We start from the raw sequence: 72,089 nt of genomic DNA, 5'->3' as shown, positions 1-72,089 counted from the left end.
TAAACGAATATTTTAGCAACAATTCAATTGTTAATTAACAATTTACAGTCGCAATAAAAACCAAAATAATTATGAGACATTGATCAAACTTAGAAAGATTATAAAGATGTGAAGCATATTTAATATTTTGTCGACAAAATATAAATTTTTTATTTTTTTGCATAATCTTTAAATGTTTAAAAAATAGTTATAAACAAATTAACATTTCTCAGAAATTGTTTATTATATTCTAATTTTAAAAAATATTTAAAATGCGTATTTCAAAGGTCTTGAAAATGAATGCTTCAAAAAAATTTTCCAACCATTTGCAAAAAGTTATGAAACAGCAAAATAAATATACGATTGCTCCGTTGTTTATAATTTGTTTTAATTGTTTCAAAGCTTAAAAGTGAGTCTGTGGTACATTCTAATTACTCACAAAGAATATCAAATATTAGTTCAATGGTTCTATTTTAATCAAAGATTAAAAATACTTTTTTTTGTAATTTTTAGCGCGAAAGTAGGCTTGATACAGAGCCGGAGATGTTCACTCGAAGCGACTGACACGCTTTAAACTCGCGCGAGTTGTGTATGTGGACAGGTATAATACGGTACTGTATTAGTCTACTTTCGCGCGTGTAAATTACAAAAAAAAAATATTTATAATCTTTAATTAAAATATAACCATTAAACTAATAATCGATTTTTTTGTAAGTAATTAACTTGTACTTTAAACTCACTTTTACGCTTTGAAAGAATTAAAAAAAAATTATAAACAACGCAGTAATCGTATGTTTACTTTGCTGTTTCGTAACTTTTTTGCAAATGGTTTTAAAAAAGTTTTAAAACATTAATTTTCAAGATATTTGAAATACGCATTTTAACTATTTTTTAAAATTAGAATATAATAAAAACTTTCTGATAAACGTTAATTTGTTTATAACTATTTTTTTAGCATTTAAAGATTATGCAAAAAATAAAAAAAATATATTTTGTCGACAAAATGTTAAATAGGCATCTCATCTTTATAAGATTTCAAAGTTTGATCAGTGTATCATAATTATTTTGGTTATTATTGCGACCGTAAATTATTAATAAACAATTTAATTGTTGCTAAAATATTCGTTCAATTTTCACCAGCTTCTGGAACTATAATACAAACCAAGAAGGATTTTAAGTCACCAAATTATTTAATTATTAGTAGATAATTACTTATCTAAAACTTTATTTGAAAATTAAAGATTTTGTTGGGAAAACCCGGATTTTCCGAGGAAAATTTTCGTCGGAGCAGATCGGAAAAAACATATCTCTATGCAGAATTTAATTGCGGTGAATTTTTATTTGAGTGTTTTTGTTGTAAAGTTAAAACCTTCGGAGTTATAGAGCAATAATTGAAAAAAACACGATTTTCGGGAGCCATTTTGTTTTTAAAAAAAAGTAGCACACTATCTGCGGACTTTGCATACCTATATTATTATAATATATATATATATATATATATATATATATATATATATATATATATATATATATATATATATATATATATATATATATATATATAATCATAAGCTTCGATTCCAGCAATAAAATTGCTGGTAAATACCTTTTCCCAAAAATGGCCTATTCTCCGATAATCAGCCCGGACTATAATTACGTGTCAAATATAACGAAAAGATCCCCAAGTGCGTAGATTTGTAAGTATCCAGACAATACCTATTATTCTCTCTACTACCTACTGGAGTCATTCCGAAGAACCTCTTAGAAAACATAGAACCTCTTCTCTTAGAAAACATAAAATAGTTGCAGATAGTAGAAACATGCTGAAAGGTCCAGATATACACGAAAGTTTTTGTGAGATACTCCAGCATACCAAGTCACCTAGGACTTAATAGCAAGGAAAAAGCCCCATCAGAGCTCAATGTTTTTGATACCTTAAGTATCTGGTATGAGTGAATTTTGCCCTTAGAGTTCTCACAAAGTCAAAAATATCAACCTCTCAGTGCAGTAAAGAGGACAACATTACCGCGGTGTCTAGGAGGAAGATGACTTATGGGCATAGACGAGCAACTGGACAAGCATGTTGCTAATTTAAGAACCTATTGTCAGACCCAGGCTGAGACATCTACTTTAAATCGCGCAATTTGTGCAATAGATGAAACGGCGTGTCTTAAACTGATGGAACAAGCAATGAGCATAAACCAACTTTCTAAGCAGGAAAAAAATGCGAACCTGGATAAGTAAACGTCTGCATGGGCGAGATCTCAACGAGATCAGCTCAGAATATATCGGCAATATAGCGTCGAAATATTGGTTGACATCAGGAAGGATATTTGGCGAAACAAAAAGTTTCCTACTGGCCATTCAAGATCAGGTTATTCCAACTAAATAGGGATAAATGCCGATAGGGATATCAAGCAAAAAGAAACTATTCAACATTTTACCTCAGGCTTCCAGGAGTTAGTCAATACTAATTATAAATAACGCCATGACTCAGTATGAAAGATTATTCACCAGGAATTTGTCAATAAACTGGAACTTCTCCAAGCCGATCATCTCCCTTGTTATCAATACGTCTCTGATAGAAGGCTTGAAAACGACAACTACAAGCTATTTTGGGACCACACTGTGCTCAGAGCCTTAAAGGGAACGTGAGCGGTTTGATTAAATCTAGATAATAATAATAATATTTTTGGGCCCCTTAATAAAGTCTATCCCCCCTATTATGAATTTCTAAATCCACGCCTGCGTATGTGTATACTTCAGTTTTAACGTTATTTTTCTCTTGTAAGTATATTAGACTTTTTGGGTTTTTCTTTTCTTATCCTTTCTGCAAGAATATATTCAAATAGTTTATCACGGCCATGTATCAGGTGCTCTTCGTCCTTCGTTCCTATTATATTTTTATCGTAACTGAGTGCGAGATCCTCCTGCTCCTCATTTCTTGAGCCCTTGTCAGGGAATGATGCGACTTTAAATATTGATAGGCGTCATGTAGTCATTTTTCCACCAGTCTTTATTTGCTCTGCCCATCGTTTTGGAGATCTTCTCCTTCTATTAGCAATACTTCCATCGTCTTCGTTCTTCAGGCTTTGTCCCCGAAGTAATTTAGATATGCTCGATTTACTTTTTTTAATAGCCTGTCTTTTATATGAAATTCTTCCAGAATTGACGGGTTGGTTTCATGTTATATCCAGGACACGCGTAGGATTCTTCTGTAGACCCACATTTCGAAGGTTTCGAACTTACTTCCAAGTCTAGATAGAGAGCATATAATATTTATGATAGCAATAGAAAAAATAAGGGCATTGACCAACCTGAGCTTATTATTATTCTTTGTAATTGTTCGGTCTTTCCATATTTTAATTAATTTAGCTATTTCTGAGGAACAATCGACATTATTGGTTATCAAGGAAATCCAAGAATACAAATCTGTCTAATACTTTGAAATTCATCACTTGATTTATTTATGTGCGGTCGATTAATATTTACCCTGTCTACGATAATTATTTTTGGTTCTCTGAGTTCAAAAGATGGAAAACATATTAAGTTTTGAGATTAAGAAGGATGAAACTAGTAGAGGTGGGAAATTAGAGATTGGAACCTATAAATTTACATTATATTGATAGTTATCCCACCTTTAGACGTATCGGACGAGTTTGACAACTACGACAGTGACAGTGACTTTAGTTGGCATACTCCTCTGACACGTCTAAAGGCGGGAGACAATTATTATAATCTAAATTTATAGGTTTCTTTCGCTAAATTTCTTATATATATATTTTATATATATATATATATATATATATATATATATATATATATATATATATAATTTTTTCAATAAACTTATATCTACTTTATGTGGGATCGGCTTCCCTAATTGCATTTCTCCACACAACTCTATCTTGGGTCATATCAATATTAATCCCCTTTACCAACATGTTCTACCTAATAATCTCCCCCAGGTTTTCTTTGGTCTTCCTCTCCTTCCGGGAATCTACACTTCAGCAATTCTTCGTATTGGGTAATTAACGTCTCGAGGTTGAACATGACCAAACCATCTTAACCTATACTGTCATTTTGGCATCAATTGATGCCACACCTAGACTTCCCCTAATATACTCCTTTTTAATTTTATCCTTTTTTGTCACTCCACTCATCCATCTAATCATTCTCATTTCCACCACATGCAGTCATTGTTCCTCTTTCTCTTTCACTGTCCAACATTCAATTTCGTACATAATAGCCGGTCTTACGGCTGTTTTATAGAAATTGCCCTTCAGCTTCATTGGAATTTTTCTATCACACAACACACCACTCGCTTCCTTCCACTTCATCCATCCATATCCCTAATTCTACTGCATGCATCTCCATCTATTTGTCCATTACTCTGTAATACCGATCCTAGGTACTTAAAACTATTGCTTTTCACAATCATTTCACCATCCAAAGATACCATTTTATTTGTAGTAACTCGATCTTTAATTGAACATTCCAAATACTCTGTTTTGTCCTACTAAGTTTTAAACCTTTTTCCTCCAGAGCTTGTCTCCACTGTTCCAGTTTTTTGTTCTAAGTTTCTTTCACTATTTCCTACTAACACTACATCATCAGCATACATTAAGCACCGTGGAATGTTACCCTGTAGTTTCGCTATTATCTGGTCCAAAACTAATGAGAATAAAGTCGGACTAAGCACCGAGCCTTGGTGCAATCCTACTTTCACATGAAATTTATCAGTCTCTCCCACACCTGTCCTAACACTAGTAATTACTCCCTCATACATATCTCTCACAATCTTTACATATTCACCAGGGACTCCTTTCTTATTGAGTGTCCACCACTGAATCTCTCGAGGAATTCTATCATATGATTTCTCAAGATCAATGAATACCAGATGAGCGCTTGTTTCTTTATTCCTGTATTTTTCCATCAATTGCCTTATAATGAAAATTGCATCTGTTGTTGATCTGCCCTGCATAAAGCCAAATTGATTATTGGATATTTCGGTTTCTTCACGTACCCGTCTATCAATTACTCTCTCCTATATTTTCATGGTGTGACTAAATAGTTTTATAGCCCTGTAGTTTTTACATTGTGGAATATCTCCCTTGTTTTTGTAAACAGGTACTAATATACTGCTTCTCCATTCGTCTGGCATTTGTCCAACTTCCAAATTCTTTTAAATAGACCTTCTAGCCAACTTGTTCCTGTCTCTCCCAATGCTCTCCATGCTTCCCCAGGTATATCATCTGGTCCGACTGCTTTTCCTTTTTTATTTTGTGAAGCGCTTGAACCATTTCCTCGTTTGTAATTTTGGTGACCATTGCTGTTAGTGTTAACTCCACAGGTTGTCTGTCAAATTCTTCATTTAATAAACTGTCAAAGTACTTTTTCTACGGCCGTGCTTAAACAGGCACTTTCCCGCACGCATTTTGTTTCCGAAAGTTGCCCTTTCCTGCACGGCGTGCGTGGAAGTAAATTTTCCCGCACAGCGTGCGGGAAATTAGAATACCTTGTAATATGGCGTTATAATATATTATACTACATGCAATAAACTAATATTTAGATATTATTTACTAATTTATTTCAAATTTATCTTATTTTGTTTATGTTTTAATGAAATTAACGCGATAATTCGTTGAAATAGAATTATTTTGACATAATATTCAAAAGTCAAATCAATAGACAATAACAATGGTTTTGAATCGCCGTCATGGAAACCAATATCGTCGTCATGGTAACCAATTATATTGAAAGTTTGGTATTAATCCTCTGTGTTTTTTTTTGTGACAAACTTGTCAAAAAATTAATTTGTGTATTTTCACTTCTAAATAAAAATTGATATTACACTATTTTTTGAGGTTTTTTTCTAAACGTACGGCCCTAGAAAAAATATTGTTCCTAACTCATGCGGCAAGTGTCTTCCCCGCACTCGACTGCTTGCCCGAACTCCGCTATCGCGTCGTTCGGGTCAACGGCAGTCTCGTATGTGAAAGTATCACTTTCCGCACTAGTTAGGAAAATAACTATATCCATCTCTTTTTGACATCGTTTTCGTGAATTAGTATTTTATTATTTTCATCTCAGATACATCTAATCAGATTAAAATCTTTTGCTTTCTTCTGTTTGGCTATTTTATATATCTTTGTTTCGCCTTCCCTGGTATCAAGTTGATCGTATAGGTTTGAATACCCTTCTGTTTTGAAGATCTGTGTCCGATCTATTTCCTTGCCACTTTTATATAATTTTCCCTTTTTTTTTATTTTTCCTTGTACTTCGTTTGGCCACCACCAAATCTTTTTATGCTCAAACTTCTTTCCTGACGTTTTCCCAAGTATTTTAATAGCAGTCTCTCTAATAATACTGGCGATTTTCTCCAAATTGTATTAGCGCTGCTTTTCATGTTCCAACATATTTTTTCTACTATACTTTTCCTGAATAAACCTTCTTTCTCATCTTTTAGCATCCACCACTTGATTTTTTGTGGCCCTCTCCGAGATTTTGGTTTAGTTTCGCTTTTTACTTCGATGTCCAGAACAAACAGCTTATGTTGTCGGCTTACTGTCTCACTAATACCTTGCATTCACGTATGTCTTCTTTCCTTATCATGAAAAAATCTATTTGGGAGTGATGCTGTCCACTTTTGTATGTAATAAGTTGAGTTTCTCTCTTTTTAAAGAATGTATTAACAATCGCCTTATCTAATTCGCCGTTGCTAATTCAAGCATACCATCTCCAGCTTTACTTCTAGTTCCAACGCCTAATCCCCCATATATTGCTTCATAAGCTGTCTTTGTCTTGGCTTTAACTTTAGCTATAACTTTAGCATAGAAAGCTCTTCTTTCATTTTCACCCAGACCTCTTTGAGGAGCATACACACACAACATTCAATACATCTTTATCAATTACAAATTTCACTAACATCGTTCTATCATTCGTTCTTACAACTTCTACAACGTTATCTTTCATTTCACTATCAGCAATTATACCAACTCCATTTCTAGTGTTACTACTACCCCATACCACAATGTGTATCCTTCACCTAGTTATTTCGCCCTTTATCCTTTCCACCTAGTTTCTTGAATGCAATCTTGATTGCAGAATGCAAAACTCCCTTCGTTTGAGCGCATCCACTAACTCCAGACTCTTACCTGTAAGACTACTAAGATTCCACGACCCTATCCTGATTTTTGTAACCTGTAATGGTGTTCCCCCTGAGATAGTCCTCACCCGGAAATGCCTGCTACATTATTTGAAGATCCCATCTGCCAAAAGCTCATCCTTTATCTTCAAAATTCCTCTACTTGTAGCAGGAATTACAACATTTTCTAGAGGCCTAAGCTAAAATAAAATGTCGCCACAAAGAAATATTGTTCATCACCGCTAGTAGTGTACCTTTATCTTTTTATGAGTCGGATATGGTTTAATAGCAATACGATGTACCAAACATTTGATAGCGCACCAAACATTTTTAACATCAAACAGTTTTGTTATATTTGTAACCATACGTACAAGGCTAGGCTAAGCTCCACAATGCTTACAAATTTTGATTACCCTGCACAAACGAAAAGAAGAGATGAGGCGATAAATGATGAGTACTGTATTAACTACAGTATATTAACTTCTGGTCAATATCGATCACTTCTTGCACCTCTTCATCTGCCCTCACTTATTTGACCAACTCTGTATTATTGTGTGGAAGAGAAGAAGGGATTAACAGATAAGCGATTAGTTTTGAGCTCGACGTACAGGGTGGGCTCTTCTAGTCATTAAACACTTATTGCATTTCTTCATCTACACCCACTCAAGCCATTATCGATCACTCCTTGCGTGGAAAAGAAAGAGAGATAAAGAGATCAGCCACCACCCCTTACAGCCCTCTGGTTATTGTCGATCACTTCTCGCAATTCTTGGTACTTCTTGTACACCTCAAGTTCAAAGAAGCCTTCCCTGGGCTACGTCATCGGAGACTCTGATAGCATGGTTACCAAAGTAGTTTTGAACCACGCTTGTTCTACTACTTGTACATCCTCTCTCTTTTCGATTTCCCAATCCGTGAGGACCTATTGAAGTCCCTACGTCGGTTAATTCGGGTAATTCTAATACATTTTTTTGGGTAATTCTAGATAAAATCAGTACCACAGCAGAAAGTGTGAATTAAAAAAATGTTTATGATGCAACATGTTGAAATAATTTCGCACAGATGTGCCCTTGCTTTAAGCCAAAGTGGTCTTAAGAGGAGATAGTATTCCACCTAACCATAGCAATACTCTTTCACCATGGTATAAAGTCGCGGATATTGAATACCTACTTAATAATTTTTATACCTTGCGTTGTATATTTCTGGACCTCGGAGGTAAACTACTGTCATTTTAAGCAACTTTTCAGTAGAGCAGTTTGAACATTTGCCCTAATTACTGTAATAAATGGTAATTTAGAGTGATATGGAGCAGTTTACCTCTGATGGGTTTAATCTATACTTATAAAATATTTATTGAATTTAAAGGTATTTAAGCCCAAAAAAATTAGCTAGGTACTTCTCGTGAAACAAATTTTTATTTTAGTTAAATGTTATTGCAGTAAAACCTGTGTTAACGGCCACCTGTCAAAATCGGCAACCTGTACTAACGGCCATTTATACAGGGTGTCCCGAAAAGATTGGTCATAAATTATACCACACATTCTGGGCTCAAAAATAGTTCGGTTGAACCTAACTTACCTTAGTACAAATATGCTCATAAAAAAAAGTTACAGCCCTTTGAAGTTACAAAATGAAAATCGATTTTTTTCAATATATCGAAAACTATTAGACATTTTTTATTGAAAATGGACATGTATCATTCTTATGGTAGGAGCATCTTAAAAACAAAATTAAAATGAAATTTGTTCACCCCATAAATTTTATGGGGGTTTTGTTCCCTTAAACCCCCCAAACTTTTGTGTACCTTCCAATTAATTCATTATTGTGATTCCATTAGTTAAACACAACGTTTTTAAAACTTTTTGCGTCTTAGTATTTTTTCGATAAGCCAGTTTTTATCGAGATGCGGCTTCTTTTTTAACATATTTACATACAATTTTTATGGGGGTTTTGCTCCTTTAAACCCCCCAAATGCTTGTGTACGTTCCAGTTAAACTATTATTGTGGTACCATTAGTTAAACACAGGGTTTTTAAAACTTTTTTGCCTCTTAGTTTTTTTTTTGATAAGGCACCTTTTATCGAGATGTGGCTTCTTCTTCAAAATATACCTAAAAATGTAAGTTATAAATAAATTTTCAGATTATTTACAGGTGTCTATAATCATACTTAACCATATACAAATATGTGGTGGATTCGACAAATATTCAAAATATCTCGATAAACACTGGCATATCAAAAAAGTACAAAGAGGCAAAAAAGTTTTAAAAACATTGTGTTTAACTAATGGTGCCACAATAATAATTTAATTGGAACGTACACAAAAGTTTGGGGGCGTTTAAGGGAACAAAACCCCCATAAAATTTTTATGGGGTGCACAAATTTTACTTTAATTTTTTTAAGATGTTGCTGCCATAAAAATTCCACATGTCCATTTTCAATAAAAAAACTCTAAGAGTTTTCAATATATATGAAAAAAATCGATTTTCATTTTGTAACTTCAAAAGGCTGTAACTTTTTTTGTGTGCACTATTGTATATAGGGTGAGGCAGATAAAGGGCCTATTAGAAATATCTCGAGAACTAAAGTAAATAAAATTATAAAAATTGGAATATAGGGGTTTTGAGGTGTGAACTATTTAATGAAAATATTTTGGCCTCTTTGCTACTTCCGGCTATACCGGAAGTTGATTGTAACTTCGTTTTTTTAAATGGGACACCCTATATATTTTTACCTTTTTGGATTCTCTTCGATTTCTTATTTCTTAAAATATAAGGTTTTGTAGTATTATACAGGGTAGATTAAAAGATAATTAGGTTTTTTTATTAATTTTGTAGCAAAATTCACACCCTGTAGAATTGTAGTAGTTTTACATCAAAATCCCTTTATATGTTCAAATGATTTTTAATATGGTCTACTATTGTTACCAATTATTAGTATAGCTAAATTTTGTATTTTAGTATACAGGGTGGGTCGAAACTCGGAATGTGTATTTTCTGAGTTTTCGTAAATAGAACACACTATATTTTAGTATTGTAATGAAATGGTATTTTATGGTACTTTTTAATTTCTTAAGCATTCCCTATACCCAACTGCTTTAATTTGTGCTTAATTGTTAATCGCACCAACAATCTTAACTAGGTAGATATTTTGATAGCTCAACCATTATTGGCAATTTTAAGTATCAGTCTCGATTAGTATGTATTTATTTCCGAAAAATTATTTATGATTGAATATTTTTACGGCCAACCTAATAAAATTTCAGGTATTTTGTGTTGCAATTAATGTTTGGCTTAAATCACCAATAACTCACAAATTGAAGCAGTTAGGTATAGGGATTGCTTAAGAAATTAAAAAGTATCCTAAAATAACATTTCATTACAATACTAAAATACAGGGTGTTCCATTTAAGAAAACTCAGAAAATACTCATTCTGAGTTTCGACCAACCCTGTATACAAAAAAGGAAAAATTTAACTATACCAATAATTCTTAACAGTAGACTATATATAAAAATCATTTGAACATAAACAGAGTTTATTTTGTCAAACTACTACAATTCTACAGGGTGTGAATTTTGCTACGAAATTAAAAAAACGTAATTATCTTTTAACCTACCCTGTATAATATTACAAAACTTATATTTTAAGAAAGAAGAAATCAAGGAGAATCCAAAAATGTAAAAATATACAAGGTGTCCCATTTAAAAAAACGAAGTTACAACCAACTTCCAGTATAACCGGAAGTAGAAAAGAGACCAAAATATTTTCATTAAATAGTTCACACCTCAAAACCCCTGTATTCCGATTTTCATAATTTTCTTACCTTGAGTTCTCGAGATATTTCTAATAGGCCCTTTATCTGCCTCACCCTGTATAGGTAAGTGAGGTTCAATCAACTTATTTTTGACCCCAGAATCTGTGGTATAATTTATGACCAATATTTTCGGGGCACCCTGTATAATACTGACGTGGCCAAATAATCCCCATTCTCTCAATCTCCATTTTTAAAACCCATTTCATAGCAATTTACCAGTTAATATCGGCCAAAATATTTTTGTATCGGTATTTGTTGATAATACCCAATATTGCGAAATACCCAATACTATTTTATTACTTATCGTATTTATCTAAAATGAGATTAAAAATAACCTGCATATTAATTTATTAGGGTCGGTGTCGGCGAACACGAAGTTCTTAAAGCTCTATAATAATAAATATGTCGTAAAATAGGAAACATTTGCGCTAAGAAACATAATAAAAATATAAAAGCTGAGAAAGTGAAAAGTCTGGTTTAAATTCACAAAAGTTTGCGGAAAAATATAGTTTAGGAAAAATCTGAACAGATTCTGTTTTTTCCGTAGTATACAGTCTCTGGCCAAATTATTAGACGCACTATAAAAGATTTAAAAAAATGATTATTATGAGGTAATAACATTATAATACTAAATAGGTTTTTTGTATGTACCAGACACAAGGTATTTATGTTGATTAATTGTCCACTTGATTGTCTATATTTTATCACAAATAGAACATTATTATTAATGAACCAATATGTATTTATTGACTTTTTAAAGAAAACAGAAATAACAATGTTGGCAATTTGTTGCTGGCATATTGTGGCTCAACAAAATAATAATATTTAATAATACTTGTTATTTCTGTTTCTTTTATAATTTTTTTAAATGTAGTATAATTTTAAGTGATGAAAATATATTCGAAATAAAATTCTAGAATAGAAATAATTCGAAATAGAAACACCAATTTTTAAGAGAAGGTACACAATATTTGTGTATTGTTTATTACAATGTATTAATTAACAAGGTTTTTTATAAAAACAACAACTATGTAACTATAAAAAAAGAATAGATAAAAACAAAGAGATTTATTTCTGTTAAGAAGAACCTATCACCGTTTGCCGCTAAGTGCTCAGTTCACTGTCTACATAGTGTTGTTTGCCATCAACAAGCAGTTAGTAACTGTGAGGTAAAAAGCGCCATTTAAACTTGGGTGTTTTGCCGCTAGGTGCTCAGTGCACTGTCAACGTACAGTCAGGGCCGCCAAGAGGGATGAGCGGGCCCCGGTAAGAAGTGAAGAGCGGACCCCTGCAAAAAGTGAAATCTTGCGTTGTTTTTCTTTATTCGATGTAAATTCTGGATTTATTCCATAATTGCTGACAACTAATTTAGATTCTTTAACAATGGAAGACCATGAATTTCTGATTTTTTGAAAGTTTTCTAGAAGCTCTGATATGTTTTTAATCTCCCTATCCATAGTTATTTGACTGCTTTGTAGTATTTGACTCCTGTGATTTATTGCTGTTAAAATCTAAACTAAACCGATGACATAGTATACAATTCAAATTTGTTAATGTATTTTTTTATTTGGTTTAAGTTTGTATTTAATTCCCTTATTATGTATTTCATTTTATAACTTCTTCTATAGCTTTATCAATTCCAGGTAATTTCTGTACTAGTGGTTTAATGCTTTCAACTCTAGTAGACCAACGAGTAGAAGTCATTGAAGGTAAAGAAACACCTATATTTTTCTTTAATATCTCCCAACGTTGTGAGCTGATGCTAAATTATATTGTAAAGATTTTAGACAATTTTGAAGAAAGTTGTACGGTTGTACTCTTGTAAGGTAAAGGTCATATTAAATATAGCCGAGTATTAATTAAACGCATTATGCACATAAAGTGAAGAGCAAAAAAACGAGGAAAATTACGTCTTGGGTCTGGTCGACGCCGGGCCCCTTACATCGCCGGGCCCCGGTAAAATGTACCGGCTGTACCGCCCTATCGGCGGGCCTGCATACAGTGCCGAATTTAAGGTACTTGAGGCCCTAGGCCAAATTACCCCGAGCGACCCCCGATAACTTCACCATTATGTAATTAAAGCATAAAGCACATAATATTAATACATAACGTTTATTTTAATTTTACTTGTTAAAATTGGTAGAAAAATGGTACCTACTACAAAAAGTACATTGGTAAATCACATTGAACATTTTGACAGGCGATATTTTGCGCCTATGCCCATAATTGTTAAAATTAAATAGCATTTGTTTCATCCGGGGGAAAAGTAGATACCGGTGACAGCAAAAGACTAAAAAAAGTCGAGTTGAAAAGAAAAGAACAAGGAAAATAATATGAACTGTGTAACAGTAATAGGCTACGGTACTGAAAAATAAAAATATTAAGAATACCACAAATAAACTTTTAGATAGTTAAATTGTCACATTATTCTCTTACACTGAAAAACGTCAATGTCATGTTGTTGTTGTTTACTTGGGTTTACTATGACTGCGGACACTAAATCCATTCGCCATATGTCATGTACTTAATTTGGATAAAGTTGGATTAGTGATTAACATTGGCACTCACTCCACTCCATACTCATAATAAATCTCATATCTAAACTCTAAACACTCACTTTTATAGCTTTTTTGCTGCAAAATCTTTAATCAAATCGTTAAGGGGATGGATACGTAGTTTCGGCTCTAATGCTATTTAAATGGGATTCATTTTTTTCAAATCCTGAAAAAACTAATAAGTATTTGTGAAAAATTTAAACGCAGAATGAAAGATTACCTTCTTACCGAGGGCCGAAAGTCCCTGAAAACTTCTGTAATGTTTATTTTAATGTCACAGGGGTGAAAAACTAAGAGAAAATGTAGTGTGATTTTTAATTTCAAATATCTTTTTGAAAAGAAACTTTTTATTTATTCTAAGGGACTTTCGGCCCTCGATAATAATTTAGTCTTTCATTCTGCGTTTAATTTTTTTAAAAATATTTATTAGTTTTTTTCAGGATTTGAAAAAAATGGACACCATGTCCGTTGTCCGTGGTGATATTTTTCAAATATAACATTCGCTATCTTTGTCATACAACGCACTGAGTCAAATAGAATATGATGACAAGACAGTGACAATTTTAAATATTTGACATGGCATCGGGAATATTTTGAGTTGTTGATTAAATAATATTGATAGTGCATTTGATAAATAATTGATTCAAGACGTGAACTTAATAAAAAGTGAATTGTTTGTTATTTATGGACGATCCAAGCAAAGAATTGACCAGGATATATTCTGTGATCCAAGTATTTTGTTGTTAAAGATGTTCAAAATTGTAAGCGTTCCATAGTAACAATATTTTATTAAAAAATTACTTTAACACTTTTTTTCTTTTCTCGATTGAGTATTAGTTTTTGTTGTACAGTATATAAATTATTACAATCACTGAATACATAATTAGTGACAAAATAATCATATTTATTAATTGAATTAATAATTTGCAATTATACAAGTAACAGTTATCCAAGAACGTTCAAAAGCCATCTCTTTAAAGTTAATGATGACATTGTAGTAATATTTGCATATCTATACCAGTGAGAATTTCACTACACGTAATTTGCTGTGTAAAGACAGAATAGCCGTAAAATATTTGCGTATTATGTACCGATGGCCTTAAAGTCTAAGGCTTGAAAAAGCTCTTAGCAATTGAAACAAAACTAACCAAACTAGACAATCTAGAATCTTCGTCAATTTTTGATTATTTTCAACACGCTGAATGATCTTTCTTCAGATGCATTAGATGTCATCATGCATAGTAGAATGCGCAAAGCCGTGTCCATATTCGGACACGGCTTTTTTTACACATTTTTGTTACCAAAAAAGTTTTTTTTACAAAACGCTGCGGCCCCCTTTTGCTTCCGGCCCTAGGCCGCGGCCTAGTCGGCCTAATGGTAAATCCGGCACTGTCAACATAGTGTTGTTTGCCATCAGCACGCTGTGTTAGTAACTGTGAGGTAAAAACACCCAAGTTTACACGGCGCTTTTTACCTCTCAAATTATTTGAACATAGTGTTCTATTTTTTTGGTAATGTCGTTTTCGTGGTCATTAGTATCAAGTGTAGTATACCTCTAGAAAGCTCTTGGAGAGCTGAGTGAGTTAAAGGAATAAAAACAAAACAACACTGTGTCGACATAGCGTAGTTTACCTCCGAGTTCCAGATTTGTTTCCTCTGTACATTAATTTAGTTGAGAAAATGGCAATACATTCTACTTATATTTATTTGCAATGATTGATAAACATATTATTTAAAAATAACTTTATTTAAATTTTATAAAACAGAAACATTACGTAAGTTCCTAATTCATCTACTAAACTGTCTCTTTTCAGATCCTCCCCTGCTTTTAGGTTTAGGTTGCCTGTACACAGTGTTCTTCTTGAAGTTTTTCGAATCCATCGAGTTATAGTTTTTATAAAATCCAAATCCACCACCACCTTTCCGTTTCTTCTCTGGTCTCTCGGGTTTCTTGGCAGAAACTTTTAAATCCACGGCTGGAGGTACTTTAAATCCAAACGATAGTGCTACTTTCGCCAGATCCAGGGTGCTAACGTCGAATATAGTTTTTAAGTGGTGCGAATCATAAGCTCTGACGTACGCTTTAAATGCTTCCTTCGCTGACATGTTCAAAAAATAATTTTTGCCTATTAGATTTTCGAGCTAAAACAAAACAAAACTAATTATAACTGGCTAATTGGCTTAGTTCCAGCGCCATAAAACGAAACTCACACACACAACTAATTATAAGAGAACAATAATCATTATTATAAAAAAAAAAGTGTAAAATACAGGTTTGATCAATCATTTTCAGGACCCTTATCTAGTGCAGACTTAGTCCACATGTTTAGGCTGCCAGATATCACTGGTGCATCGTACTGAATGTCCTCCCTTGATTATATTAACAAGAAGCACGTAAACGCAGTTCTATAGCTCGCTGTACGATTTTCATTATTTTAATAGGTAGCTATTTTATTAGGTAGTGTGAAAAGAAGAGAGGTACAGTCGAAAATGTTGTAGAGCATATGAAGAGTACATGGGAAAAACAAGAAATGTCACTTTTTCATGAATTTTAGCTTTTCTCGCAATGTGGTAGCAAAAACTGAGTACTATCGACTAGACTATCGACTAGACTATCGATTCAGAACAATAACCAGAAAGATCAGTCTATATAATTTTTTTAAGAATTTGTATCCAGGCGAAGGACCAGGATTGTCCGCACGCCACTGGACAAAAATAAGGAATGTTAGCAGTTTTTTGGTGCATTATTAAATTAATAACTTAATATAGATTAATATTATATTAAGATTATAGACCAATAAATGCTAGAATTCTGCTAAGAATCTCCTAAATAGTTTTTAGATATAAGAATTATACCTTTATTGTTGTTTATCTCAATATGTATAAAATGTGACATTCCTTGTTTTTCCCCTGTACTCTTCATATGGTATTGGCACAAGAAACGAAAGATGAGAAAGGCTGATCCAATTCTGTCAAGGGACGGATATGGTTGCAACGAATACATTTTTCAAATTATATCCAAGAAATTTTTATACATGGAAATCTCCGGGTGATACGCCAAAGAGAATAAGTAACTGATTCTATCAATGATAGAACTGTAGATAGAAAATGGATTCTATCAATGTAAACAACAGGTTTCGCAATTCTATCATCTCATCCAAAAAATATCCAGGTCCAGATGTCTTCTCGGATCATAATATAGTTGCAAATATCAACCATATCGCTCAAAATAATTCATAAGAAAATGAGGCGCAAGAACCATGCGCATAACAGTGCGCTGGAATATGTGTTACGCCCCCCCCCCCTTATTAACTTATTTATTCTTAGAGCATAAGCAAAACGCTCGGACAGGTCGATTTTTAGAATAATAATTATAGCATCAATGTTTCGAACTTTACGCGATCCCTCTTCAGGTGACAGACATAACTTTGATTTTTTTAAATGGGAAAGTACATCATGTGACACCTCATTTAACCCTACGTTAGGCGCGCGGTTACTGCTGACGAGCTTAGAAGCGCAGTCTACGATTGTAGACCAATAGTTTTTTGTCGTGTAATACCGGATTTTGACAAAATTAACAAATTAATGGTTAATAACATGTTTATTTATAAAAAACACAAATATTTTTTGTCTTTGAACTTCTAGAATGGCCAATAGGGATAAATAATAAACAATATAACTAAAAATTAAAAAAAGAACAAAACTATTGAATGGTATAAGTGGCAGAATTTTAGTCCGCCAAACATTTAGTGCAAATATCCCTGAGATGATCTTTGCATGCAAATTTGTCACATCTTTGGCATGCCGCTCTTGTTGACATATTGCAAATTCGTGCACAAATACATCTTCCCACGTTGGAATATTAGGGGCAGGGAGTACGACTTCTTGAACTCCGAGCAGTGCGCGAGCTCGTCGTCTAAGTTCTCTTAGCAGGGAAGGTACATATAGTAGTTAATCCATATTCAATTTGCGGTTTGATTAGTTTCCATGCTAAGTTTTCAATGAAGTCCCTTCTTGAAACTTTTTCATTTATGTTATTAGCTTTATGTATACAGCAGGCTACAAATTAGCTTTATATATACAACTAAAAACTGGAACGCGCTTGGTCGCTCGGTCTACGGTTGTAGACCAGTGCTCTTTGAATAATGGTAAAAAAATAATGCAGACAGATCGGCGGCGTTTAGCAAACTAAAGAGTAAGTTGGAAATATTAGTGACAGCTACTAAGCGGGATGGGGGCGTATGTGCAGTTTTCTGCAATTAGCGACCACTTAAATGAGAGTGGTCTACGATTGTAGACCGCGCGACTAACGGAGGGTTAAAAGCTTTTGAGATAGTGATTACAAAAATGTATAATACTTTATCCTATTTGAGAGCGTAGGCGCAAAATTTCAGTCGAATTCTGTTTAAACGCATTCATTTTTTTCGAATCCTGAGAAAATTAAGTATTTTTAAAAAATTTAAACGCAGAATAAAAGATTACATTATTGCAGAGGGCTGATAGTCCCTTAGAATAAACAAAAAGTTTCTTTTGAATGATATATTTGAAATTAAAAATCAGCCTAAATTTTATCTTTTTTTCGCCCCTATGACTTATTAAAATAAACATTGTTCTCAGGGACTTTCGATACTCGATAATACTGTAATATTTAAAAATACCACGTTTTTTGTAAAAGGTATATATTAAAATACCCTAAATAAGGGTCACAATACAAAATGTTTTCGGATTAAGGAATCCATCATCAGTGTTTAAAAGCCCTAAAATTAAGTATAACCTAATTAAATGAGATAAAAGTTAAAATTGACAGAGGTTTTCAAGAACAAGAGGCCATACTTACAAAATTTGCATGCCTGAGCCACCAAAATGTATAAGGTAAAAACCCTTTAAATGTAAATCATAAAGTTATTTTACATATTTATATAAAATTCGCCGGATTTTATAGATAAACCTGGATGTTACCCAAGGCAACACAGGACTCTCCCCACGTGGTTGGAACTTTTTTTGGAGAAAACCTCACATATTGGATTTCAATGGCCAACTGACAAGTGAATTCAAGAGCAACCCAAAATGACATCAAGAACTGTCAATGTAACCTAGTTGTAATATTACTTCAGCCACAACGTTAAAGATTAATTTGAATGTTTTAAGATAAAAAAACAGTATCAAATTTACAAATATTAAAAATAAAAGATGTTCGCAAAATATGAAAAATTTTTCCCTTAAAATAATGCATTAATTAAGTATTCAAAATAGGGAAATAAAATGTTTACGTTACAGGAAGTTATGCAGTCAACAATACCAATAGGTGTTGTATTAGTGGTGTAAAATTATCAATACGATTAGACAAATAATGGTAAAGGCCTTATACTAGGAACACAAAATAGTATGTAATGTGTACATATGTGTACGATTTTAAGAGTATTGATTAAATGATAATTGTTTAATGACTGATAACTTTCTTGGTAGTCGACCCAACATAAATTGTATAATGATAGAAAAAGTGATATAATTATAAAAATACTGTTTTGTTTATATCTGATTGAAAATGAGACTAAAGTAGCTTGATGAAACTGAGTCCTCCAGATTTAGGGTATTTTAATATATACCTTTTACAAAAAACTTGGTATTTTTCTGATTTATGGTATACAGCCAGCTACAGGAAGTTTATTTTCCTCGTGGATACTGTAATATTTCTTTCTGCGTTTAATTTTTTCAAAAATACTTATTAGTTTTCTCAGAATTGGAAAAATGAATACGTTTAAACAGAATTCGACCGAAATATTGGGCCTACGCTCTCAAATAGGATTAATAGTATATTATTCAACGAGCATGTAATGATGGCTATTACTCACGATGATGAAGTTTGCGACAAGAGCCGTAGGCGAGTGTCGTAATTCATCAGAGTGAGTAATAGCCATTAAATGCGAGTAGAATACTATACTTTTTCTACGACCTTTTTTTATTTTAATTAGTAAAAAATTTAATTATTAACTACTCGAGATTTAAATTATAAAAATTTACAAAAATACCTAGATGCTATTTACCCCTAAACCATGGCTGAATAATTGGTTGCCTACTATTACTAAATTCTTATTTATTGTAAAAATACAACTAGAAATAGTCAATATAAATTCTATTCGTTTCCGAAAAATTATAAGCTTAAATTTGTACCTACTGTCAGTGAATCTAATAAATATGAAATGGCTGTTGTCGGTGGACGTATTTCAATAGTTATAATGTATATTTACATTTAACTATATACAGTGCTAGTCAAAAGTCCGTACCCCCCCTCTTATCTTTTGAACGGTTATACCTATAATATTAAAATTTGTAGGGAAGAAATAAACGGATGTAGGCTTCTTAACTAGTCATGACAGGTGACGTGATAGTGACAGATGACGTTACAGAGCCAGTGTGACCGATAATTTTAAATAGGACCTTATGGCAAGTGATACCTCGTTTGAAAGGTATTCAAAATACCTATTCAGTCATACTATTTTTTTGGGTTTAAGTTGATTTTGATTTTGGTGAATAAATTAAATAAATATAATATTGTAGTTTCGCATTTAAATAATTAAAATTCAAATGTCCGCCTATGGTTTTTTTGTTAAAAAAGTTTACGTTTTTCAATTCTTTAGTAGTTTTTACGTCAACGTCAACCTTTTTGACAAGTAATCATAGGCGGAATTTTGAATTTTTATTAATTAAATGCGAAACTACAATTTTATATTTATTTCATTTATTCATCAAAATTAGCTTAAGCTCGAACAAAATTAGTATTACTGAATAGGTATTTTCAATACCTTTTAAACGAGGTATCACTTGCCATAAGGTCCCATTTAAATTTATCTGTCACAGTGGCGCTGTAAAGCCATCTGTCACTATTGTGTCACCTGTCATGACTAGTTGAGAAGCTTACGTCCGTTTATTTCCTCCCTCCAAATTTCACTATTATAGGTATAACCGTTCAAAAGATACGAGGGGGGTACGGACTTTTGACTAGCACTGTATAATATAATAATATAACTATACATAATATGTTATAACATATTTACCACAATATAACTTGAAAAACAAACACAATATTAGTTATAAATTCCAATTAACATAAACAAAATGCGCTAATTTCACTGTCACTAAATTAAATGATAAACGTCAAAATTTTTAGTAAACAAGATATAAACATAAAAAATATACTGACATTGTTACAGTTAAATTCCTTTAAAAATTTTTCGAAGTTAATTATTGGTATAAATTACAATAATTATTATTGTATTAAATTAACAAGTTTTAAGTAATTTTATGTGCAGTTTATATACGATTAATATTAAAAGTGGCATGCGCCACTTGAATCTAACTTCAGCCCGTGAGTAATGACCCGTAAGTAACTTCAGCCCGTGAGTAATGAATTATTACTCACAGGTACAGTAATGGGTGCTATTATCATAGCGAATAATGAGCATGTTATTAAACGGTCGTAGAAAAAGTATTATACATTTTTGTAATCAGTATTTCAAAAGCTTTTAAATGAGGTGTCACATGATGTATTTTCCCATTTAAAAAAATCAAAGTTATACTTGTCGCCTGAAGAGGGATCGCGTAAAGTTCGAAACATTGATGCTATAATATACATACTATTTTAAAAATCCGACCTGTCCGAGCGCTGTTTTGCTTATGTGCTAAAAGTAAATAAGTTAATAAGGGGGGGGTAACACTTATTCGAGTGCACTGTATAAAATTCCTGAAAGCAAGAAACATCCAGGAAAAAGTAAAACTTCTTAATAAGAATTTTGCGAAAATAATTGAAAACCCAACTAACGACATAGAAGAGTAGAAAGAAATGAATACATTGATTACCCATACTTTCGCAAATCATAAAAAATGAGGCACGAATGAATTACTTATGAAATATTGCAGATGATGGAAGAGCGAAGTAAATTAAAGATTAGAAATGTTACGACAGGACGACTGGACGACTTCCATATGCACAAAAGATTAAAGACGTACAGTACCACCAGAAAACATCACAATAGTTGTAGACATCAAAGGCCAATTTTCACCTGAATTGAAGACAAATCAAGAAGATGGAAAGAATACAGCAGACCGATTGAAATAGACAATCCCTACAGCTCAGGATGCGTCTACATTGGATCCGTATGTCTCCGATCCGATCCGACATCGGATTGAAACAAACTCAAGGTATTAAAGAGTAGTGCCTACACTGCAGTGGGAAGCCCGACCGATATCGGCCGATACTCAGTTCGACGTCGGCCGATATCGGATCGGACTTCCCACTCCAGTGTAGGCACTACGCTTTAATACCTTGAGTTTGTTTTCAATCCGACGTCGGATCGGATCGAAGAAATACGGATACAATGTAGGTGCAACCTCAGAAATAAAAAACGAAGAGGTTAAAATGGCCATTCAGCGTATTAAAAATGAGAAATCATCAGGGCCTGATGGAGTGCATGGTGAAATTTCAAAGTTATTCAAGAGACATCAAATCACAGCTTTAACTAAGCTATTCAACATCATATGTATATGCGACTTGACAGTAGTGATGTAAGAAGAGAATATTATCGAGAATATTCTCGGCCAGAATATTCTCGTTCTCGAGAATATTCTCTTGAGAGTTGCTGCGTCCTTAATCGTGCTAAGGCGATACATAAAAAAAATGAAAAACGAAAAATGTGGATACGGCTTTTCTAAGTAAACGCGAAACAATGGGTAATTTAACTATGGAAATAATGCTAGACAATGATTTGTTTAAGAATTTTACAAGGATGTCAAAAAGTGATTTCGAACTATTAATAAATATGATAGGGCCAAGAATAGAGAAGAAAGATCAAACATGAGAAGCGTTATACGAATCTAAACAAGATTAGCAATTGTTATTTATATATATATTAAAAGTTTTAGTTTAATGTATTTATTCAGCGTGCACTACTCTTCCATTTGTCTCATAGTTCCAGAAGTATGCCAAGTTCCACAACTCTGGACGTAAAGGTACTGCATTAATAAACCTTATTGTGATTTCATTTGACTACGTATTCATCTTTTCTTTGTATGTTTTGGCAAAACCAAATTAAATTTCAACAGAGTACAGGAAATAAAAAGGAAATACAGAACAACATGCAAAATTTTCTTCAGCAGTTCGACTTTATCAGCAACACATCAGGCACTGCAATAGTGTTCAAATACCAGTAAGATTTCGGCCACATGGCTCAGCCAAACGGTGATATTTTCATTAGATGGCTGTAAACTTGCCAGAAACATACCAAATATATATTTTCGGCAACACATTCCTTCAAAAACTAGCCCGTCTAATGCCCCTTTAGACGTAGACCAATCCATGACCGAGCTGGCGACTCATAAAAAATAAAATCCCAAAACTTCTCATCAGTACACTGAAATACAGACCAGGATGAGCTAATGATAGAAATGGATTCTGAAAATTTTAGGGCTCACGTTTTTCTGATTAAATCACCACATCCATTACTTGCATTATGTGTTGTTAAGAAGAAACTTTCATTTTTTCATCAAATAAATTTTGTGTTCTCTGTTGTTTTTGTATTTTGTTTATATATAAATAACACTGTTGTTTAGTCTCATAATTTTGTATATAATTTAATGATTTTTAATACCCTATTTCATCTTCAACAATATCCCTAAGTGCGTCAGTGCGTCATAGGGTTCATTCTCAGAAAATTCTCCATATCGAGAATATTCTCTGATTTTTCATTCTCGAGAATTTTTCAACACTACTTGACAGTAACCAGTCTTTTACTAAAAGACTTGTTCAGTAACCAGTCTTTTACTAAAAGACTTGTTACTATAAATATTCATCCCACTTCCCAAAAAGCCAACGCTAGGAAATTTGAAGAACACATATTAATTAATTTAATATTTTTATTGGGAATAAACCGCAATTTTACTGTAAAATAAGTTTATTTTGACGTTTCATAAGCTTCAAATAGGTTCAAAACATATTAGTTTGATGATATATGTACTTATAGTACTCCTTGCTTTCATTCACTTGCGCTTACAGACGTTCAATATGGGTTCAGTCAGAGCAGAGCTCGGAGTGAAGGAAGCACTTTTCAGTTTGCAGATTCTAATACAGAGAGCCAAGAATGTCAGCTGCGATGTGTTTGCATATTTCATCGATTTGGAGAAGGCATTTGAAAAAGTATTTGACTATGTTAAATGAGAGTCCATAGTGGGGGTGGGACTTTAAAATTTGCACGTATGGAATTGCATAACATGCAGTAAAAACGTATCCAGGTGCTGATAATATATATTTTCTGATTACAATCTCATTCACTAGCTTTCGACTTCAATTTAAAAAGGTACAAATAAATAAAAAGAAATGAGAAACTAAATATAGACAAGTTAAATTCAGAAGAAACGGCAGAGTAACTGATAAAAGACGTCAATGACAATCTAGAAAAACGTCAAAGTACGTCTAGAATAAAACATAGTATCAAGGCCTAGTTCAAATATCGTCTTCGTAGCGGAGGAAAATCAGAACGAAGGCAAAAGAGGCTAAATTGGAAGGAAAAAACGTCAAGGTAGGATTTCAAAAAATAAAAATAAATGAGGAGGTATGGACATGGAATAAACATCAGCAACAACTCTTAAAAATAGAAAACCAAAACAGAAACCAAAAAAACTAAACGACGTAAATGAAACGGTAGCAACAACGGCAATGGACAAGGAGACGATTGGGATTAAAAACAAGAAAATGAAAACTAATTTGGGAACATGGAACGTAAGAGGCACTTATGAAACGGGAAAACTTAAAGAATTAATTAGAGAAACAAAAAGATATGAAATAGATATATTAGCTTTACAAGAAACAAAACAATTAGACACAGAAATAGTAGAAATAGATGATATAGTATTTTTTAAAAGTGGGGGGAATAACAGATTGCTAGGAACAGGCTTTATCATACAGAAAAGATGGAAAACCAGAGTGATGAATTTCAAGCCGATATCAGATAGAATGTGCACAATCAGGTTAAAAGGGAATCAACGAAACATAAGCATAATAAATGTACATGCACCAATAGAAGACGCCACCGAAGAAGACAAAGATGCATACTATGAGCAACTAGAGAGAGAATATGACAGATTACCAGCATTTGATATCAAAATAGTAATGGGAGACTGCAATGCTAAAGTGGGAAAAGAGGATATATATGAAAATATAACAGGAAAATACAGTAAACACGATGTATCAAATGATAATGGTCAACGAATTATAGGTTTTGCCACAGAAAGACAAATGGTAATAAAAAGCACATACCAACGCAGAAAAGATATACATAAAGGAACGTGGATTTCCCCTGACAAAAGGACAATAAATCAAATAGACCACATATTAATAGAGAAGAAGCACGCCCATAATATAATAAATATAAAAAGTATGAGAGGAGCGGAATGTGACTCAGATCACTTTTTGGTAAGAGCAGCCTATAGAATAAATGCTAATATAAAGAAAGACAATCAAAGGGACAAAGAAATCAAAAAACAATTCAACACAGCAATACTAAAAGATAATATGACACAGAAGAAGTACGAACAACAAATAACCAGCAGACTAAACGAAGAACCAGAAACACTAGACCCGGAAGAAAAGTGGGAAAGCATAAAAGAAGCAGTTTTAAACACCAGTAAAGAAATATTAATTAAAGGTAATAGAAAACAAAAAGCAAAAGAATGGTATGATGAGGAATGTCAAAAAATAGCAGAAGAAATTAGAAAAATAAGAATAAAAAACTTAAGAAATAATAGTGACATTAGCACACAAGAATATAGAGAATTGAAGAGAATTATGAAGAGAACATGCAGAAATAAAAAAAGAAAATACAACGAATAAAAACTCAAAGTGATAGAGGAAAAATTCCAAAAAAAGGAAATAAGATCCTTTTACCAGGAAACAAGAAAAATGGAAAGGGGATATCAGAAACATAACCCATATATGAAAAATGAGGAAGGAATATTAATAAATGAACCCGGGGAAATAATGAGAAATTGGCAAACCTATTTTACACAACTTTTAAACAAAAACGAAGAAGAAAGGGGAACAATCCAGGAAATTGAAGATGGCCATATAGTAATAGAAACACCTACGAGGGAAGAAATAGAAAATGAAATAAGAGGGCTAAAAAACAATAAAAGCCCAGGAATAACGGAAATATCGGCGGAAATGATAAAGGCAGGAGGAAAAAGACTACACAAGGAGATACATAGCCTGATAAAAAGTATATGGGAAACAGAAAGAATGCCAGGAGAATGGACCAGGGCAAGGATATGCCCCATACATAAAAAAGGTGATAAAATGAGATGTGAAAATTATAGAGGTATCGCGTTGCTAGAAGTCGTGTACAAAATATTGACAAACATCTTAAGAAAAAAGCTGAATCAATACACGGAAAAGATATTGGGCGAATATCAGGCAGGATTCAGAAGTAATAGGTCGACGACAGACCAAATATTTGCGTTAAAAGAAATCCAAACTACGTGCTACGAACATAAAATAGCAGTATACGTCCTGTTCGTCGACTTTAAACAGGCCTATGATACGGTAAAGCGGCAACAGATGTACGCACTAATGAAAGAAATGGGCATACCAAGTAAAATCGTCAGGATGGTAAAGATGACTATGGATAACTCCACAAACGAAATAGCATGGAAGGGACATAAATCAAATAATTTTGAAACAAAGGAAGGATTAAGACAAGGAGACCCACTATCAACGACTCTTTTTAATGTAATACTGGAAGGAATAATCAGGAAAAGTAAAATAAGCACACAGGAAACGATTTTTAAAAATGGCCACCAATGTATTGCATTCGCAGATGATCTAACATTATTATCGACAAGTAAGAAAGAGCTAACAAAATTAATGAGCAATATAATAAAACAAGCCAAACCTTTTGGTCTTCTCATAAATAAGGAAAAGACAAAATACATGATAATGGGAGAAACAGATAAAGAAAATGAAGACAATTTCACATTGGAGATAGAAGGAGAAAATGTATGCGCATTTAAAAGAGTTTCAGAATTTACATACCTGGGTGTAAAAGTAGATGAAAAGGGACATGGGGAAGGGGAAATAAAATCAAGAATAGCAAAAGCAAACAAAAAGTATGGAGCATTGCGTCCATTAATGAAATCCAAAGATGTGTCAAGAAAAACAAAAATAAGAATCTACAAAACAGTTATCAGACCTACAGCTACATATGCATGTGAAACATGGGTGCTTAAAAAATCAGAAATAGACCTTTTAGAAAGATGGGAGAGGAAAATACAACGAGCAATATATGGAGGCGTGAAAATAGACGGTCAATGGAGAAGAAATAATAAGGAACTTGAAGAACTATATAATGAACCAAAAATAACGACGGCAATCAAAGCACAGAGAATCCGATACTTAGGACACATAGAAAGAATGGGAAAGGCGAGAATGCCAAAAATGGTTCTATTACGTAAGCCAATACAAAAAAGAAGAATAGGAAGACCAAGAAGGAGATGGAAGGACAGCGTATATGAAGACTTAAAACAAAGTAATATTGTAAACTGGAAAGAAAAAGCTTTGGACAGAAAACAATGGAAGGAAGTGGTGAAGAAATGTATGGAAAGACTATTCGCGGTGTGCAAGTACTTGGAAGGGGAAACGAGAAACGACCCTGCGCGAGTCGCGGAGAAATATTGCAACTATCTTAAATAATTCATATTGTCAATTGAAATTGTCAAATTGACGTATATTTCATACCTTCTGTCAGTGAAGCAGAAAAATTATATATTGCTCCACAATATTGATATGATATACAATTATTATATAAAGGTAAATTTAATTAATTTTATTTTGCTAACAGTACTGCATTTTAATAACTAATTTTATTTACTACATACAATTGTTGACGTTTTCATAACATAGCCTGAATCTTATTTTTTCTTCTTATTATTTTTTTGCACTATGGCATTGACAATTATCCAGTAACCAGGGCTAATATAATTGGCCAATATAATTAAAAGTGCGAATTTTAGTATAGAGCGTAGAAATAGGGGTCGCTTTGCCGAACTTGCACGGTCCCAATAATGTTAAGTGTAGTATTAAGTGTTTTATACAAACAAATGTAATATTGTATATATTATAGTAGTATAGGATATAGCATTATATATAAATATGTAATAGTAATTGTAAGGAAAAATTAAATCTTTCAGCCCTAGGCCTTCACGGCCTGTTGAGCTTAATAAATAAAAAACGGAGATGCCATTTGAATAAGGGATTTTCCCTTGTTCCGAGACGATGAACTGGCCAAATACCCAAGTAGGTGGAGGCCAATAAACTGAAGAAGAAGAAGAATTGTCGGGACCTGTCAGAATAAACCAGTCATTTATTAGTTTTGTCAAATACTATAGACTGTAATACATACAACTCTTGACATTTCCCATTAATTTTGAGGAAGCAAAAAAATAGCGCCATCTAGCAGTATGAGTAGGATAACCAAAGCAATCTAACCTTACATTTATAAAATTGCTTTATTATTGTTTTTGTGTTTGAACTATTTTTATTTTAATTTAATTTAGCAAAATTAGCTCCTTATTCAAAAATTTATAAAACTAAATTTGAATGTTTACGTCAAATTTTACGTTGTCAAAACGTAGTTCAACTCAAGCCGACAGTGGCGCTAGTGGCAACGTGCTTCCAGATTTCTGTAGGAGTTGGATGTATTACAGTCAATAGTATTTTTTTTTGTCATTAAATTGAATCACGAAACAATATTTAAGACGACTTTCAAATCGCAATGTATGTTAAAAATTTATGAGGATAATGTCATAAAACAATTTATCTGAAGTAGGGCATGGACATGAGAGCAGACACAGAACATGGAAAGACTTATTATCCAAGGAAAGGTAGAAGGCCGAAGAGCACAAGGAAGATCCCCAACAAGATGGATCGATCAGATAACAGGAATATGCAAGAGACCTATGCATGAGTTACAAGAAGTAATTAGAAATAGAGATCTTTGGAGACGGACAATAAACGACATTACGGTGACAACTACATTACCTCCGGGGGGCCTGTATTGAAGAGAGAGAGAGAAGCCTATAAAGTTAATGATTATATTTAATGAGCTTTTTTATCTAATTGTAATTGTACCTTTGAATGTTTACCAAATATAAATGATCTAAGATAATTAATAAACTAAGTAAAAGTAAACAATAAATAACATGTTAGAGTTGAGTACTTCATAATAAACAATGTTGTGGACCATAACAATTTAAAAATCCATGCGTGGTATAACACGCGCAATGACGGGCATATTAATATGCCAACAATCTGTGAGCCGCTCTACAATCAGGAATATCGTCCGCAAAGGATTAATTGAGGCGCTCACAGCAACAGTGGCCTAATCCACAAATTGAGCATTTTTAGATTAATATATCAATAAAAGCAGCAACATTAAATCTTCGGATTGTCAAGGGTCTACACAACCTACCTCTATATGTATTTGGCTAAATGGCGCTAGATAATTTGTTTCGCCATCCCATAAGCATGATGTAAATACGAATGCAAAGATTGCATTTATATCAAAACTTAGTTTTTGGGGTTAGGCCATTGTTGCTCCGAGCGCCTCAATTGGCCTTCGAAGGAAAGGAGAAATAATTTCAATGTGAGGACACTGTGAAGTTATTAACTATCTAACAATTTGGCCATTATTTTTAAAACTCACCTGTGCCTGAATATCAGCAATTTTACTCCAACTGAATTCGAATTCATTCAACGGCACCTTAGCTTGTTTCAAATACCTTAAAAATCCTAATTCCTCAGGTCTTAAAATAAGTAAAGCATGACCACTACTTCCTTCGCCTCTTGCTGTTCTTCCTACTCTGTGAATATATTCTTTTGGGTCATCTGGAGGATCGTACTGCACAATCCAATCTACTGCTGGGATATCAAGACCTCTGGCAGCAACATCTGTGCATAGCAGCGTTCCAGTTTCGGCGTTACAGAATTGGAAAAATGTAGTCGTTCGCTTGGTTTGCTTTTGTTTGCCCTAAAAATATATATTTAATGTTACCACCTTATATCTAAAATTTTACGTGGCATTTATTGACTTCGAAAAAGCATATAATAAAGTAGTTCAGAAATAATCTACTAATAGTGAATTGATAGTACTACTGGTAGTACTGCACACGGAAAGTGAATTAGAGAAGTATGGGTACAGTTTTAATCAAATTCATTACTGAAACACACTCTCAAGCAGGCGCAGATACAGAGGGGATCAATGGGGCCTTAGACCCCCCTATTGTATTTAGTCTATAAATACTATTTTTTACAGTTCTACAATCGTCCCGACTTTAGCAAAGGAACATCACTGCTATAAATTATCATTTTGTGTAAATATTTTACTCAGAATGTTTGATTTGAATTATTATTAATTTAATGTTGTTCTGAAGCTATTTTCTTGTGGCATTTTTATAATCAAGTATATTCAAATGGGAAATAAGCCACAATTTTACCTAAAAATGATTTTATTATAAAATAAAAAATTTATAAAATAAAATCATTTTTAGGTAAAATTGTGGCTTATTTCCCATTTGAATATACTTGATTATTAATTTATGCAAAAATATGTTTTACACATTTTAAACAATTAACAGTATGTCTGAATGCATTCACACAACAGCCGAGCCTATGTAGCAACATTGAAACATTCAATACAGTTTATTCACTTTGTAATTCGGTTTGGGTGTAGCAAAACTATAAGGTATTAAAAGACAAGCAGATCCAAAACGACTAATTCCAATATGGGGGTAAATCCCAAGAAACCATCCAAAATCTTACCGGGGCGGGGGCTGTGAGGCGTTTGCTGCAACTGGCAATAAGGAACGGCATTACTCAGTAGAAAAGATTCTTCATTAAGAGATAACTATCAAAGTTTGACTTCTCCAAACCAACCATCATCTATATTATCAATACGTCCCTGAAAGTATACTTGAGAATTATAATTACAAGTTAAACTGGAACTGCAGGCCAAACGGTGACATATAATAGAACAGCGACACTACCTGATGTGGCAATACCTAACAAATTTAATCTGCATGTCAAATATAACGAAAATATCGCCAAGTACGGAGATTTGAAAGTACCCAGATAATACCTATTAGTCGCTCTACTACTGGAGTCATTCCAAAGAACCTTCTAGCAAACATAAAATAGCTGGCTCTCAATGGACATCTCTATAGACCAGGCTGAAAGCTGTACCACTTTCAGCGTCCAAATATACACGAAAATTTTTGAGAGATACTCCAGCAGATCAAGTCACCTAGGGCTCGATAGCACGGAAAGAGCTACACCCAGAGCTCAATCCTTTTGATACGGTAAGTATCTGGGATGAGTGAATTTTCCCCCAACGCCTGTTTCGTGCTTAGCTAGTCATTTGGAATTATAAAGTGATCAAAAACGGATATAGAAAGTCTTCAGCAGAAATCAAGAACACTTCTCACAAAAGCACAAAAATATCCGCAAAAGATCAACATTTTTAATGGTAGGAGCTAGGGCCCTGCAGCAATTCTGCCCAGAGCCCCCACTACCTTAAATCCACCTCTGAGTACTATTGGCACTAAGTTATAACAAAGCACCGGGCCCAGATGGCATGCATGAGGAACTGATATGTACAAGTACATCACCTTATAAATGGAACATGGCACAGGGAAGAAATGCCGATGAAATGGTAGGAAAGCCACATAGCACCCGTCTACAGAAAGGGAGATAAACATGTATGTAAGAACTATAGAGGAATATAATTAATTCATACAACCTATATAGAGCTATGTCGATTATTCTGTGAAGATTAATTCGGTAATACATCTGTGGTAAGGTTAGCCTTAAAAACAATTGTTATCACTCAACTGACATTCTGCAATGTTAGTTATGCTTGTAAACGTCATACTGATCAGCTCCTATCATTTGTATTTGACAGATTTTAATTATTGTGACTTACGAAATCAACAAATCAACTAAAATTATAGGAAGTGAGATTTTCCTAAAGAGAATAATACCAGCTGTGTACAAAAAAAAAACAATTAATATCAATTTTTCCTGCATGACACATGTCCGTCTTTGGTATGAAGAAACTGTATATACAGTGATCCTGTATACGAGTTGCTTCATATCAAAGACGGACATGTGTCATGCAAGAAAAATTGATATTGTTTTTTTTTGTACACAGCTGGTTTTATTCTCTTTAGGAAAATCTCACTTCCTATAATTTTAGCTGATTTGTTTATTTCAAATTCAAATTCAAATTCAAAATATCTTTTATTAAAAAAATTGTAAACAACACACTTACAGCAAATTGTCACAATTGAATAATAAGTGTCTAATATACATACAAAATTACAATTACAAATACTATGAGTTAAAAGTTAAAATGTGTGATTTAAAAACTCATACACAGAATATGGTTCTAAATCCAATAAAATGCTTTTTATTTCAGTTCTAAATATATTAAAATTCTGTTGCAATTTAATTCTAACAGGCAATTTGTTAAAAAATTTTATACACGAATATGTAGGTCCTCTCTCTGTTGCGACTAGCCTATGTATAGGAAAATTGAGCCCTACATACCTAGTGGGTATGCTGTGTTTTGGCTCAGAATGTGTAAACCTATCCCTATTCTTGAACAGGAACAGTAAACACTCATATATATAAAGCCCTGCCACAGTTAATAATCTTAACTCCTTAAATTTTCCCCTACAGGTCCTTCGAGCTTTTATCTTGAGCATTGTTCTTATTGCTCTCTTCTGAGCAATGAATACTCTATCAACATCAGTTCCTCCGCCCCAGAAAATAATACCATATCTGAGCACTGAGTAGATGTTTGCAAAATAAACTGTCTTAAGGTGTTGTAAATTCAAATACTTAGACATTACTCGTAATGAATAACATGCCATGTTGATTCTCTTGCAAACAACACACAGATGCTCTGACCAATTTAGATGTTGATCTATGTAAATACCCAAGAATTTTGTATTTGTTGATAATACAACAGTTTGATCATCCAACTCAATCTCCTCTGGAATTATCTCATTATTTTGCTTTGTGTGAAAACAAACACAGTTAGTCTTCTCAGTATTTAAAACCAATTTATTTTTTAAGAACCAATTCTGAGCTGTTTTTAAGTGATCTGAAGAAATACTCAGAAGATCCTCAAACGTTGATGCTAATGTTAATAAGTTTGCATCATCTGCAAAATTCACAAGGTGAGACTCACTGCTCAGTATTTCGCTACCAAGATTGTTAATGTAGAAAACAAAAAGAAGTGGTCCCATGACACTGCCCTGAGCAATACCAAGTTGTAAATTCCCTTCTTCTGAAGAAAACTGTTGTCCTTCTCGAGTTATAATAACTTTTTGTCGTCTGTCAGTGAGGTAATCTCTTATCCAGTCCCGAGCAGGGCCACGAATTCCATATCTTTCTAGTTTGTTGATCAAAATATGATGATCTATGCTGTCAAATGCTTTTGATAAGTCCAGGAACATTCCCAAGGAAATCTCCCCGTTCTCCCATCCATTCAAAATCTTATCCACGAATTCGTATGTAGCTGTTTCAACAGACCTTCCCTTGAGATATCCATGTTGTGATTCAGCAATTAGGTGGTCATCATTGAAAAAGGCTATAAGTCTTGTGCACATTGCTATTTCGAAAATTTTTGAAAATGTCGGTAGTAAACTGATGGGTCTATAATTTTCCAATTTGGTTTTATCTCCCTTTTTATGTAAAGGTTTCACTAGAGCTAACTTTAGTTGGTTAGGGAAAATACCATACTTAAAAGAGTTATTAATAATGTGGCACAATGGTTCTGCAATCTCTTCTGCACAATGTTTCAACAGATTCGCTGAGATCCCATCATAACCTGCACTTTTTTTATTTTTTAGCTTTAAGATGATATTAAGAATTTCAGAAATAGTTACTGGTATAAGAAAAAAAGATTTGGTGTTATATGGAATACTGCATGAAAAAGTGGCTTGAGGTTGAGTTTTTATTAAATTAGGACCTGCATGAAGTACAAATTTGTTAAAGTTATTACAAATATCCTCAGGCTTACCACTAATATTCGAAGTTTGATCGACATATTCTGTAACTGTACCATTAATTTCCCTAACAATCTGCCAAACGCATTTTGATTTGCTTTCACTGTTATTTATACGCTCTTCATAATGAGCACTTCTTGCATCGCTCAGGAGACGATTGTATTCCTGCTTCTTTGTTTTGTAAGCCTCACTATAGACCCTGTCAGACCTACTAAGCACTAGAAGGATGTCTAGCTCATTCTTACATGCAGCAACCTGCTGATTAGGTTTTAGTATTTTTTTTGCCGTACATTTTTGCTGAACTGAGACTATAGGAAAGCAATAATCAAAGGTAGACCCAACAATACTGACAAAAGCATCCCATTGCTCATTTACCAGTGATTCAGGGGTAAAAAACACTGAGTCCCATTTTTGACTAAAAAGCATAGACTTGAAGTTATTTTTATTTGTAATTGAAAAAATTCTTTTTTTAACTTTTTTGAGTTTTCCACTTATTTGCAAAGTAAAGGACACCTTCTGGGCAGTATGGTCAGACATATGAGTGCCTACCACCTCTGCATCAAAAACGTTTATATTAGTGTAAATATTGTCAATACAACTTTGAGAAGTCCTACTTACCCGTGTATATTCTAAAATAGAAGGAGCAAAATTAAAAGACTGCAACAATTCACTGAAATCTTTAGCATTACTGTCCTTAACATTCATTATATCTAAATTAAAATCTCCAGCAATAAAACATGTGCATTGCTCATTCAGTAGTATATTTAGAACTGACTCAAGTTTTACTAAAAAGTCATGAACAGGTTTTGTGCTTGTTCTGTATATACATATGATTATGACCTTTTTTTTATAAAATGAGAGTTCTACGGCAGAACACTCAAAACATTCTTCATCGCCAAATATGGTCATGTCACTTCTATGTACGTACTCTATACCATTCCTTATAAAAATTGCTGTGCCTCCATATCCATTTTGCCTGCAAAATGCTGATGCCAGTGAATATCCCACCAAATTATATGCGGACAATTGATCGATGGTTTTCCAATGTTCGCTCACACACATAGCAAGAACATTTTTTTCATCGTTTAGAAATTCTTGAAGAGTATCATGACTTGTTCCTATAGATTGAAGGTTTTGGTGCACTATACACACCTGGTCAGAAGCAATTTTTTCAAGTTGATTATTTAACCTATCTATTGAGGTGCTAGATTCTTCAGGTTTAAAAATTCACTAACATAAAGACCGACTGGCCAAAAATCAGGAGTTAGGACTGTGGGCACGCTCTCTTGTGTTACTCCAATTTTAAAAGAGCTAATGAACTTTTTCTTTGTGCGCAACTTTTCTATGACACTATTTTGAACCCCATTTTCTTGCATGTATGATTGCACATCCTTTGCTGTTGAATCGTCAGTGAGACCTGACAAGAAAATCCAACTATAACTAGACACACTGGGGGCAATTTTAAGATTGGAAGTTCCATTTCTTTTGCCTTGAATGGGTGCTGGTCGTTTATTTTTTAATATCGTTTATTTCGCAGTCATGTGATCACAATACATTCTCATTTGGCTGTTGGAGAGATGTCGGTTTTTGAAATAAACCTTCATAGCAGGAGTCCGTTGTTGAAACAAACATTCAACTGTGAAGCTAAAAATAACGTATTGGCGTCCGTGTTTGCAGGAAACCATTATCACCGTTGAAAAAAACAGGACAAATTCTATAAGAAACCACTACTAACTAAATTTTTATTTTTTTACACATGTCCGTCTTTGATATGAAGCCACTCATTTTTTGTCAATATTTTTTTCCTGGACCAAAGATGGGTTTCAATTATTTATTGTTTTCACCCAATTTCGAAAAAATTTGAAAACGTTGAATTATCCACGTCCGTCTGTCTGTGTGTCTGTCCGTAAACTCAACTCCTCCGTCATTATACCACGTAGAATGACAAGTGAGGTGTTGAATGAAAGCTTATAATCCAAGGATGGTACTAAAGGTGAGAAATTTGACCTAGGACTTCCGGTTTTAGAAATGCAACCGGAAGTACTGTTAAAGTTACCGGAATAGTACAAGTGATATATTATTCGACGTGCCTTCGCAAAACGAGAACAAATATATACTTTCGGTTTCATGACTGTCCGTCCGTCCGCAAATATAACTCATCCGTCACTATACTAGGTAAAATTACAAATGAGGTGTTGAATGAAACCTTATAATCCAAGGATAGTACTAAAGGTGAGAAATTTGATATAGGACTTCCGGTTTTAGAAATGCGACAGGAAGTACTGTTAAAGTCACCGAATAGTACAAGTGATGTATTATTCGACGCGCCTTCGCAATACGAGAACAAATATATACTTCCGGTTTCATGACTGTCTGTCCATCTGTCCGCGAATATAACTCCTCCGTTATTAATACAGATTTAATGACAAATGAGGTGTCGAATGAAAGGTTATAACCCAAGGATCAAGGATGGTAATAAAGATGAGAAATTTAACATCGGACTTCCAATTTTAGAGTTGCAACCGGAAGTACTGTTTTAAAGTCATAGAAATAGTATGAGCGATATATCATTCGACGTGCCTTAGCAAGATGAGAACAAATGTATACTTTTGGTTTTTATATCATTTTCGGTTAAAAAGTTCTAACCGGATTATATTATAGTCGCAGAAATAGTACATCAGTACATATGGCACATCAATTGAAGCGTATTGAAAAGTCGAGTTTGAATCTTTAGTTCCGGATTTGAAGTCATTTTTCTGTTTAAACAATTATGACCCAAAGTTTAGTAAAAATGACTCAAAATTACTGAAATCGTATATCAATCGACGCAAAGTTACACGAAGAGTTCAAATATCGACTTCCAGTTATACTTTCGATTACTTTGGGTGAAAACCTAGGACTTACGAAGTCCAATTATTACTTGTTATAATACTTACATGAATGCACATAACAGGTAAATCGATATAATTAAACAACTCATGGTGGTATTTCACAGACATGCAGGAACTGAAAAACACCATAACCTTCTTCTTTCTGTTCTTTTTAAGGAATGTAAACAGCACCAACAATCTTTTGTCAGATGGGCAGACTACATAACCCTGTTCAAGACCAGATACAGTTGCCTCAAGTTTGGAGTCATCTACATCAATGTGTACTGGTTCCTTCTTCAATGCCAACGACGTCAATGCGTCCGTTTTCTTGTTTTGAGTCGCACTGAACAACATGGTTTGTCTACGTTCTAAAATGTACCAAAAGAGTTATTAATAACACAAAAACACAAATTGTAGTTGTTTACTTTTAAAATTTTAAGGTAGTACTTATTTTATATAGATGAAGTTGTAATTAACAGTTAACGAAATACTTAAACTTTAAAATAGGTTAAAATTCCTATACTTATAGCAGGTTATGTTAAATCATGATAGTGTGAAATTAGATTAATTCCAATATTAAATCTTGGAAATGAAATGTAAGTAAATGAAGGAATTAGAAGAGATGGGAATATACAAGATGTGAAACAGAGATGGCAACATATCAAGAATTATAGCGGAACAGGTGACAAGAGAACAGGAGAAAAACCCCAACAGTTCGACGCAGAATGCATATTGACTATAAGGCAGTAAACAGTAAAAGAAGAGTGATAACAAAAATGAACAAAAGAAAAAAAGAAAAATATACGGTCTAAAGATAAAAAGATAGGCAATATTATATAAGAGGTAAGGCAGCGCATCTCCTTGTCTAAGTCCATCATTTATCTCAAAAGTTCTAGAACTCTTTCTCTGTATTTTAATACTTGCTTTTAAGTTAGACATTGTTATTCTCGCTACTTGGCTAAGTTTTTCTGGTATCCAAACTCACGCATTGATTGGTATACTCGTAGTATTGTTCTATTTACAATGTCATGCGCGGTCTTGAAGTCAACGAATAGATGATGGGTTTCACTGTTAAATTCTAATGTATTCTCGAAGATCTGTCTTGTTGAATGAATCTGGTCAATTGTTCACTTTTCTGGAGTAAATCCAGCCTGTTATTTTCCATTTATGGAAAAGTCTTTCGTAGAGAATATCAGGAGCTTGGAGGAGTAAGGGCGAACTGCAAAAACGATGTTTCGGGAAATCTGAGTTAAAGTTTACAACATGTTAGAATAGTAAGGGCGAACAAGTGATGCTACTAGATTATGCGGGTTATCGTCGCATTTCTACTATAGCGTGCGGTATACCGAGGGATACGGTGTATAATCTGTATTATTACAATGCCAACAAAAAATCTTTACACAGTGAATAAAACGTGTAAATCTTAGGAATTGTTATTTTAATTTTACGGCTTGTTCCTAACTAAAATAGTAAATTGATATAATAAAGTCTTAACTTGTAAAATCACTATAATAATACTTATTTATGCTTTATATTCAGTTTGTAAAGATGGTTTTTGTCGGTGACACGTTCTATCGGTACATCGGCTCATCACTACAATCTTTTCTCAGAAGCGTTGAACAGAATAATGAAAGGCGCCTTTGTAAGCAGAAAGTTTATCGCCAAGTACTAATAAAAATTACAATATACAATAAACTTTATGCAAATTACACCCTAATCTTTTCCTATGGTATAGAAATCCTTCAGGTAGATCTTAAAAACTTAAGAAGATTTTGCAAGATTTTTATGAAATAAAAAAAGATGTTTAATACTTTTTATTCTATAAAAATAAACATCCCTAGTGTTTTTAATAAAATTTACAAATAAAGCTTCAATTGAATTCAATTTGATTTTCATCGTATACAGTTTCTTCGTCTTCTGTATCTCATTGTGTCTCACCAATTAAAGCACAGCTACTCGCATTTGTAAGATTTAATTTTCATCTTTCTATACTTTCAAGAAGTTATAGAAGAGTTTTTGTTCTGCAAATCACTTGAAGAAAACGAAATATCGCCAATACCAGATGTGGTTGCTGACATAATTCTTCACTTGGAATCTCTTCAAGAAAGTTTTAATAATTATATCTCTGAAAATTATTCCAAACTTGGCTGCATCAGAAATCCTTTTGAAGGAACCTCACCAAATGAATTGGAATTACAGGAAACATTCATCAATAATATAACAGAAGACAGTTCTATGAAATACAGTTTTAAAGAGAAATTCTTAACTGACTTCCATATTGGGTGTAAATCCGAGTATCCACTGCTCTTCCGGCAAACTATTCTGTTTTTGATGCCATTTGTCAATAGTTATAAATATAGAAACTGACTAACAAGTGTTTAAGAGAACTTAAGAATAAAGTTATTAAGTCCCATTACTCCTGCTATTGACACAGGCAAACTGCAACAAGCTTGGCATTAATTTCAATACCCAATTACTAATGTTGATTTTTGTTGATGTGACATATTACTGATACTAAATACGTTTCTAAAAAAATAGGATCACGGATGTTGGGTCCTTTCATTCCATGCCCCTCCTCCAGGTGTTTGTTTGGTACGTCAAAATCTTGAAAATATTTCAGGTGGTACGCAGTTGCTAAAAGGTTGGGAACCCCTGTTCTAGACGATTATGCAGTTCAGTTTCTGACATGAATGGATTGGTATATTATTTCTTACGAAATTGTAGGAGTATGAAGGGCGAAACATGCTGTTATAATATACAGACGCATTCTTTAAAAGTATGTAAGGAAGATGAGACTGTTTTTGAAATGACCATTTTTCGGGTTCGCCCTTACTCCTTTAAGCTCCTGATATTTGCTAGTATTTTGTTAGCTGTTGCTAAACAGGGTAATATATATCTAGCTCTCACACTGGAACGGGTTGCCTTGTTCATATAACAGGCATATCACGCCTTGAGACCATTCACAGGGCATGGTATCATTTTGCCAGATGAAAAATAAAAGTGTATGCAATATCTGTAGCAGGGCGTCGCAAACATTCTTGTAGATCTCACTGCAAATTTGATCAGGATCCAAAAATTTAACCCATCGGTTCAAGACTGTATCGTTTATATTTTCCTCTCTATCCTTATAGTCCCCTTTTCTTGGCTTACAACTCTTTTCCCAATTTTGTTCAGATTTATGTACAATTTTCTGTAGAGTTTCATTTTGATTTCTTAGCCTTTCTATCATTTCCAACTACTTTTCCTCAAAGTACCACGCACAAACCTTATGGAAATTAGGTCCCAGTGGATTTCGTTCATACTTTGGGAAAAAACTCTTTGAAACATCCTGCTAAAAATTTCTCATCGGCACAACTCAATCGTATGAAGGATTTTCAAGATATACAGGCACAAACTCGGAAAATTATAAGATTTACTAGGTATTCCAATTCCCTGAGTTACTGGTTATCTGGCAACAGGTAATGGCGACCTTTACTTTGACCTTGACCTTCAACGGACGTCACCTTCTAGAGTTTCGAGGGTTTTCGGCATAAAATTGATATAAACAGATTACTCATGGGTTTTTGGGATCGCTAAACACGAATATGCCATCAGAACCGACTCCCGGAGCACCTGGTTTCCAAGGTCATTGAAAGGGGCTCCTGGAGTTTCGAGGGTCTTTGGTACTACATTAATGCAAACGGATTAGTTATAGATTTTTGGGGTTGCTGAACACGAATGAGTTTCGGAGAAATCAAATGGAGGAATCAAATGGATTACTCTTAGGTTTTTAACTCCAGAAGATAACCTGTCTTGGGCACCAGGTGCTCCTGTGTCTGTGCTGATCACGTATTCGTGTTCAACAACCCCAAAAACCTATAACTAATCCGTTTGCATTAATGTAGTACCAAAGGCCCTCGAAACTCCAGGAGCGCCTTTCATTGACCTTGGAAACCAGGCGCTCCGGGATTCGATTCTGGTGGCATATTCGACCTCAAAAAACACTCCAGTAATTCATTTGCATCAATTAAATGCCGGAAACCATTGAAACTCTAGAAGATGAAGTCCCTTGCAGTGGTCCTGGCCACCACGTCCTCCGGAGGTAAATGCCATATTCGTGTTTAACGATCACAAAAACCCATGAGTAATCTGTTTATATCAATTCAATGCCGAAAACCCTCGAAACTCTATAAGATGACGTCCGTTGAACGTTAAGGTCAAATTAATGGTCGCCATTGGATAGCCAGGAAAAAATCCTATACTACTAGTACTTTTCTTGGTCCAAACTTCTGCATGTTGCCAGATAACCAGTAACTCAGGGAATTAGAATACCCAGTGAATCTTATAATTTTCCGAGTTTGTAATCTCTATATCTTGAAAATCCTTCATACGATTGAGTTGTGCCCATGATAACTTTTTATCAGGATGCTTCAAAGAGTATTTTCCCAAAGTATGAACGAAATCCACTGGGACCTAATTTCCATAAGGTTTGTGCGGGGTACTTTCCTCTTTTTTCTTCAGTGTAACATGTGAATAATTTGTTCTTCTCTTCTTAGTGTTTGCTATTCTTTCTTTTCTCTTCTTGTGTATCCTGCTTGATTTGTCTTAAGGTATGCTCTAATTTTGTTAATCGTTGCTTCTTAACACTCCTTGTCAAACAATTATTTTTTTAACTGGTTTGTTTCTTCCGTATATTCCTGTTTCCTTCAAATTTTGTCCACAATTCCTCTACATTTTCTGCCTCATACAGGCTCTCCATTCCCTCGTCCATTACATTGCTGCACGTATCCCTATCCAAAGTTAACATTCGGAAAACTCATAATCAAGGTCAAGGATAGACAAATTGCTTATTTTCATGACAGCATTAACCCTTTTAGCTCCGCTTTAACCCTTCGTGGCCTAGTGGCTCCACGGAGGAACCACCTTTAAACAAATTTTTTCCTACTGCCCGAGTAATCGTACGCTGGGACCACCGGACGGAATGCAAGGTATAGGGCTTTTCATTCACAGTCATTTGTTTCGAGCTTCTGTCATGTGTCACATAATATTAATATATCTACGCCATACGTTATTGGTATATACAATAATACGAACCAAAGATGTATGACGTAGATATATTAATATTATGTGACACCTGGGCCTGGATTCCGTGCACTGTAGATATCTACAGTCGCCTTCTATCGATGTCACGTGTCATGAAAATATTTGAATTTTTAGCTTTAATTGAATTATTTTCTAGTTTTGCTAGGTTATACTCTAATTGATGCTGAAGTGACACTTAGTAAAACAAGAAAATATTTGAATTAAAACTAAAAATTCAAATATTTTCATGACAATTGCCATCGACAGAAAGCGACTGTAGATATCTACAGTGCACGGAATCTAGGCCCTGACAGAAGCTCGAAACAAATGACAATCGATGAAAAGCCCTATACGTCTTGTATTTCACCGATCACGCGATTACAAAATTCTAGAAGCAATTATGCATAGTGCATAGTGTACATCATACATTTGGCGCGCTAACAAGTGGATGACAGTGAGGTTATTTTATTGCTGTAAATAAACAAACATTATTCTACTGATAAAAGATATGTATTATGTTAATTTGTTGATAAATAGATGTATTTATATATTACCGTATTGAGACTTTATGAACTGCGAAGATAACTAAGTGAATTTTGATATTTTGTTTGGTGGTTCCAATAGGTGCCACTAGGCCGATCGGTAACTACTAAGTATGTTTTGTTACAGAATTCCAAAATGAAAAGACGTCTTGATTTGAGTAAAATAACAAGTAATGACGCTTACGATTTACTAAGAGATATCCCATCGGATGGATCTGACGCTAAAAAAATTGTTTCATTCCATTTCACGCTAAATAATTTTTTCGTGTGTGGCCTAGTGGTTCTACATGGTACCACCTTTTTTATAATAATTACAAAAATATAATATAAAGAACCTTTATTTTGCCTATTTTTTGCCCTAATATGCCCTAAAAACAAATTATTCACCATCTAATATAAACAAAAAAAGTCCGTCCACAAAGGGTTAATATTTCCAACCTCAGCTCCTGTGCCTAATCGGCACTAATCTATAGTCATAATTGGACGCGCGTACGCGTCATCGGAGCTGAAAGGGTTAAGAGACATTTTCAAACGCTATAAAAAAGCAACACTCGAATAAATTAATGTAAGTCCATAATGTACAGGAATAAACACAGGATAAGTCAATCAAACAAGACATGTTATGCAAACAAGAATCTGATAACTTTCTAAAATATTTGTTATAGCTGTACAAGGTCCTAATAATACCTATTGTGGTCTAAGGTTTTGAAAAATTGACTCTGCTAAAGAAAAGCGAAGATGAACTAAAACTTGTCGAAGAAATGGGCTTAGTAATTTTTATTTGTTCAAGAGCAGACTAACATGAGCAGACTAAAAAGTGAGTTGCCCATATGCCTAAAGAGAAAGGTATTTGATCAGTGCGTCCTCCCAGTCTTGACGTACCGATCAGAAACACTTACCTTAACTAAAGCCTCGGCTACCAAACTAAAAGTCACGTAGAGAATGGAGCGGTTAATGTTAGGAATAACTCTGCGAGACAAAATAAAAAACGAAGAAATCAGGGTGACTGACGTCATCGAAAGGATAGCCAGGTTGAAGTGGAGATGGGCAGGACACATAGCCAGAATGACAGATGGGCGATGGACAAAGAGGTTATTATAATGGAGGCCAAGAGAAGATAAGAGAAGCGTCGGTCGACCGCCTACAAGATGGACCGACGACTTAAGAAAGCAAATAAAAACTGGATGAGAGCGGCGCAGGTAGATGGGGTTGGAAACGGGAGGAGGAGTCCTATGTTCAGCAGTGGAGTTTTGAGGCTGGAGGATGAGATGATGAGACTAACAAACAAACATACATTTGGGAAATGATCCGATAGAAAGGGTTGATAAATACAAATGGTACCTAGGAACCTGGATTTCAGACAATAATGATTAAACAACAGAAATAAGTGCCAGGGTGGAAATAACAAGAAATGCGTTTTTAAAAATGAAAACAATTCTCTGCAACAAAGACCTTAGATTAGAAGTGAGAGTAAGAGCTCTGAGATGCTACGTGTTTTCGATACTACAATATGGACTTGAAAGCTGGACATTGAAGCAAGAACACATAAATAGGCTACAATCATTTGAAATGTGGTGTTACAGGAGGATGCTTACAATAGCATAGACACAGAAGAAAACGAACACGGAAGTATTGCGAGAAATGGGCAAAGAATACGAAATAATAAACACAATAAAAATAAGAAAATTACAATATCTTGGACACATAATGAGGGAAGAGTAATATGAAATGCTAAAACTGATAATACACTTGTCATGATTGAATAATATAACATAAAAATACAACATAAAAATATTTTTGCAGAAAATTGTTAATTAACGTTTAAAAATGTTATATTCAAAATATTACGTCTTAACAATGAATAGTGTACGTACAACAACTGATAATAGTTCCGCGCCCAAAATTTCCGTTTCAAACAACTTCAAAAGCGCGAGCTGGGGTCTGACGTCACCAACCATTGTGTTCTCGTTCGCCCGTTCGGTGAGCTATTGCATTGAATGCATTTTGCCATTGCTAGTTGTGCGTGTCCTTGTTTGCTCGGTGTTTATATTATTGTATTTAGTGTGTAATATACTTTATCAAAATGGAAAACAAATCTGCGCAATATAAGTACTATATAGTGCCGGAATGCCAAAGCACAACTGTCAGAGCATCCAACAAATATTTTTTTACTCTACCAGTAGAACCAAAAACGTCGATTGAAATGGCTAAAGGCATGCAGGCGAGATAAAAAGGATATTACACAAAGTAGCAAACGTCTTTATATCTGTGACGATCATTTCGATGTGAGTATTTATCTAATTAGGTACCTAATTCTAATAAGACATTTTCTATTTCAAGAAAAAATATTAGGTAGTTGTCGTTTCATGAAATGTGCCTACTGAAACTTGTTTATTTGTTGCAGTTGGAGCAAGACATGGATAACTATATAAATTTAAGATTATGGGTGGTCTCAATATTATTAAGTCAGGTGTTGTCCTGCACATATTTGATTGTTAACCAGACAGAAAACGAACTTTTTCTGAGCCCATGAGAGAAGCAGCTCTTAAAAGGGTTAAACTTAAACGACAGCTTCTTGAAGATGCCGCTTCTACCTCTAGGTCTGTTCTAGAGGACAATTATGATAATAGACAGTGTGATCCTAGTTTTACAAACTTAGTTCAACCAGGACCTGAATTAAACCATCCAGCTTTACCTCAAAAACTGAATAATGCATCAACACAGACTCACATCAAAATCAGAAGTAACGGTATTCAGTGGATTTGTATTTGATTATTCAGTGAATTTCAAAAGAATGGTACAGAGTGGGTTGTCCCCATTGAAAATACATAATAAGGATGCAGGAACTTCACCTACAAAAGACTTGCAAACATTGTTTCAAGATACAAAAAGTGAATCAGGACATTCTAGTGTAAGTCAATATAGTGGTAGTGATGACTACAGGTACAATGAAAGTGATTCTTTATCTTGTGATGAAGATGCGAGAGAAGAGGAAGCAAAACAATTTAAAATGTTGTCTCTGAAGTGTACAGTGATGAAGTTACAATACAGACCTAGATTGTATACGTTTCAATTAATGGAAATATATTGTAAAACACAAACAATGCATCTATTTATAACTCTAAAAAAGAACAGGACACACATGTATGTCTCTTGGAGATGATTTCGGCATAAGCGAAAGCAAAGCTTCGAGAATATTTGCAAAATATGTTCAATTAATTAGTAAATATTTAAGATCTTGTATTTTTAATCCCCAAGTTGGTCCAGTTAAATTTGATATTAATTACCCTTAGCATTTAAATTAAAGACGATTAAAATGTAGTATACAATACCCAGAATAGCCTAATCGCTTTCTTTTGAAAAACCCTCGTGAGTAATAGTATCTACTTATGCGTTTTAAGCACTTTAGAAGGTAGAAATTTCTAAAGATTTATAAATTTCACTTTGAAACTAAATAAACTGATTGTAGAACTATGCAAGAATATAAATAATAACTGGTAATTTCCAATTAAATACGATTAAAATGTTATATACAATTCCCGTAATACTCTAATGCGTTTAACCGGGTTTGACTCGTAGCCCGGTTGTGGTCCGTGACGTTAGACCAATAGAAGGACGTTCAAGCGCCTCTTAGAAATTTGAATTTTATAGCATTTTCAAAGCCTCGTAGTAAGCGTATGGGTTAAAAATATTTGTTTTTTTTACATGCAAGCGTTTTAAGATCATGTTACCTTATGTTTTTTAATATTATTTTAATATTTAAAAATTTATGCAAGTTCCCTATTTAAGGGACTGGTTTATAGAACTCTTCAGAGCAGCGGTAGATAGAGTAAAGATAGTGATGATGACATCCAACCTCCGATTGCGAGACGGCACTTAAAGAAGAAGTAGACTAACTACATACTAAAATCACAATAAAGATGCACTATAAATAAACAAACCAAGACACGTTGAATGTTATGAGGAGCACTCCCGAATCATGATTTACAATGTATATATATTGTAAATTCCAAATAATGATTTAAAATGGTTATACATTGTAAATCATGATTCGGGAGTGCTCCTCGTAACATTCAACTTGTCTTGGTTTGTTTATTTCTAGTGCATCTTTATTGTGATTTTAGTATAGTATGAATTACAACTACCGTAAGAACTTTGAATTTGACAAAATAATCGATCCACGGAAGATTGTAGAGCTGGGCTAGATCTTTATTTTGTTCGTAGAACCATAAAAAAAGCATAAAAGAAAAATTAATATCGACAGAAAAAATAGTTTTAAAAATAACTACAGCAATGTTTTTCAATTAATTGCCATTAAAAAGTCATATAAATTAAGTATCTTGTATAATTTATCATTTTCATATCATTTATAAATTTAATATTAGTCCAGGGCGCATCTGTTTTGAGATGGACGTTGAGAGGTGACTCAAATTTTTTTGCAGAAGTTGCTTGAAAATTACTCAAATAATAATATTATCCTTCACTCAAAATGGTCCGGAACATTGTTTAAATAATCAAAATGTCAAAATATGAAGGAAAAATTCGATTTTTTTATTGGTTTTTTGATAACTTTAAAACTATTCATTTTTGAGAAAAGTTGTACTGACATAAAAGTTGCGTAATTAAATTTCATACAATATAGAATTGGTTAAAAATTTAAAAAATAGTCACACTTGTTGCAAAATAGCATTAATTGCGAAAAAAACCATACAAAAACAAGTATTCGCTACACCTAGGACATTTATGCTACACCTAGGACCTTCATATTTTACTCAGAAAAACTATATGATATAGTAAAACAACACTGTAAATTTCATTAAGATCGGTTAAATAGACTTCGCAAAATAAATTTTGCAATCCAGCTTTCGCAAAAAAAAATCATTTTTTTAAAATGTTGCAGGACTGAAAATAAAGCAAATAGCAAGTTGATTTTTTTTTATTTATAGAAGTATACTGTACCTTTCATTTGCCATTCGCAAAATTAAAATCGATTAATTGGCGTCAGGAAATTTTTTAAATAAACATTAATTTTTGGTGCTACGCGCAGGACAGCGGTGTTCGATTCACACAAGTTGATTTCCACCAAAATTTCTTCCAATCTTTATCTAATATATTATTTTCTTACTCTATATTTTGTTGTATTTTAATATTTTAATTCCACAAAAATCAAACTAATTTTATTATTGTTTGTGAAATATTGTTTAAACAATTGCATATGTTTAAAAATAATAAACTTTTATTCTCTAAGTACTAAATAATATATGAACAAAGTTTTTGCTAAAAAAAATTGTAATTTCAAAGGATAGAGTATGTGTTTTTATTTTGCAATAAACAAATTTATTTATTTATATCGAAATGTAATAAAAATTAAAATGTATGAATCATTATCAAATGTCATTGGAATGGCCAATCAGAGCAAACTATCCGCTGTCCTGCGCGTAGCACCAATAATTAATGTTTATTTAAAAAAAAATTCCTGACGCCGTAATAGTTAATCGATTTTAGTCTTGCAAATTGCAAATAAAAGGTACAGTAAACTTATATATAAGCAAAAAAAATTCAATTTGCTATCTGCTTTATTTTCAGTCCTGTAACATTTTGAAAAAATGAATTTTTTTTGCGAAAGCTGGATTGCAAAATCTACTAAACCGATCTTAATGAAATTTACAGTATTGTTTTACTGTATCATAAAGTTTTTCTGGGTCGAACATGAAGGTCCTAAGTGTAGCATAAATGGTTGAAAAACGTAAAATGCGAATACTTGTTTTTGTATGGTTTTTCCGCAATTATTGCTGTTTTGCACCAAAGGTGACTATTTTTTAAATTTTTAACCAATTCTATATGGTAGGAAATTTAAGTACCCAACTTTTATGTCAGTACAACTTTTCTCGGAAATGAATACTTTTAAAGTTATAATCAAAAAACGAAGAAAAAAACCGAATTTTTCCTTCATTTTTTGACATTTTGATTATTTAAACAATGTTCCGGACCTTTTTGAGAGGGAGGATAACTCAAATATTATTATTTGAGTTATTTTCAAGCAATTTCTGCAAAAAAATTTGAGTCACCTCTCAACGTCCAAATGCACCAATATTTTTACAGATGCGCCCTGGTCTATATTCCTATATTCCATGGTTAGATTGGAAAATATAATCTTCTGATCTTATTTGACTAGGTAAACGAACGTAAATTCAATTATCGCAAAAATTATACTTACTAGGCAAAAGATTAATTATTTGCTTCATTTCCTCTTCAAAACCTACTTCTAATATTCTGTCAGCCTCGTCAATGACTAAACATTGTAAATTCTTATACAAGAAGTCAGGAGTATTCTGAAGATGATCCAGAAGCCTACCAGGCGTTGCTACTAAGATATTAATACCTTTGGAAAGCTTTTGTGCTTCTGTTTGTCTTGCAGTTCCACCCATAACCAAACCGTATGTATGGTGATGATATTTCATTAGTTCTTTTAATACTCCAAAAGTCTGCATTGATAATTCTCGTGTGGGGGAAATGATAATGATACCAGTACCTAAAAAGTGTATAAACAAATTATTATACTAAAATGCGGCAGTTTCAGAATTATTTTATGAATGGTTTAAGCAACAACTGAAAGTAATTTATACATCTTTACCTTAAAACCACCAGAAAATTTTAACAACTACAGAACAGAACGAAACGAGGTAAACGCAAGGATAAAAGAAATAAAAGAAAACCATTGGAAGAAATTTACAAAAGAAATGGAAAGAGACTTGTATGGGAGTCAGAGGAAAGTATGGGGAATGTTAAGAAGAAATAAGCTTGAAGTCAAGAACACCGTACAGACTAATAAAATTACGACACAGCAATGGGAAACATACTTTAAAAATCTATATAACGAAAGTGAAGACCTAGAACGGATACAAAATGGATATATGAGGAGGACAATGACATTGAGATAACAAACGATAAGATAGAAAACATCATAAAGTTCCTTAAGAACAGAAAAGTCCTGGACCAGACTATATCATCAATGAGATGCTTAAACACGGTGGGAAAAAATTGCAGAACGAGTTACTAACCTTTTAAGAATATTATAGAAGAACAGAGAATTCCGAGCGAATGCAAAAACCGCATAACAATACCCATTTTTAACCGGCGAGTAGTCGCGCGGTGAGATAGAATCTCAATTTTTATCCTTTTTCGCGATAACTTGATGAAAAATTTTGCAATTTTGAAAAAATTTCGTAAGTGCCTCGAGGAAGGGTGTAGTAATGCGTAGGAATTTTTTTTTCTTCTTCTTCTTCTTTTTGTGGAATTTATGGCTTTGGGGAGAGCCAATTAGCTTTAACCCGCGAGTAGTCGCACCGTTAGATAGAATCTCACATTTCATCCTTTTTCGTAATACAGTAAAACCTGTCAGTAACGGCCACTAAAAATGAAAGAACTATTGGCCGATATAGAAAGGTGGCCGCTATTGTCAGTTTTTGTAGTCTACATATAATTGGTTTGGGAAATTTTTAAACTGGCCGTTAGGACAGGTGGCCGATGTTGGCAGGTGGCCGTTAACACAGGTTTTACTGTACAGTAAAATTAGTCAGTAACGGCCATTAAAAATCAAGGAACTATTGGCCGATATAGAAAGGTGGACGTATTGCCAGTTTTTGTAGTCTACATATAATTGGTTTGGGAAATTTTTAAACTGGCCGTTAGGACAGGTGGCCGATGTTGGCAGGTGGCCGTTAACACAGGTTTTTTTTAATAAAATTGTTAGAAATATATATTTTTAATATAAAAAGTAGATAAAAATAGTACAAAATAAAAATTTGTTTTAAATTCCACTTTCTGAGTTAGAATCTCACACGCGATTATCGACATTACAGAAGTGAGCGCGACTACTCCCGGGTTAAAAAGGGAGAGAAAACACATCCAGAAAACTATAGAGGAATAACACTGCTTAACAGCACGCTTAAAGCATTCACAAAAACTATAGTGGAAGAAATCGCCAAAACTATAACCATACGAGAAGAACAACAAGGTTTCCGGAAAAATAGATATATCATTGGTGCAATATTTGCTATCAGACAGATAGCGGAAAAATGAAAAATCCATAGAAGTTAATAAACCTGCATATTATGTATTTCGTCGATATGACCAAGGCTTTTGACAGAGTGCGATTAAAGAACGTGTTAAAAATAATGGGAGAAAAATGCTAAACCACAAGGAACCTAGTACACGATATTAACAAACAATGTAATACAAAAATAAGAGTAGCACATTTGACGACAGAAGACATAATTATAAACACAAGAATACATCAAGGCGATTCACTGAGTCCTTTCATATTTAATTTAATAATGGACAAAATAATATAAAACCTTCCCAGAACAGCTGGATTTAAGATGGGTAATACATTCTTTAGAGTCTCCAAAGGCTACTGCATGCATTTAATACTAAAGCTAAAGAACAAAATATGCTCATCAACACCGAGAAGACTAAATGCCTAGTAATTTCCAAAGAACCGATAAGATGCAAATTAGAAATTGACTCCAAAACTATGGAACAGGTGAATCACTTCAAATATCTTGGAGCGGAAATAACAAGCTATGGAAATCTCTCAAAAGAGTTCAGAGAACAAACAATTAAAGCAGCTAGAATCTCGGGATGCCTGAAAGAAATCGTATGGAAGAACAAATATGTAAATACTTAAAGCAAAGTCAAAATATATAAGACAACAATAAGACATATTATAACACATGCGGCAGAAACAAGACCAGCCACAAATACAATGTTACAAGTGATGAGAACAGTTGAAATGAGAAAACTAAGAATTATACAAGGCAAAACTCTACGTGACAGAATAAGAAGTGAAGACATCAGACAAAACTGTGGAATGCAGGTCATATGAAGGTGGGTCAGACAGAGACGAAGATATTGGAACAAACATATAAAGAGAATAGAGGACAGCAGACTCGTTAAAAGCGCAAAAACGATTAACCCAGTAGGTAAAAGACCACAGGGTAGACTACCAAAACGATGGCGAGAATGCTGGACCTCATCGTCCGGGGAACACTTGATGGCAATGAACAGGCAGTAGCCTACTAGCATAATCGATCATGCTAGAAAACAGAAGAAGAAGACCTTAAACCCCACAAAATATTAACTGTTTTAATCTCTGTTGAGTTTTGTGTTGGATCTTCCGCCTTTTGTTATGCGATCTAAAGTAAAAATTATCTCCAAGATAACCAATGTACTGCTAAAATTCATCTATCATGGCCACGGCCATGCCTGGTAATGGAAGCAAGATCCAGCTGTTGCGTCTATTGAAATGTAATACCAGCTAAGTCATGAATGAACCGCTCCATCCCCAATCCGCTGCTTAATGCAGCACTCTGTCAAACTTTAATTTTGTTCTTCCTTAGGTCAGTGCTGTTAAAGACATATTCTGGACTGAGAATGAAACAATGTAAAATGTAAATTTTCTCATGCAAAATTCAGGCTTGCTTAGCAATGAGCTAATGTAAATTTTGAACCAGTTGTAGGCCTTCTTTGAGTCAGGTTTATTTTTTAAGATTTCCTTTTACTAACGTTTACTGCTCAGACCACAGGGAGTTGTTGTTGCACATGAACATCATTGACATTTCTTTCACCTCTTTTTACCTGCTCCTGATCGACCATGGTGGGATGGAGTTCAATTAAAATAATATCTTGAGTAGTTTCTTCTGGTATTTCCAACGTGATATATTTTTTAATTATACTCAAAATAGTATACAGTGAATACACTCAATCCGACGAACATTTATGCTAATGATTGCCGTTTAACATGCGTTTTTAAAAAAAAGTTTTACTTTTATGTATAATTTCTAAAGAAGAATGATAATAAAAACATGAAAAAAAATTTTTTTAAGAAACGCTTTTCTTTAGTTACGAGTGACTAAAATTAAAAATATTATAAAAAATCAACTAAAAAGCAAAAAATAAAAAAAAATTGAAAAAATCTAACACATTCGTCAAAGAACAGCGTGGCGCGTCTTCATCGAATAAACGGTTTTCGCCCCCACGCTTTTCTTTAACGAATGTGTTAGATTTTTCAATTTTTTTTTTTTTTTGCTTTTTAGTTGATTTTTATAATATTTTTAATTTTAGTCACTCGCAACTAAAGAAAAGCGTTTCTTAAAAAAATTTTTTTCAGATTTTTTTATTTTTTACTTTTTAGTCTTACACTTTTTAAACATAAAAATATATTATGTTTATTAAAATATGTATAAAACATATGATGTACTAACATGAAAAGTAGTCGGAATCGGCAAAAAATTTGAAACTTCATTGTTTATTTATGAAGCATAACGTAAACAATTAATGTAAAAAGTGAACTTATGTATAGTTCATATCATTAGCTACAATCCGTAAAACTTTCAAGTTTTTACATTGTAAAAAACAATAATTTAAGCATTTTCCATTAAAATCGTTTTTTTTATTTAAACAATTAATAAACATAAAAAAAAATTTTATTGCCTATTCGTGTATTGTTCCCGCGAATGCATATGTCTGCAAATTTTCATTCATTTGCATTGGAAAAAAAGCAGTCAAATTAACGTCTAAAGATTTGACGCAAACTATTGAACTAAATAAAAGCGTTTAAAAATATGAATTTGTGAAATAGACCGATTTCCCTGTAAGCAAGTGTATTTATTAATTTATCATAGTTTTATTATAAATAAATAAATTGATGAATATTTCTGGAATATACCCAACAAATTCAAACAATTTTAATACTCACAAAATAAGCAAAATGGATAGATATACTTAAATAAACAAACTCACCATTTCTTGGCATAAACTTTAACTTATAAATAAGTTCAACAGCGGGAATGAGAAAAGCAAGAGTTTTTCCAGATCCTGTTTTTGCAGCCCCAACCAAATCTCTACCTTCCAGAAGTGGAGGTATAGATTTTGCTTGAATTTCAGTCATAGTAGTAAAACCCATATCTGCAATGGCTTTTAAAGTATTTTCACATACTTTATCCGTCAATGAGTCAAATGTACTTTTACTGAGAATTTCTAATGTAGCACTGGATCCTGGTACTAAAAATGGAATGGTAATGGTTTATTTATATTTTTACAAGTGCAATTTAAAATAAATATAGTTACATTCAGTTAGAAGATACTCATTTATCTCGACTCAAGAACTTTTCTCAAAATTCGAGGAAACATCGTATTCGCCTTATAATCATCATAAGTAATACTATTTTTCGGTATATCAAATATAGATCAAATATAGATCATAAATTGTGAAAATGGAACAATAATTCCGAAAACGGGAAAACGGTCAAAAACTAAAAACAAAAAAGCACCAGCAACAAGAACATTATGATTGATAGAACAATGAAACATTAGAGGAATTTTTGAAGAAAGAGTACTAAACATTAAATAAAAGATAAAAAGCCAGTAAATGGCTGTAAAGTGTCTTCTTCTTCTTCTTCTTCTTAGGGTGCCTGTCCGTTGCGAACGTTGGCGATCATTCTGGCTATGATGACTTTGTTAGTTGCTATACGGAATAGTTGTGTTGAGGTCTTTCTAGACCATGCTCTCAGGTTAGCAAGCCAGGATATTCTTCTTCGTCCTGGGGCCCTTTTTCCTTCAATTTTACCTTGTAAAATGCACTGGAGTAGCTCGGATCTGCCTTGATTTCTCATTATATGCCCCAAGTACTGCAGCTTACGGCCTTTCACGATGTTGACTAAATCTGCGGTTGTGTTCATCCTCCGTAGTACTTCTTCATTGGTGACTTTGTCTGTCCATGGTATCTTCAGGATCCTTCTGTACAACCATAGCTCAAAAGCTTGAAGTTTCGATAGAGTTTCCGCCTTCAATGTCCACATTTCTACTCTGTATAGAAGCACTGAGTACACGTAACATTTAAGGAGCCTTATTTTTGTTTTTAGAGTGATGTCATGGCTCCTGAACACAGAGCTCATAGTCAAGAATGCAGTCTTTGCCTTTCCGATGCGACATTTAATCTCTTGAGTATTGTCCCACGACTCATTGATTATAGTTCCCAAATAGTTGTATTGTGAGACACGTTCAATTCTCATTTGGTTCACATACAGATTTACTCCAGTTATGTTTTGCTTGCTGATGATCATTAGCTTGGTTTTGCTGGTGTTTATATCTATCCAGCTGGTGTCCATATGTTCTACTGGTTTCAGTTATTTTATTCATTAAGTTTTGCAGCCCTTCTATGGTATTGGAAAACACTATTGTATCATCTGCATATCGCAGGTTACTGAGCTTTTCCACTGATTACTGAGGACTCCATTTATTGAGATGCCTTCATCAATATCTTTTAGAGCCTCTTCAAAAATGTGCTCTGAGTACAGATTGAATATCAGCGGTGAAATTAAGCGGTGATTGAATATAAGCGGTGTAAAGTGTAGTCCTACCCAAAACTAAAGTATATGGCCGGTACTAGAAATTCGTAATTGATGGAATCGATTTATCTCTGGAAGATAAATAGTCAAACTAGTTTTCGTTTTTCTAAATAGAAGCGTTCTGGAGATATTAAAAAAAAAACTAAATACAAGGCGCCATCTTCAAAGACCTCTAGCTGCCTTAGGAAGCATTTTGGGACTAGGTGAATTGGGTTAAATTAGCTAAAAATTATCTAAGGAATCTCTGGTCTTTTTTTGTCAGGATTTCTGGACACCCTGTATACTAAAATAATTATTTACTTACATTTGTTTCCTAAATCAGATTTTTTATCTGTATCTTCTTCACCATTGTCAATCTCTTGATCTTCAATGTCAGACTCAATTTCATCTTCCTCTGGTTGTTCTTCGTCTGTATCTTCCTCTTCGACTATTTTCTCTTTCTTCTTTTTATTTTTCTTCTTTTTTTCTAAAAATTAGATATCAAATTAAAATTACATTAATAAAAATTTTATTAGGATGACATCCATTTTCAGAACTATTAATCAATTAATATCTGTACTAAATAACATTGTGTGTGTTTTGTGTTTTATTGGCACTGGTTTTCACAACCAACTGGCCAGTCAATTTCATAATGATTTTTTAGACTATAACTTATCACTAACTCAGGGGAGTAATGTGTAGTGTGTGTTGAGTAAGTGTCTTGTTACTTTGCAAAGTCGACGTCATTGTCTTTGCAAAGAGACGCTAATTGTATCCGAACGTCCCTGCGGTGAGTACCGATCCCACAAGGACAGAAACTATTTTCATTTATTAATTTATACTAAACGAAAAATTTCTGACCCTGGTGAGATTCGAACTCACGACCATTTGGACCTTTCGATCCAAATGTAGGAGCTCTTACCACTGAGCCACAGAGGGGGTACTAAATAACATTAAAGATACACAATGTGATTCTTATAATTACGAAGACTGCAAAGAAAATACCATGAATGTGTCAAATAACTAGCAAAAATACAGCTGGATAGACATGTTTACAAACGAAATGGTTAAACAAGACTATGTAAAAGCTCTTAAGCTCAAAAAACAACAGAAACAAGGAGACAAAATATTGCCCCACACAGCAGAATATCTAATTGAAGACCCCACATTAAATAATAATACAGTGACTAAAGAATAACAAACCTCAGATGGAATAACTGCAGAACTAATAAAGAATGGTGTATGTGCATCTTGTAAGCTTAGCCATAAATTAACCTACTGCATATAGACACTAAAATGTCATGCCAAAAAACTAGAAATTGCGAATCACACTTGTCTAAGATATTATCAAGAAATATAGGCCTGGATCCAGCGTGCCAAAAAAAAATTATTAATAGCTAGCTGAAAATGTGTTAATAGCTTAACAGTGTCTAGTCGGACAAACTTTGATGTATGGGAATACTGGAACAGGAAAAGTTTTAGTTGTGGAACGTGATTTTAATTATGGAACGTGTCATCCTGACCAGTTTATGATTGTGAAAACTAGCAGGTGGTTTTTAAGTTTATTCAACAGCAAACTTTATACAAAATATGAAAAAATGTTTGTAGGACAAATATGTTGGCCATTTTAATGTCTGACATGTAGAACATGTTAAATGACAGGAATTAGGTTGGTGGGAGCTAGCAGTCTGATTTTTGTATGAGAGTTTAACGAAAGGGTAACAATTCCATTGGAAGATCTGTCCGACAAAATACATGGGACGTTTTTGTAGTCTGACATTCGAAATCTGTAACCTGTTCCACAATTAAAACTTGCCCTATTCAAGTGTTCCAGAACATCAAAGTTTGTCCGACTAGATACTGTTAAGCTCTTAACAAATTTTCAGCTTGCTATTAATAAACCTTTTTTTGTACGCGGGATCCAGGCCTAACACTGTCAACTAAAGCAATTTTCGGACAAAATAGTAGATGAATACCAATGTAGTTACAGACCAAAAAGATCAATAATAAAACAAATCGTGGGCGTACTGTGAAAATCTACTAACTCCATTTTTTCAATTTTGACATTTTAATACCATTAAATCCACAAATATCAATATGTTAACAGGAAAAACCGTACATCTCCAAACTCGTCATCCACCATGCATAAATCGGTACATTCAATGACAAAGAAAATCAACTAACTCCATCTTTTTCTAAGTTTTCATGAATAAAATAATGTTTTTCCAAATATTTTTATGTACATGTATGTGCACACCACCTGTGGTTAGCATCCTTCAAAATCATATCCAGCTACCAAAACTTGAACAGCCAGTGTACCCGATTTTTAAGAGGTAAGCCATAAGGTATAATAATGTTTAAATGCGTTTTTCTCACAACTTTACTTTTGTGAGTTAGTGGATTTTACCAGTACGCCCACGAAATGCATATGTTAAGAAATACATGAAAAATGTTTTGAGTAAAGCCACCTTTACATGGTCAATAGTATTGATGCAATATTTTGTCAATGATATTATTGTTTCAATGTATTCCTTACACGTTCAATATTGGGACCGTGCAAGTTCGGAAAAGCGACACCTGGTTTCATAGCTCGGCAACTTTTTCGCACTTTTAATTATATTGGCCAATCATATTGGTCCTGGTTGCTGGGTAATTGTCAAGGCCGTAGTCCAAAAAAAATATAAGAAGAAAAAGTAAGATTTAGATTATGTCATTAAAAGGTCAACAATTGTATGTAGTAAATAAAATTAATTATTAAAATGCGGTACTGCAAGCAAATTACAATTAATTAAATATATTTTTAAATAATAATTGTATATATCAATATTGTGAGCAAGATATAAAATTTCTTCTTTAATGACAGTAGGTATGAAATATACGTAAATTTGACAATTTCAATTGACAATATGAATTATTTAAGAAAGTTGCAAGATTTCTCTGCTATTCGCGCACAATCGTTTCTCGTATCCCATCCAAGTACTTGCACACCGCGAATATTGATCAATATCGATATTGCTTCAATAATATTAACTGTGCAAAGGTGGCTTAAAACAGGTGAAACAGGTAAAAAAGGTGACTTTGAAAGCCATTATTAGAAAATTAGATAGCGTCGTCTGTATAACTACAATATGTTATCAAATACAGTAGAACCCCGCAAATCCGAATATTCGGCAAATCCGAACCAACGCAAAGTGAAAAAAATTTAAAAATTCAAGACAAAAACTTAAAAACATGTTTATTATACAGACTAAAACCAGAAAATTAAACAATGTAGGATTAATAAGACTTTGACATTTAAAATTTTCTTAAAAATAAATACGTACTTTAATTATATAGTGCTTATAAAGGTTAAACATAAACTTATTTCGGTTCTCTCGTAGTCAACTTCCAAAAATATTGTCCACACTCTTGCGAGAACGTTTGGCTACTCAAAATCAATGATAATGAAAGCTTTGAACTACTATGTAGTTAGGCTAACTTTCGGATAATCCGAACTTTTCGGAATCCGAACAGGCTGTCCCCCCAATTAGTTCGGATATTCGGGGTTCTACTGTACGCACATTTGCAGATGATACTGCTATATTAACGCCTCTACCAAAGGATGCTGGGTGAAAAACCAATAGACATAAAATGAAGAGCCACTAAACTTATTCTAAATATTAATGAAAGGAAAACAAAATATGTGGAGTGCACAAAATCTAATTGACATAACACTAATCATAAATGATAGGAACAACGGCAATCAAGAAATACAAAAGTGTGGTTTTTAGCAGTAATAAAATATACATATAGCATATCATGCTTTTAATAAAATCACAATATCCTTTTATACATACAAAGACTTAATGAAGATTAGATGGGAAAGGATACTTCATGGAAAAAAATGAAAAGCGGCGGCAACGTCAAGGAGAAAATTGTAAAGCCAGACCATTAACTTTTTGTGTAAAATGTACTATAACAGCATTGTGTAAAAATTGTTTTATACAGTATCATAAAAAATAAACTGGTTTTTATTAGATATAAATAAAAAATTTTATTCTAATAACTGTTTTAAACTCATTCATACATACTTGCAATTATGATAACCGTAACGCCCAGTGACCTATTTATAGATCAGGTCATAATTCAACAATATATAATAACGTTCTGAAACTCCTAAGTGGAGCATAGAACTTCAGTGAAAACGCGCCATCGAGTTATATTTTACGCTAAGGCCTTCACCTCATTCCAAGACTTTCCTTGACCTCTTATCTCGTCCATGATGGATCTTCTCCAAGTTTGTGCTGGGCGACCTCTTTTTCTTTTTCCTTTGGGATTCCGCTCTAGGTCAGTATTTATTTGCAACACCGTAATTTGGGGTGACTTTGACCGATTTTGTACTTTAATCCTATAAAAATCATATTTTAAATTTTGCTACATTTTTGTATATGCAAATATGTTATGGGTTTAGGCGTCTACTTTCAGTAACTTAGATTATAATTACAAGAAAATAATCATGAGAAAAAAAAATAAAAAATGCCTTTGGTCAAGTTCACCCCATTTAGGGGGAAGTTGACTGTATATGCTTTTTGGCTGTTAAACTTATTTTTCTTTTAGGATGGGTTAATTTGACCGTTTTTTAAACCATTTTTTCTTAATTGGTTATGTCAGTGGATTTAACAACCCTTGGAATATTGATTCTTTTTTTTTATTTAAAAACGAATTCTTAGATATTTATAAATTTGAATCGTTAAAAATGATTTTAAAAATTATACAGGGTGGCTGAAGTATATCACAATAGATCTTTTTCTATGTTTTTGGTCAAATTCACCCAGCAGTCAAAGTAACCCCATTTTACGGTACTGGAACTATTTTTTCGGAGTGTGTGACCGATCCAATCCCACTTTCTGGACTTTATTTCATTTTCTACCCTCTATTCTAGATCGCTTAGGCGTGTGTTAGTTAGTTTGGAGAGAACATAGCCTATAGCTAAGTTAAAAAGAAACGGAGAAAGCACACATCCCTGTCTGACTCCAGTAAGTATGTATGTCAAATTCGTCACTGTTGATCCCATTATGTGTCACGCTGCATTTCACAGTGTACAGTGACTTTATAATGGAAATTATTTTATGCGGAATGTTTATTAGCTATAATTCAAGAATGCAAAGATGTAAATTAATTTCATGAATATTTCATTATTAACCCTTAACAACTGACATGCGGTATGCCATACCGTACTGATACTTTGTTGTAAAACGTGTTTTATAAAAGATTTCTAGAACACCATCTGTATACCTTCAAGTAGTGTGTAATTGTAACTGTCCCCAACTGCTGCAGTTTTAGTAGTTTAGTCTTTGAGCTACGTTAACATTAAATTTTCTTACAGTATCATGTACCGCATGTAAGTGTTTACATTTCTATAGTTAAGAGCAGTCCAGTGTATTCTTTAGCTATTAGTATGGCCGAAACTACATCCAGTTGTTATACTTTCGACTGCTTTCAACATTATTTTACTACTTTTTACTTACCAATACTCAAGTTTTTTTGTAATTCAGTTTATAAACTATTTTGTAAGAACCTCCAGCATTTTTTTAATATTATGCATGCATTCATAATTTTCTTGAAAAAAGTTTATTTTATTTGGAGCAGTATATTATTCCACAGCTATGTGAAGAATCATTCAGTAGTTGATGTAAAAAACAAATATAGTGATATAGGACAAATTCATATTGAAAACAAGTAATTGGACTTCGTAAGTCCTAGGTTTTCACCCAAAGTAATCTAAAGTAGAACTGGAAGTCGATAATTGAACGCTTCGTGTAACTTTGCGCCGATTGATAAACGATTTTACTAATTTTGAGTCATTTTTACTAAACTTTGGGTAATCATTGTTTAAACAAAAATGACTTTAAAACCGAAACTAAAGATTCAAACTCAACTTTTCAATTCGCTTCGATTGATGTGTTACATGTAATATTTCTGGACTTCTGGTTAGAACTTTTTAACCGGAAATGATATAAAAACCAAAATTTTACATTTGTTCTCATCTTGCTAAGGCACATCGAATGATATATCGCTTATACTATTTCGGTGACTTTAAAATAGTACTTACGGTTGCAACTCTAAAACCGGAAGTCCGATGTCAAATTTCTCATCTTTAATACCATCCTTGGGTCTAAGCTTTCATTCGACACCTCATTTTTGTCATTCTATCTGTATTAATAACGAAAGAGTTGTATTCGCAGACGGACAGACAGTCATGAAACCGGAAGTATATATTTGTTCTCCTCTTGCGAAGACGCGTCGAATAATATAGTCGTATTTCTAAAACCAGAAGTCTTAGTTCAAATTTTTCACCTTTAGTCCCATCCTTGGATTAAAGTTTTCATTCGACGCCAGACTTGTCACTCTACCTGGTATAGTGAAGGAGGAGTTATATTCGCGGTCGGACGGACAGACGGACAGACAGCCTAGGTCAAATTCCTCACGTTTAGTACCATCCTTGGATTATAAGCTTTCATTTGACACCTCATTTGTCATTATACCTGGTATAATGACGGAGGAGTTATATTCGCTCTCTGACGGACAGATAGACTAGGTCAAATTTCTCATCTTTATTACCATCCTTGGATTATAAGCTTTCATTTGACACTTCATTTGACATTGTACCTAATACAATGACATAGGAGTTAAATTAGCGGTCGGACAGACCGACAGACAGCCTAGATCAAATTTCTCACCTATAGTAGCATCCTTGGATTATAAGTTTTCATTTGACACCTCATTTGTCATTCTACCTGGTATAAGGACGGAGGAGTTATATTCGCAGTCAGACAGACCGATGGCCAGACAGCCTAGTTAAAATTTCTCATCTTTATTACTATCCTTGGATTATAAGCTTTCATTTGACATCTCATTTGTCATTCTACCTGGTACAATGACTTATGAGTTATATTCGTTGTTGGACAGACAGACGGACAGACAGCCTAGATCAAATTTCTCACCTTTAGTATCATCCTTGGATTATAAGCTTTCATTTGAGATCTCATTTGTCATTTTACCTGGTAAAATGATTAAGGAATAGGGAACTTGCACTAAAAATTTTTTTTGCATAAAATTGTTAATTTATGTTTTAAAATGTTATATTCAAAATATTACGTCTTAACAATGAATAGTGTACGTACATCTAATCAAAGTTCCGCGCCTAAAATTTCTGTTTTAAACAACTTCAAAAGCGAGACCTGTGGTCTGACGTCACAGGCCACTTGTATCGTTTGTCCGTTCGGGGTGGGCCATTGCATTTAATGCAGTTTGCCCATAGATAAATAATATAGTTGAAATATCTTGTTTTACTCTGTGGCAAAAATAATTTTTTCTGTGACAGGCAAAATATTAACATTTTATCTCTGTTGACATGTATCAAAAAGTTCTTTTTTATGAAATTACTTTGTTCGTTTCTTGTGTTGAAGAACAAAGAAGAAACAAGTAACTTAAAAATAAACAAAACTTTTAGTAATAAAAGTAAGAGTAACTAAAAAGTATTGGTGCTACTATAGTATGCGGTCTACAGTCGGGTTTCTACTATAGCTTGCGGTCTACCGAGGGATGCGGTGTAAGTATAAGCTGAGATGATAAAGATATTAACTTGTAAAATTACAATAATGATTCTTCTTATTTATGCGTATTATTAACTTTGTAAAGAAGGATTTTGTTGCTGCTAATCACCATAATCTTTTCTCAGAAGGCTTTGAACACAATAATGAAAGGCTCCAGTAGGTACTAATAAACATTACAATAAAATATAATCTTTATTATAATGCAAATTACACCGTAATCTTTTCCAGGATATACGAAATCCTTCGATTAGAGGTAGGTAGATCAAACCCACGGGGTAAACCGTATAAGTACTATAATATAATGGTACCAAACTATTGTTATAAACGGTTTAAACATGCTTATTAATAACTCTTACTTATTTGCCTTGACACCTATCATTTCTCCAATAGAATAGCTTTTACTACTTTTTATAAAAGTTGCCACGATAAAGACATCAACGGTAGGTAAGTTAGTCAAATTGACCTTTTGAAAAACCCTCGTCCGTCATATTATGCGTTTTAAACTCTTTACAAGGTAGCACTCAACTTTATCAATTTCAGTTTAAAACTAAGCTGATTGGGGAACTACTTATTACAATATATAAGATGAACATAAATAATACCTAGGAATTTTTCATTAAAGACGATTAAAATGTAATATACCCGTGATACCTACCTTAATCACGTTGTTTCCGCCGGTTCACCGTGGCCGGTGACGTCAAACCAATAGAAGGACGGTCAAGAGATATTTGAATTTTATAGCATTTTCAAAACATCGTAATTAGCGTATGGGTTAAAAATATTTGTTTTTTTCGCATGCGTTTTAAGATCATGTTACCTTATGTTTTTTAATATCATTTTAATATTTAAAAATTTTTGCAAGTTCCCTATTATATTCGCGGTCGGACGGACAGACGGACAGACAGCCTAGGTAAAATGTCTTACCTTTATTACAATCCTTGGATTATAAGCTTTCATTTGACACCTCATTTGTCATTCTGCCTGGTAAAATGACGGAGGAGTTATATTCTCAGTCGGACGGACAGACGCACAGACAGCCTAGGTCAAATTTCTCATCTTTATTACCATCCTTGGATTATAAGCTTTCATTTCACACCTCATTTGTCATTCTACCTGATACAATGACGTAGGAGTTATATTAGCAGTCGGACAGACAGACAGACGGACAGACAGCCTAGATCAAATTTCTCAACTATAGTAGCATCCTTGGATTATAATCTTTCATTTGACACCTCATTTGTCATTCTACCTGGTATGAGGACGGAGGAGTTGTATTCGCGGTCAGACAGACCGACGGCCAGACAGCCTAGTTAAAATTTCTCATCTTTATTACTATCGTTGGATTATAAGCTTTCATTTGACATCTCCTTTGTCATTCTACCTGGTACAATGACGTAGGAGTTATATTCGCGGTCGGACAGACAGCCTAGATCAAATTTCTCACCTTTAGTTCAATGCTTGGATTATAAGCTTTCATTTGACACCTCATTTGTCATTTTACCTGGTATAAAGACGGAGGAGTTATATTAGCGGTCGGAGAGACCGACGGACAGACAGCTTAAGTAAAATTTCTCACCTTTAGTACCATCCTTGGATTATAAGCTTTCATTTGACACCTTATTTGTCATTCTAGCTGGTATAAGGATGGATGAGTTATATTCGCGGTAGGACAGACCGACGGTCAGACAGCCTAGGTAAAATTTCTCACCTTTAGTACCATCCTTGGATTATAAGCTTTCATTTGACACCTCATTTGTCATTCTAGCTCGTATATTGACGGAGGAGTTGTGATCACAGACAGACAGACAGACGGACAGACAGACGTGGATAATTCAAAGTTTTCACATTTTTTCAAAATTGGGTGAAAGCAACAAAGGAGAATAGGCAATGGTATGACATACTGCATGTTAGAGTCTACATCCTGAAACATTCAAGTCACAAGTTAAGGGTTAAGAACAATTTCAACAACAATGGATTAAAAAATATGAAATTTATTTTCGGTGTTAGTTTGGCATCACAAACTATATACAACAAAGCTAAAACTCCCTGGGATCTTGGGAGGAGAAATAGGTTCTCCCCAGGATCTTTTTTTTTTAAGTTTTGAGTAAGCAGCTTATATACAGCATCTTCTAAATCCGTATTTAAGGCAAGTTTTATCGTATTACAATTTGTGGAACCGTCAGAAGAATTAAGCCGATACATAAAGTTACTTATGTCCGCCTTTTGTTTTTTATCCGTCTTACCAGCCTACCCCTACCAACTTTGTATTCATTGGATAATTTGGTTGCAGATTCACCTCCCTCTGACGGTTTGTTAATCTCGTGTTTATTTTTCATAGAAAGAACAATACGCATACGTTTAGGTATTTTCAACTGAGTTTTTACATGACAAGTCAGGAGTTCGAATAAGCGGTCATTCGGTTGATAGACGTTCGGATAATCGACGCTCTACTGTAATTATAACAACAACTAAGTAATCACTAATAGGCATTCAAAGTAAACATTAAATAGAGTGTTAAAAAATCAAGAGATATATAAAAGAAACATATTTACTTTTAGAAGGTCCTTCATCGTTGCTCTGCAAGCGTTTCAAGCCATTTCCCACTTTTGCCTTCTGTGGTAGATCTGTTTCTAAAACTAAATTAAGCTTTAGTATAAACCAGCAAAATTTAAACTTTAACTGTTTTACCTTCTTTGCTCTTTTCAGACTCTTTCTTTTGAACAAATTTTAATTTCTGCTTTTCCCTCTTTTTTATTTTTTTCATTAAAACTTTTTCTTGGATGGACATTTTTGTTTTTGAATTTGTTTTAATTCACACGTGTTGAAAAATGTCACCTACGCCTACGGGTTTAAAGATAGGTTAGGTTTTTCTTCCTTTATTTTGTAAACGACAGTACGACAGAATTATAAATGAAATACAACAGCCACGATTCACGAAGGACATGGCCATAGCCACCTTTACTTTACAAGCATGAAGTTGAAACTTGGCAACATCTAAGCGTAGACGGGAGAGATTAAAAAATATCCAGCACGCAACCGCGCTGTTGCCAGATTTACATAGCGGGAATTTTAAAATTTCTAATGCGAATTGGTTTAAAATTTGACATCCGAATCTTAACCTTACTTTTGTGATTATTTATTTACAAATGTAAATAAATTAAAACAAGTATTGTATGTACTGTGTTATAATTTAAAACGCTTAATTATGTTAGTCCTAAAAAGATTAAGCCCAAAAGAGATATACTTGTTTACAGTGCAAATTAATGGCAATAGGGATTTACGATTTCATTTGCAGGAAAAACATGGGCAACCTACCCAGTTGGTAAAATTTCAATTCACAAACTCTTTAGGTAGGTATGGAATAACTTCCACATTATTATTTATTTTTTAAGTATTAAGGTTGATGTTGATATCAAAGGTAGTTTTATGTAGGTAGATATTAGATAAAAGTAAGCTATAAGTAGTATAACCACAGCCTAGGAGGAATTCCTCCTATACTGTGGTATAACCAAGGAATATAGACTGGTATAACTTCCCATGTAATCATCTGTTGTTTTTGTAGATTTTACTGTGTGGATGGCACAGGAAGAGAAACAAAATAATATTCAGTACTGCAGTCACAGGAGTACAAAAACATGAAGCATCTTATTATGTATGTATGCCATTCTCAAACAATAATTATTGTACAAAACAAGATAAAGATAGAGACACAGCTTTAAAATCCCGAGGATCCTGCGAAAAGAAAAGTGAAAATGTCTCAATTAATGTAGTATAGATAGACATTTTTCTTTATTTTAGTATTAAATAATTATTTAGAATATTAATATGTATTAGTTTTAATAGTATTAATATGTATTAGTTTTAATAGTATTAATATGTATTGTATGAATAATTCCCATCATGTATCTGCTAACTAAAGCAACAAAATAAATCAAAATGAAAAAACATTTCAGTGACGTAGCACCTTTACTTTACCTGGCGGCGAGGTGAGTTATTAGGTAAATTCTATTTTCTTACATAATATACTTAAAAATTAATGGTGGTATTATTGTGGTTTATATTGAAAGCTAAAGCAATTAAAATAATTTTTTCTGTTAATTATTTAACACATTCACAGACACGACTGCATATGAAGTCATTTGCTCCATAAGAAGACGTGGCTACAGGCAAAGCGTGTCCGTAAATGTGTTAATAATAATAATTTTACATCTATTGTGTTACACATACATTTTACTATTAAAGACAATTATGAAAATGTCAAAAACGCCCACAAAGTGGCTTTAAGTTTTATTACACAGTATGTGGACTTCAAATAGGACGATTATGTTAAGTATGAGCAGAACAAAGACTAACAATTAATGTTTTATTGTCATAGGTTGTCTTTTTTCATTATATTTAATGCAGCTTTCTTTAAAATTCAGTAATCCATATATTTCAAATCCTTTAACTGACCAGCCAACAGAGTGAAGTCTAAATGACATGTTTTTTTAGTCTTAATTGGTAGGAGACCTAAACATGACCAAAATATGATGTCAGGTTTAATGACCAATTTGCCATCAATAGGGCTTTTCATCGATTGTCATTTGTTTCGAGCTCCTGTCATGTGTCATACAATATTAATATATTTACGCCATACGTCTTTGATTTGTATCATTGGTATTACCAATAACGTATGACGTATATATATTAATATTATGTGACACATGACAGAAGCTCAAAACACATGACTGTGAATAAAAAGCCCTATTCATCACATCTAACTTGAATGACATTAAATTGAGCAATTAGTGGCAACGTTTTATTGTGGTAATTTTGTGACGTAAGACATCTTTATGACATGTATTTACGTCATATTCAATTGACATCTGTATTACATCAAGTTAGTTTTTGGGTGTACACAACTAAACAACAGTTTTTTTATTGATAGGTTTATTTCGTTAAATCAAAAAAATGAATATAATTAAAATAAGATAAGAATAACAAATATGATTTGCTACCTACAAATGTGTTAGGGCTAAAAAATATAGTATTTTTACTACAAAAGCGATATTACGTAGGTTAAAATTTTTGACGTAAGATAACTGTCAAAACATCAGATTGTGACTTTTCATTATTGCCATGTTTATAATAAAATGACAATAATGAAAAGTCACATTCTAATGTTTTGACAGTTCTCTTACGTCAAAAATTTTGACCTACGTAATATCGCTTTTGTAGTAAAAATACTATACATAAAACATGACATTACACACTTTGACCTAAATCTAAACTAAAAAGTTATTATTGTTATAATCGGAGTTAAAAAATATAGTAACAAAATTTATGAACAGGTTTAACCTTCCGATGACCAACCTTTTTTTTGTTACACGGATGACCAAGGGGGGGGGGGGGAAATGGTCAAAAATAACATTTAACAAAAAAATGAAGTTTTTTTTTTATTTTTTTTAAATTTTTTTTATGGCATGGACTTTATGTCATTCAGCCAGTCACAACATGAGTATTAGTGTCATGTGTAGTGTGTATGTTGAGTAAGTGCCTTGTTACTTTGCAAAGTCGACGTCATTAGCGTAACACTACTTGGAATTACACATAATAGACGCTATTTTACTAAACATCAACTTCAGAATATATTTTTTATTCGTAAAATATAGGGAATTCTTTTTATTTCAAAATATGAGGATATCTAGAATGATATTAAAGTCAAATAAAAAAATAATGAGTTAAAAATTGAAAATACTTTTGAATTTATTAAAGAAAAACATAAGCTGGGGTCACAATTTCCCCCGCTTGGTCATCCGAAGGTTAAGACTGTTCAATAAAGTAATTCCTAGCTATAAAAATAGTTTTTACTTATTATATTATATCGATATATTTTTGGCAAAGTAACGTAAGTGACATTTTTGGGGAAAAACATGTTTTTCCATTAAACTAACACTATTATTGTTTAGAAGTTACTACCAAAGTGTAGTAAGCCTAGAATTACTTTAAACATAATATATATGTATAGGCTTACTACACTTTGGCAGTACCTTCTGAACAATAATAGCGTTAGTTTAATGGGAAAAACATGATTTTCAAAAATGTCACTTACGCTACTTTGCCAAAAATGTATCGATATGTCGTATACAAAAGAGGTAATTAAATTTTTATAGATATATTTCCGAAAACATTTGTATCCTGTGCCGCATATGGTTGATTTATTAATTTTCATTATAAAAATAAAATAAGTACATAATTAAGATATTTAATACAAACAAGACAGTTCGAGAATTAATTACTAGACTAGATTACCTAGAGAAAGAGAAGAGAAATATGATTATGTCATCGTAACAGGTTTGGATATAGACGCTGAGGAACCGGAAGTGTTGAAATTGTCTATGGGAAAAATGATAAACTTTACAGATACAAGTAGAGATTAAATCAGCTCTTAAGATAGAAGAGAGAACATCTCTGCATTTCGTGTACTAATCAAATACTAATATCTAAAAATATTTAAACTGATTGTTGTGCAGGAATATTACAATACATAAAAGTAACATATTTTAAAACACATTATGGGCATATTCAAAAATGTAAGTAAAATATTTACATATACACAATATAATTTAAAATAAAAATGTTACCACTAATCCATTTTTTAAATATTATTGAGAGTTGATTTACTTACAAGAAAAGATAACACGAACATTAAACACTCCTATGACGTTGATTTGAAAGATGGATGTAGGCACAAAGATAACGCAACCAGTGTTCATTTGTGGGTAAGTGAATGCTTACAGACCGGGTTATGTCCAATATTATTTTACAAACAACAGGGCATACTAATTGAATCGTTTATTTCAGAAAGAGGTCAAGTGACAAATCTTGACAAAATGAGTGCAAAAAATTAATTTTTTTTCTTAAACAATTTAACAAGATACATTTTTAAAAAATACAACATTTTTTAACAAATACTCCAGGTTGCTAGGTAGAATTTTTATTTTATATAATGTGATTGTTTGTTGAATGTAAACAGTGTGTAAACTTTATTTTCTCAAAAGTGGATACTTGTGACTTGACCCCTTTCTGAAATAAACGATTCAATTATTGATAATCCTCCCGAATTAAACAATAATGATTTTTGTCTTATGTGTTTCCATGAATACTGTGCAAAAGGAAATATTAATTAAGTTTGGTAAATCGCTTATCGCAACTAATGGAACTCGTGGGCTCATAAAAAATACTTTTATTTACCAACTTTTTTTGAAAAAATACATGAGTGTGCTGGTATTATATAGTCAAATGTTTTCATATCAGACATAACTAACACTTTTTACAATGCCTGAATGTAATGGGTTCTGTTCCTAATAGACTGTTATGTCCCTGGTACATAGACAAGGCATGGCAAGTAAATCTTAATGAAATATCTGATTCTGAAAAAATCCTATGTATACAAGACATTGAAAGAGCTGCAATACATGTTAGATTCAGATAGAGTATTAATAGGTGTTTGGGTAAAATTCTAAATGATGCAGATACATACAATTTTGGTAAGTATTTCCAGCAGAACTACTGTAATAACTTCCAACAATGCACCTATTGTTATAGGAAGGATTATGGAATTAAAATACCAATAATATGACCATTGAAAATCAGTTGTTATTGTTTTTAAGGAATAAAACTGTTGAAAGGGTTATAAAGCTTAAAAAAGGTAAACCTGTTGAATGCTCCATAACGTCTAGATACCGAACTGTATTAGCTTGCTATTTTACAAGATAATAATGTGTATATACTAAAAGAAAAAAAAAACTGAATACCTTGTTGAAACACAAAAAAACTTGCTGCTCTAAAAAACTAAATGCAATGTCTGCAATATATGTATACATTCATTTAGTTGTTCCTGTATAGATTATTCAATAAAAAATACCATATATAAACACATTCATTATGTAGCAATGCAAGATACTGCAGATCGCATTCAACCTAAAGACTTTTCATTTTCTAAAAACTAAACGGTGTCAGGTGATGTTGAACAGCTGTTTTCTTATATCTCTACGTACTCTATGTACTCCTGTGACTGCAGTACTGAATATTATTTTGTGTCTCTTCCTGTGCCATCCAGACAGTAAAATCTACAAAAACATAACAGGTGACTACATGGGAAGTTATACTACTCATAGCTTACTTGTATGGGTCATTCCACAAATATATGTCTGTTCCAGACCATCGCAACAACGAATATTTTAATGTGCAACATAAGAAGTATGAAAGTAAATGGCTCTAGAAATTATTCCAATAAACAAGAATGGAATTTGCAATTTAGTTTAGTACTTCTTATGTTGCACACTAAAATATTCGTTGTCGCGATGGTCTGGAACAGATGTATGTTCGTGGAATGGCCTCTATCTAGTATCTACCTACATAAAACTACCTTTGAAATCTAACTTTTTGATATCAACATCAACCTTAATACTTAAAAAATAAATAATAATGCGAAAGTTACCCATACTTACCTAAAGAGTTTTTGAATTGCAATTTTACGAACTGGGTAGGTTGCCCATGTTTTTCCTGCAAATGAAATCCTAAATCCCTATTTCCATTAAAAAATCATTTGCACTGTAAACAAGTGTATTTTTGTGGGCTTCATTTTTTTTAAAGACTAACATAATTAAGAGTTTTAAATTATAACACAGTAGGTACATACAATACTTGTTTGAATTTATTTACATATTTGTAAATAAATAATCACAAAAGTAAGGTTAAGATTCCGATTCGAGAAAACACAACTGTCAAATTTTAAACCAACTCGCATTCGAGATTTTAAAATTCCCGCTTATAGAAAATATGTAAATCTGGCAACAGCGCGGTTGCGTGCTGGATATTTAATCTCTCCCAAGCGTAGACCGGTTAATTCTGACAGTTCTCATTTATTTTTAAATGTTTGTAAATAATATTCACTGTATTTACCATGTATTTACAGAAAAACTCAAACATTTTACAATATTTCGTGCTCCAAATCATAGGCGTAACCAGGGGGGGTTTTGGGGGTTGTAACCCCCCGTTGGGATATACTTTGAGCTCTATACGCTCTGAGCTTCGCTGGTGGAGCTCCTAGCGGATTACTAATTCAACTTTCACCGGTAATTTTTAAATTTATTATTTAATTGTTATCGCTTAACATTTACAACGCAAAAAACTAATTAAATTGTAATCGATTTTTTTAAGATTTTGCTAATCATTTTGACGTTTTATTGATAAAATATGAATTCTTACTTCGGATACTTTCACAATTTTCGTGTAGATGGCGCTAAGATTTTTAGATTAATTACAATATACATATTACGGAACATTAAAAAAACTTAAATTCAGTATTTAAAACGTAAGTATATTTAAGGTAAAAATATATACCACAGCTTTGACCAACTAATATTTTTTTTAATTAATGTTTTTAATTTTAATTTTAAATTAATCACTTTGACATTTATGTCAAATTTCCGGTAAACGTTTGCAGACTTGCCACTACTGGCGCTCGCGAATTTGTAAATATCCCCTCTACGTACGAGCTCACAGCGTATACGCTTAACACCATAGCGCTCAGAGACCTTCCAGTAGTTGTAACCCCCCCCCTTTTAGGTAGTTGTAACCCCCCCTTAGGATCATCCTGGTTACGCCTATGCTCCAAATTATAAAGAATATTAAAAGGTATGTATTAAGATGATTTTAGTTCAATATAATATATTTTTATATACTATATTTTATAGTATAATATATTTTTATATAAACTTACGTGCATATAGAAATGCGGGTGCCACTTCGGTATGCGGTCTACCGTCTAATATGTGGTCTACGGCAATTTAGCTGATTCGGCATGCGGTCTACGTACAAAAACAAATTAGAGAAACTATTACAAACATTACTATTTTATTATTACTAACAGCTTCACTGTTCAATTGGTAATTATACAAAGAGTCTACATTCTACCACATCCAATACTATTTTAATATTAAATATCATGCAACCGCAGTAAATATCGGTTTTTGCCTGAAA

The 72,089-nt window shown here is 33.2% G+C and overlaps 1 protein-coding gene and 1 long non-coding RNA gene across 2 annotated transcripts; both read right to left on the bottom strand.

Moving 5' to 3' along the window:
- Window positions 1–15,222: 15,222 nt before the first annotated feature.
- Window positions 15,223–64,980, bottom strand: LOC114333506 (probable ATP-dependent RNA helicase pitchoune). The gene is made up of 8 exons (XM_028283391.2): window positions 64,752–64,980; window positions 64,616–64,699; window positions 54,794–54,955; window positions 52,883–53,143; window positions 48,297–48,611; window positions 36,543–36,844; window positions 29,241–29,564; window positions 15,223–15,636 (listed from the first exon to the last, which is right to left on the bottom strand). The coding sequence occupies exons 1-8, from the start codon at window positions 64,849–64,851 to the stop codon at window positions 15,283–15,285; spliced, it is 1,902 nt and encodes a 633-aa protein (XP_028139192.1). The 5' UTR covers window positions 64,852–64,980; the 3' UTR covers window positions 15,223–15,282.
- Window positions 64,981–68,965: 3,985 nt separating this feature from the next.
- Window positions 68,966–70,933, bottom strand: LOC126882088 (uncharacterized). Its single transcript, XR_007697125.1, has 2 exons — window positions 70,556–70,933; window positions 68,966–70,174 (listed from the first exon to the last, which is right to left on the bottom strand). It is a non-coding gene; the product is annotated as an uncharacterized LOC126882088 (long non-coding RNA).
- Between the last annotated feature and the right edge of the window lie 1,156 nt (window positions 70,934–72,089).

Source organism: Diabrotica virgifera, chromosome 3, assembly GCF_917563875.1.
Source record: "Diabrotica virgifera virgifera chromosome 3, PGI_DIABVI_V3a".
NCBI lineage: Eukaryota > Metazoa > Arthropoda > Insecta > Coleoptera > Chrysomelidae > Diabrotica > Diabrotica virgifera.
This window is presented reverse-complemented; position numbering and strand designations above follow the sequence as displayed.

Excerpts from the sequence above, each read along its gene's own strand:
- LOC114333506 (XM_028283391.2), bottom strand. The coding sequence starts at position 64,851 with ATGTCCATCCAAGAAAAAGTTTTAATGAAAAAAATAAAAAAGAGGGAA. Across the intron at positions 54,956-64,615 it reads CGATGAAGGACCTTCTAAAA|AAAAAAAGAAGAAAAATAAA; the intron begins GTAAATATGTTT and ends TCTAATTTTTAG. Across the intron at positions 36,845-48,296 it reads AATAATTAATCTTTTGCCTA|AACGTAGACAAACCATGTTG; the intron begins GTAAGTATAATT and ends GGTACATTTTAG.